Genomic DNA, 72,089 nt, shown 5'->3' on the forward strand with positions numbered 1-72,089 from the left:
ATTAACGATGGCAGTTGATTCACATCATCACAAAGCTTTTTCAAATCATATGGGTCAATACCACCAATCAATGCAATTTTTTTCAATGTACCTTGCTTTTGTTGCAGGCTCCATTCTATCTTTGTACGGCCCTTTTTGGTTCAGTGATTTAGACGCCATGAGTCACAGTTTTACGCTCTCTTAATTTTGATCGATGTTTACGCTTCGCTGGAATACCTCCAATATGGCGGCCGAACCGGTGCGCACGTAAAAATCTCCTATTATTTCAAACGGTCTATTACTCCTTAAAATAACCACAAATAAAAAGCATACACGGTGGTCATTAATAAGTTTAGTGTATTTAACAAATAAAATTACTTAGCATTTCACGTGATTTTGCATTAAAAAAATTGAACCGCGATAAATGCATATCAATATAATAGAAAACAAAAGTGAATGAATATTAGAGAAAACAAAAGTGAATGTTGATCGCTAGGAATATTTGATTTGTTAACAAAATTAAATCACGTCTGCTTGGAGGCTTCTCGTGTACAGGTGAGATACTGTTTAATTTTCTGTTATTTTATGTGTTAAGTGTATACATGGAACTGAACCTAATTTAGATAATTTTTCTAAAAAAATCTTCAATTGTTCTTACAGTCAGAACAGTCAACTGCATTTGCAACACAATTTTGACCACATATCTGTTTGAACGCGATGTATGCAACGCAATCGAATACTAATTCTTTTTTAAGAAGTAAAGTACAGTTTCATTATCTATTAACACGGTACAAGATGGCCTCATATAGTGTATACACAAAGTGGACGATACACTCAATGTACAGACCACTTTGCACACTTCATAAGCAACAATTATCCGTAAGTGTTAAGCTGGTCATGTTGTATTGCTTTTTCAAACTTACAAAAAACTTTCCACATTATTTTGTTGCTGGGTCATAGTCATGATAAAAAAGGTAAATTATCCTCATATTAATATAATTTAAAAAAAATGAATTTATTAGCATTCTGCTGAAAAATGTATGATTTTGGTTACCATTTGATTACATAAAAATATCACTCTCAGTCTCCATAGCTTTTTTTGTTCGAATGTGTTCAATAACATTCGTGCTTGTAAAATAATAATTTCGAGTATTTTAACAACCTAGTTGGTTCGACCCCATCGATATAGCATTGCAAAGTGTGTTGTGGTTCAATCGATAAGCTTTATTACACGACATATTTATCAAGGCCCTCGTGTATACCCGTTGAAATTCGTTTATAATCTTATCGACTCTTAAATTAAGATAATTACCATTCTGTTGGCGGGTAAAACGAAGTCAGGGGACTGGCACGACTCGTACGACCAGTTGCACATTCTTGGAGAGGGGACCGGCGCCGCCAAGATTGCTTTAAGCCCAATGAAAAGAAATTGCAAAACAAAAAATAAAGAATACAAAGCCGGATTGGACCACGAAAGGCCACCTATACTTAAGGCAGTACGTAGTCCTCAGGGAGGAAAATCTCCGGGATTGGATAACGTCCTAGTTGCAATAATGCAACTCTCAGCTTAATAACCCAAAGGGTTGCTGAGAGTTGCAATACGCCGTCTATTGTTAAAGGTGCAAAATTGTATCACCACTGCAAAATAAAAGAGTGAAACTCCAGCTGCTGGAGCAGTATTGAATTTTCATTACAAACAATTAGTTGGTCCTTTATTTAAGGCAAGTGACCGATTGCCCAAACAGTACAAAACAGCACAATACAGCACAATACAAACCAACATAAACACAAAATATGAATAAAGCTGGGGTCACCGCCTTGGAACGGTCAATGCAAAGCATTGGGGGTTTAAACCTGGTTATAGAGCGCTCAACCTCACACTTGGCCCAGCAATAGTCATAATACATTTAAGTGTAAATAAAATTTAACGTCATAGCATTGAAACTCAAATTAAACAATAATAAAAGGGAATTAAAACGCATTCAATTTAATTACTATTTAATTACTCAATTGCATTGAAGATACAAGAGTAACAGAGTTACAACTTTTTGACGAACGATCAAATAAAACTATTAACAATTGTCAACTACATTCCTTCTTTATAGAAAAAGATTTGAGAATATAGCGTCATGGAGTTAATATCTCAGATAATCATCGCGCAAATACAGGAAGAAGCAGCAATTATGGGTGTAAAAATTCCATATTACATAGTTTGGTTGTTTATGTGACTGCTAAAAAAAAATCAAAAAAAAAAAAAAAATCAAACAAGAAACGCCTATCAGAGAGAAAATATAAATAAAATGGAACGTTTAAAACCCAATGACCTATGCATGTAGATTACAACTGGGAAAGTCGGTCGTATGACGTCACAAAAATCCATAATGACGTAATGACGTGAACAAATTCCAGGGGCAGTATTAAATAAAAATATTAATGGGGCTGAGCTACTAATAAAACAAGTTTAGGTGATTTAATATTAAGAAGCAAATGAATAAAAATGGTAATTCCATTAAAGCGACATTATTGGAATTAAACAGTATATAGGTGTTTTGACAACTGAAGACAGAAATGATTTGATGTACGATTTGAGTCCAAATGTAGTTTTCATGCAGATTTGTTCATACGACTAAATGACACAATTTTATTCAACAGTGAAAAATGCCTATAATGTAGTTTTCATGCAGATTTGTTCATACGACACAATGACACAATTTTATTCAACAGTGAAAAATGCCTATAATATCACTAATGATTCCAAATTTTAAGGGAAGAAAGATATAGTGAATCGAAAACCATCATACACGTGTTTTTAAGTACATAAGCATCGTATCCTTTTGATAAAAACAAGTTTATTAAATTGAAAAGTTTAATATGAACATTTGGTTTAACATATTTTAATTTGCGGACACGCTTCAAAACATCTCCGTAAAATGATGGATGGGAGATTCCATTATTTAAATGCCATTTTAAAGAAACATTATATTTTGAAATTAAATCACCATACTTAGAGTAAAATCTAGCAAATTTATTTCTAAGGTTATGATACAAAAAGCCTTGTTTTAGCAATTTTTTAGTTAATATTAGGCTAAAGAACACTGCTACTGCACAAAATTATCAACGTTTACCTGTTTAAAGCACAAACTCATGCAAATGGTACCATTAAAGCAAGAAATAATTTCTTTTTATTTACTATTTTATTCTTTCGTATGCTCTATCAACCATATTGGGAACTGTTGTTCTGCTGCCGACAAAAAGTGTCGCTATCGGTTAGGTCGCAGTACACCAATCTTTTGCACATCGTGGTATTTGATTAGCCCTCAGCCGATAACGATGTCGAACAGTCGTCAAATATTTACACTGTTCATAATTTCAAAATGAAAATGTCAGAAAGAATAGTGGATTGAAATATCGTCGTGTGTTTTAGGTTGCATGCAAAGGATAACGTCCGTAGGCTGCCATTCAGGTGAATTTAATGTGTTTGTGAAGTTTATTCATCGCTTTCCTTAATTGGTAACGAACGACGTCTGTTAAGTGATGCGCACGAAATCTGTGCGCAAAACTGCGATTGTGTTCATGAACGGGTGGATATGTACTCCCAAAGCCACTATAGCAAAAATTATCAAAGGCTCTGGGAGTACGTTTATTTGGACTAGATAACATCCCTCCGAGCTGATTAAGCACCGGGGAGAGGCAACGACTGTATCACTTACGGCATTATGACAAAAGATATTGGAGGAGTAGAAGTGGCACATCTTTATGAACGGCGAGAAGCTAGAAGTAGTGACCAGCTTCAAGTACTTGGGCGCTACCCTGTCCAAGGATTGTACCAGTACCGCTAAGGTCCGAATAAGAATTGCAACGGCGACGGCAGCGTTGGTCAGACTAATCAGGTTGTTAACAAGCCATTCCATCAGCTTCCCCACTAAGTACAGGCTCTGCAAGTCCCTCGTAGTTTCCATCCTACTCTACGGTTGCGAGGCCTGAACGCTTCACGCGGACACAGAACGCAGGATACAGGCATTTGAACATTAATGTCTCCGAAAACTGCTCCGCATCTCTGAAACGGAGCCCAAGACCAACGAGTACGTCCGGAACATGACTGCAAAACTTGTTGGTCCACAAGAGCCCCTACTGGCGACCGTCAAACGACGAAAGTTGGCTTGGACACTTCACCAGGCAGACTCTCTGTTCAAGACTGTTCTCCAAGGCACGCTTGAGGGAGGTCGACGTCGTGGCCGTCAGAACAAAAGTTGGATGGATGATGTAAAAGAATGGACATAATTTCCCTGGACGAATTACGCTCAGCAGCACACAACAGACCTGACTTGAGAGGGATTTCTGTATCGTCGTCCCTCATTTCTCCCCGATGGCCAAACCGGTGAAGGGATTGATGATGATGATGAATTACTAGTTATAATTGAGACGGATTTTTGAAGAAACCTATATAGATAATATATATAAACGTATTGATCGGCCATATCTCTTCCAGTCAATAGCTTAACGGTAACAATGGAAGACGACTAACAAAATCGATGTTCGAAATTTACTTTTTTGTTCAATGTTCCTTTTTGTGAATTATAAAATCCTCGTTTACTGCTACACCATTTTTGCATCATGTACCGTGTGTACATGCCGTTACGCTTGCCTCATGTGAGGCGCCATTGAGACTACGAGTGTACGCACATGGTAATTAGTTGTTTTTCATTTATATTAAATACACAAAACACTCGAAAAAATATTAATATTATGTAGTAATATATTAAGTCTGATATCAATTGAAGATTATTTATTAAAAAATCAACAAGCTGTACACAGTCACTGTGAAAAGACAACCATTGTACAATTGTCAAATAAAACATGTAGTATTCGGTATACGAGAGCAACACTTATGCAATGTGTCATTACAGTGTGAGGTTGAATACATGCCGTTCGTTATCTTTATCGCATAGACGGAAGAAAATGTTTTCAATTCAACTTTGCACATTGGTAAAGTTTATCTATAGTATGTTATCAATATTGCTTTAACGAAAATTGTATAAGTTGTTGAACAATAAAATAATACTCTATATTCATTGTTTTATTTACCATTAATGAAAAACGCCTGTTTTTACCTAGATCGAGCCTACCATTTGGGTGTGGTGGTGTGTAAAATCAAGCTGACATACTGTTTCCCTGATGTGCCTTCATATCTGAGGTAATCAGACCTTGCCTGCGTAGGGAGCTATTAAAAATGGCGACCAACGAATTAACAGAGGATTATCTGGAAGGGCAAGTTCTGTTTTGGAGGAAAGATATCACGAGGTGCATACAGAAACCAACCCTCGTCTCCCAACTGACCGCTCTTGATGTCATAAGTCACGGTAACTCTCTGATTTGACTTAAGAACTAAACGCAATAATTAATCTACTTATTTGAATATTCCCATTTGTTTACACAGTAAAATTCGTCGTGATGAAAATAATGCAGGGTGGGGGGGGGGCCTTATTCGTCACCCTGGAGGTAGACCGTTTTGATGAGGAAGTTTTCTTACTTGATAATTTTGTATTATGTTTGAGTTGTATAAACTTACTTCTCGTAATTAAAGATTCATTTTGTATACACAATATATGACACAATTATGATTGGGATATTATTATGGCGGCACATGCATCTATAGTACCCTCCCCCCCGCCGGCTTGCCGCTCTTGAGTCATGGTACATGTAACTCTCGGAATAGTCTTATGAACTAGACGAAATAACTGGTGCTCTTGATCTTAAGCTTGGTAGAGGAAAACTATAGGGGTTTGGGTAATCGACAAAATAACATTTTATTTACGTTATTTATTAAAGTATTTATAGAACGTATCGTACATTTAAATCTTACTGATCTATATTAGAAAATTGTTTGACGTTTAAAACATAGATTATGAACAAAACCAACTCGGACAAATGTACTTTCAGGACTTGACCTTGTATTCATTGAACTTTTACATTATTTACATTCGGTTCATGCATAAAGTTGCATTTACTAGGAGGATAATACCATTCACACTCGTATTAATACATAACCTTTTGCAAGTTAGAATAATATGATTGCTTGTTGCAGATGCATCAATGAAACTTCATGACGTCTTTACAAAAAGTATTGCTTTAGTTGCTGCTGACAAATTGATTAAAGCCGTCTACAAGAGCAAAGCACCTAACAACTGGTCTTCCTTTCTTAAAGCACTGAACGAGGAAGGTATGTTTGTTGAAAGAAAAGGTTGATCCTCCTCCTCCTCATTATCATCATCATCATCAACATCATCATTATCGTCATCATCTTCATCGTCGTCATTATCGTCATCCTCACATTCGTTGTCGTTTTCGTCGTCGTCGTTGTTCTCCTCCTCCTCCTACTCCTCTTCCTCCTCCTCATCATCATCAACAACAACAACAACATGATAATCAACTCATAATCATCATCAGCGTCATTTAATAATCTTAATCATTATCATCATCATCATCATCATCAGCAGCAGCATGAACAAAACATTAACAACTCAAACAACACAACATTTGTTGAATGTTTGTTCTTTATTTAATATTCGTCGCAAATTGTTAACTTTTGGTACTGTTTCTCATATTTTTAGGATTAGTGTTTAAAAGAACTCATAGAAAAAGGCGCCCACGAAACGCCAGAAGAACGCGAACATGGTCGTAAAATGATTTAGATTTTTGTTCCTGAACTTGAGAGACGTGTTGAACCTATCGATTTGTTGCCTGACTTAATTTCACAAGATGTAATAGATGAAGACGACGCAGAAGCGGTACGTATGCTGCAAGCGAATAATGGTAGAAGTTATGCGGTTGTATGCCTGTACAGACGAATGCAGAGTCGTTTACGCCCTGCGCAATGGTACTACGAGTTTCTCTGTGTTCTTCAACAACGAGGATATGAAGACATTCTGGAAATGATGGAACCGCAATTTTTGGAATCACCCACTGTCTATATCCCAAAGCTAGGTACATTATAGAGGATTCTTAAACAATCAGTAAACTGTTTAGCTTACCAACATTACTATGTCTTGTCAATCGGATATCATAAAGACATTTTTTTAAATGGTATATTTAATGTATGCACTACAGTGTTACGTTTCCTATGGTTTTTATTAATGTTTGATCTTCTGTAGGGGATAATCGGATACCGAAGAAGCCATCCAGATGTAATGATGAGACTGAACATGTTTTAGAAGGTAACATTATATTTAGCTCGGCACAAAATGGGAACCAAACTATATTCGACACTATGTTTACTCTCAATACTACCTGATTCCCTTAATCATTGGATCTGTAGATGATGGAAATGTTAGCCAAATGTCGTAATTATTTATAAACGTACTTGCTTGTTCGTATCTTCTTGATAACTGGTGCAATGACAGACAAAATTTTCCTTAAGCAATATAATTAATACATCTTGATGTAAAATTCAATTTTATGTGAATACAAAACTTATAATATCCTGGCAATCAATTACACATTGTCGTTTCAGAAGTTTACTATCCCAGTCAGTAAACGGATCTAAAGTCCAATCCATCGTTCTGGAATGCAAATTTGAATACTCAACATAGATCTGCTGGAGGCTGGTTTTATGATCCCCGAACTGCAACGATGTCCCTTGAGCCGGAGACAATTTCTGAGTCGACTTTTCATAACAGGGATCGAATGCATTTGCTTTACCCCACAACATGGGGCAGGACTTGGCCAGAACTAATGGTTGGTCTAGGAGGCCGTCATTGTCGTCCATGTCAATATCATCAGAAAGCTCTTCACACATTTCCGATGATGCTAGCACTGACGACGGTCGTCTGCATTTGCAAGTGGATCACGCTAAACGAATTACCGGAAACCGAAATGACATGCGTATACATCGAAATCCTGAAAAATATGTCAGCTATGGTAAATATTTGACAAATCATTACGAACATCAAATGCATGTGCATATGTAAAATATCTTATGACAATACGTGTAATGTTTTAACGATAATGCATTAAATTTTGAACATATATGAGTTATACCTAATGATTATTAATATTAAAGAAAACATGTTAAACATTAATTGCTATGATTGCACTTTTGTGCGACGATAAATGCGTTCCCAAGATCTTAAAGACAATGTATCTGCAGTTATACACAACGATATATTGTGGTTTTTTTTTCACGGTTGAGCTTTATTAAAATAACGTATTCAACCTTGTTATTTCTGGGCTGCAGACGACAGTTCATCGTCTCAGTTTGATCCATCAGAAGACACTGATACATTCTGCTCTGACGAAGAATCTTCATTGTATGACGACATCGAAACTATGGATGATACAGGTAAGAATTGGGTTGAAACAAAAAGTTGAGAAGAAATGCTTACTGCTCCACTTCTGGTTAAATTATTTTTGCACACATTTAAGCACACATATATATTATTAACATAAGCTAACATTGCAATTAAATGAATATATTCTTCCGTGCGACGCACACACTCTGTTTGTCTTGAATTCAGCCCAAATGTAATACACTATTAATGAAGTTTTTGAAACATAAGAACCGAGTTTAATTATAATCGACTGTTTTTAGCAGAAGATGATATTGGAAATTTCGAAGATAGTTTGGAGGATTTCCAACTGGAGCTTGCGGAAAAGGCTCTACAAGGTCACAATACGATTATCTGGTCGCCAACAAATACAGGAAAAACTTTCGTGGCCTTGAAAATAATGAAGGATCATCTTGTTAATCACCCTGGAGGTATATCGCAAACTTTGACAAGATGTTCATGAACCATATAAGCTTAATCTATGATACATGCTTTTTTATCCATAATCGATTTTATTAAGTTTACAACGAGTTAAAAGACGCTGTAACAGTTATTAAGGAGAATATAATGTTTAAATTTATATTATAGTTCCGGAAAGTAAAATCATTTTTAAATTGATTATTCGTCTTAACTGTATTGTGACATATTCATAATTTGATCAGTGTGAGTTTAAGTTCGCGGGATGTATAAGTACATTCACATATTTAATAATATGAGATTTGACAACTTATCCATGTTATGGACGTAAGAAGATTGCTTTTACGGCCAAAACAGTCCTTCTGATCAAGCAACAAGCGGTGAGAATAATAAAGCATCTCCCAGATTTCAATGTAGGTTAAATAAACATTTGTCAACTGACTGTTAAGATTCGTTTTATAAATGATACTGTGTCGTGTTTTATATATTTCTATTTCGTCTACACTTATGCCCATTTATATAAGCATATATATACTATAAAAAATCTTGATATATGAAGTGTTTAATCCAATAAGTTTAAGACTGTCAAATTACACATACTAAGTATTGAAAGCTATACCTGGATCTTTCGTCCGTGCACTACGGACTTCATTAGCAGAATGATTTCTAATGTTGGGAAACGTTAAAACTGCTAATTGTCGGGGTGAGCGATGTTAACGTACTGTCCCAGGTGTGCGAGAGTTGGTAGCAGCCCCGTCCTTGTTCAGCGCCGGTCTTAGTGCACGAATGTAAATAGCTTCCTTGACCCCTCTCTCGAACCAAGATGGCTCACGGTCCAGAATCCTAACGTTCTCCATTGTGATTGTGTGGTCCGGTTTACAGTCATGAATATGCCTTGAGACCTCAGATGATGTTGAACTCTGTTTCCTGTGTTCCACGAATCGTGCTTTCAGATTTCTTTCAGTTTCACCAATATAGTCCATTGAGCACTGTTCCTTTGGATGGCCATCACTTTTGATATGGTAGAAAAGTCCGCAGATGTCTTTCTTGTCTGGTTTGTCTTTAGGATGAACTAGCAGTTGTCTTAGAGTTTTATGCGGCTTAAAGGATACGCTGATGTTGTGTTTAAGAAAGGCCCGCTTCAACTGTTCAGAGGTACCTTGAACATATTTAAGGACGACGTTGCCCTTAGACTTGGCTTGCCCTGGTATTCTCTTGCTCACCGTACCGGACTTGGGTTTGCTGGCCTGTTCCCTTTCCTTTTTCAGTGCCCATTCCGGATAGTGGCACTTCTTCAAGGCCTGGCTGACATGCTGCATTTCATTATTCATGCCCTGTTCTTCTGAAATTATTGATTTAGCTCTGCCAAAAAGAGAAGTTCTAAAATACCGTATTTTTTTTACAATTATTAGTTTATATTGATTAAAATATCACGACTGGTATATTACATAACTTGAACAAGTTGTTAAGTTTTCATATTTTCAGTATATTCGGTAATAAAATTTTACTGGGTATGTCTACCAGGTAACTACCAGTTAACTATAAATAACGCAAGTCGATTGATCATCATCGTCACGTGGTAAACCTAGAAATGCAAACTGTGCATGCGTAGTGAATTGTATATATTTTATATATAAAATGATCAATCTACTTGCGTTATTTATTGTGTGTATATTGTTATGTTACCTATTTTCGCGATGTACTTTCGATTTCACATCGCGAAATTTTATTTCCTAATGTACTGAAAATATGAACTTTTTTCAAGTAATGTAATATACCAGTCGTGATATTTTAATCAATATAAACTAATAGTTGTAAAAAGATACGGTATTTTAGAACTTTTCATTTTTCGTCGTTTGTGGTTGACGGTCCCTTTAAGTATGAAATTATCAATAGACAAAACATGCATTTCTTAATTGTGTCGAATTTGTCGCAATGTTGCGTAACCATTGATCTAATTTAATGCCATATACTTTTTTATTATGTTAGCGGAAAATTATTTTGTATATAACATTAGAAAAATGTAACTCATTTAAAAACTGACTTTGAACAATCTTTTTACGGCAATATATATCAGGAAACTTGTGTATGTTTTTTCGACTATGCATGTATAGGTTTTATTCTTGTACTTTCTTCAGAGACAGCTCTAACAAACCCCGAAATGGTTTCCGTAATAAACAACAACAAGACTATTCAAGATAGGGAGTCCCCGGCATATTACAAATGGGCGATGGATGTGGACCGCACGGCATTGGAGAAAGTTAAACATGATAGAACCTGCCGAGACATGCGCGCTTGCGCTAGCTACATAACGGTTCGTGATTGCTTTATTGATGCAAGGTTAAGGTTCATGTAGAGGCTTCGTTTTGAAAAATGTGGGACCCCTAGCATTTAACTCAATTTTGACTAAAGGAAGAGTGCCACATTGAAAATGTATGCTTTGAAGGATGTTTTTCCTTCAAACTGCTACCAATTTTGTACATCAACGTATCATACCATCCACAAAATCAATCAAAATACAAAGCGATTTTAACAATAAAATATACATTATTTTCAAAAATCTGAATCATATTTATTCCACGTATTTCGGCGGAAAATTATATAACTAGTGATTAATATCGACATTGACGAGGGCAAGTTACGCTTAAATAGTAACAAGAAATATCTTTAAAAAAGATATACGGCGTTGATTGTGGTTGCAGTTAATGAAAGGTTAAGACTTCAATGAATGAGATCAAAGATAGCGTATGTCTTTTTCTGTGCAGTTCTTAGCTGCAGCAAACGCAGTAAGGGATGATACGCGGAGTTTTCGCGGCTTATTTTACATTATTACATATTGCTGGTCATAAACGTATAGATACAAAACAGAAAACCAAAAGAAGAATGGAAGTGAAATTAAAACATATGAGTCAATCGGCCACACGCGAAGTATCCGTACATATTTTTAATATTTATACGCGCGTTCTTCGAACAAACCTGTTTTAGTGGTTTGTCTGGCGTTGCTATTTGATTCGATTATTAACAGTATCGAGAATCATTGCGCTCATGCTTAATTCATTAGTCAATATGATGGCATAATTCTTGTTAAATTAATTAAAAATAATATTTATCATGGTATTGTTGTAAAACACATTAAGAATCTATTATTGACATACCATATGATATCGCTGGATATCTTCATTTAACATCTGTCTGGTCTAACGAAAATTCCAGTTCACCTAGTTCACGCTATAGCGTCTTTATTATGTAACGATTATTTTCCTGGCCGCGAACTCCGATCAGCACATAGGGTAGAGACGCAGCGATGACCTGTATGTAAACTCTGACATTCACACACAGTGGCCGCAAATTGACCCGATATACCTCGCGAGTTGAAATGCAATGCATTAAAGTGAGTCTTCGCTTCCACTGCTCTCTATACTTTAACATGTTAACATGTTGACAGGAATATGGAAGTTAGTACTAAATATGAGAACATAGCCTTTAAGTGCAAAAGTTCTCGCGCTGAAAATCTTCTGAAAATAAAAGGTGGACGCACAAACTGTATTGATGTCGAGATTGAGTGTAAAACTGTTCTATCTATTAAGCCTTTTCATTAGATATAAAATTGTTTCATGCTGAACACGCAGTAAAACAGTGTTACAAAGACGCGGACATGTTTCCAATGTTCTGGTCGTATTCTCAAATCAGCCAATGCAGTCAATGAAGTGTATTCATCTGTACTTGGCCGCGGGAAGTTTTATTTGAATTCTATTGGACACTAACAAAGGTCAGGCTAAGGTGAAAAGCTGGCGTATACAGCTAACGCCGAAAAAAAGTTTACATATCCAGAAATATCAAAACTCGAACACATGTCATTTCATCACCATGGGGGCAGCCATTTTTAAATTAATAAAATAAAAAGAAACATGCTAAAAACTCACTCATCGCCTAATTGACATGCCAAACGGTTGACGATGACAAATGCATTGGATTGTAATCTTTCCGTTGATGTTTGCAAACTGCACGATCAGACCTCATAAACACTCAAAAGAATAACTATGTAAGAAGCATTTCACCAATGTTTACAATCGTTGTCGAATCACATGTATTATATTATTGCGCATAAAATAGTACGCTTACAGACTGACAGAAAGATCGATACGTAACTCCGTTTAATTCATCACGGTATACTATTCTATTGATGATATATAATAATACATCGCTTTAACAATCTTAAAGTAGAAATAATTCTCTTTAACGGAGTTTTTAATAACGAAAGTGAAAACAACGGAAGTTGGATGGATATGCTGTGAGATGCACTTCGGCTCCAGAAAAAACAATACATATAAACTAAAAAGACGTGTGGGGGATAATTTTCAGCTGGAAAATATTTGAAATAGGGTAAGTGATGATATCTCTACGTGGTCATTTCTGTTATTTAGTGCGATCTCTTGCTGATTAATGTTAATAGTTGTTTTACTAGTTGCCACCCAACTGTCAAAATAAGTTTGTGTTTTCTCAGGTATGTGTATACACATACCCGGTTTTCTCACCACTGCACGTGGTTTCGACCGATTTGTTTTGCACGTTTTTCTACGGAGCACAGCGATGTCCACGCTTTCAAAATGGGTAGAAGGAATCGAAATATAAAATCAATCGGTTTGCCAATTTCTTTATATTCCTTTACAATTTTATTTGTCGTCTGCAATCTATTTCAATTTGAGATGATTTAAAATTTGCAATTTGGTTGAGAGGTAAATAACAAAATTGTTAAACCTTTGAAATAGAATTGTGACTCTTATTATCCACCATACCTCGCTTTTAAAAAAGTAGTTACGTTTTAGCTATTTTTAGAACTTTGTTTAGGAAATTTATCCAAAAAAGGCAGTTGAATAAAAACTCATTTGTTGTTTTGTGACAATAATTTTCTGTGAAATGTTGCTAACTTGACCTTGTATATGTATATAGCTTTGTATTTATTCAACTTAAGGTAGTGCATATCCTTCCTAACTTTAGATTGAGATTTTGTAAATTAGTGTAAAAATATATTGGTTTTAAACCAAAATATGAATAAAGCACACAAATATTGAATGTCAAAAATGTGTTTATGTTATTCTATCCGTCTTAAGCTTTAAAATGATATATAGTTTGACCATATTGTACCACATTGAATGAAGAAAAACCAAAGCAAAGTTTTAATGAATTTTATCCCCCCCATGAACCTTAAGCTGTTAGTCTGTTTTATCGCATATTGGGCTCATTAAAACAAAACGGAAATTCAAATCAAATTTGAATTTATAAATAACATTATTTCTGTTAGACTATTTAGGAGAGAGGGAGGGGGAAGCTAAGACTAACGAGAAATTCAACCGATGACATAGAAACATGTCGTCATTGATTATTCCGCACTATTTGGCCGTTTTCAGTTGGATATAAAGTAAGATATATAAAACGAGTTGTTAATGCAGCAAAGAGTCGCAGTTGTGTAGTGAATTTGGTATCCGCCTAGCGATCGGGAGGTAACGGGTTCGATCCCCATTGTGGGAGCGTTCTTTGGATTTCCCCTATAGACACCAAGTACTGGTTCTTGTCCCAGGAGACGGACTCGAGAGCGTTTAAAATAGGCCTAAGGCTTTCTATGCAATGGAGCTAAAACAAAGAGGTTTCAACTAATGCAGCAAAAAAACTAGATCAATGTTTTAAAGAAGGAATTTATTGCGAATGAACATAATATAGAAATATTTAATCCTCAGAGAATCTGAATTAACTAAATGCTCATCACCATTCCGGAACAACCCGTCTTTCAGTAGTATAACACTACAAACATTGTAAGTGAAAGCTTTGAAAAGACAACCGGCAAATATCGAGATGGTAACTAAACTCCAAAGAATGGTCTTGTATTGTATTGAATTTAATGCGATTTGTTTGATATATTTTCATGCTTAACGAATATGTATATAGACGCTTCGGTAGCTAAGTGTTCGATTGTATTTCGAATTAATCATTACTTTAAAAAACGTGAACAAGTATATATTATTAGGCATGATTGCATTTACTAACTAACCCGTATTTGGTCTCGCAAATTTACAGATTTACGCTGCTGCATTGGAAATAAACACGCTACTAGAAACGGAAGACATTGCGAGGTATCTTGCAATGAGAAACAAAAGTGAAACCGAAGCCAGTGAAAAGCTTACGGAACTAGAAAGTAAACTGCTAAGGCCGTTCAAAAGTATGCAAACATGTTTCCTTTTTGTTTTTTACAAAACAAAGTTCATTGAGATTAAAGCAATTCTAATGTATTATTTGACTACAACGTCGATCCGCTATTTGATTTACAGGAGTACAAGCTAACATGTTAAATGTGAGCAAAACTACCGGAACTAATCCGAACGTGAGAACAGTCTGTGACAAATTGAAAGAAATGATGAGTAAGGACGAGGTCGGCTCTAGAGCTTTGATAATGGTGAAGGCACGTGCCACGTCTCGTGCGCTGGCAACATTTATCAACAAAGACTTTAAGTCGTATGGAATCCGCGCCAAAGAGCTTTAAGGACATGCGGATCTGGGCGGAGAAGAAGGTTTTTTTCTGAAGCTTATTAATCGCAATAACATCCTATATATATGTATACATCGTTTCCTAACAAAAAGCAATATACAAGACAATACATCTTTACATTTAAATAAATGTATCGATAAAAACGTATAACTTGTTTAATAATTTTCATTAAATACGAAGATACTTCATGGATATATATGAATAAATAATAAATAAATAAATAAATAAATAAATAAATAAATAAATAAATAAATAAATAAATAAATAAATAAATACATAAATATATACATATATATATATATATATATATATATATATATATATATATATATATATATATATATATATATATATATATATATATATATAAATATAAATATATAAATATATATAAATAAACAATAAATATATTTATAAAAAAAAAAAATATATATATCTATATATATATATATATATATATATATATATATATATATATATATATATATATATATGTGTGTGTGTGTGTGTGTGCGTGTGTGTGTGTGTGTGTGTGTGTGTGTGTGTGTGTGACATGCGGTTGCATATACTTAAAAAAAGTTGTTGTGAAACGTATTTCATATCATTGGTTACTAAGACAATATTTCAGCTGTGGTGAAATCTTTTTCCTCTTAGGAATGGACCAAACAATGCAAAAGACCATTCTTGATCAGTTCAACAAAGGTTATTACAAAGTCCTCGTATGCACAGCTGTGGGGAACGAAGGACTTCATACTCCAGGTTGCAACATTGTAATAAATTACAATGTCTTGGGCAACGAAACGACAAAGATTCAAATTCCATGTTATATAAGCGCCGTTCTGTGTTTAGTGAATACATACAATCTAAACCCAAACTTATAAATGGAAAACGTATTAAAGCAGTGGCCACAACTTAAGTCATTTGTATATTAGCGACATGTTGTTTGTATTATCCTGTAATAGGCATTTTTATTAACTTGTTTAGCATATAAGACTAGCTGATGGTAAAACGAATTTCACCCCTGACGAGATTTCTGGAGTTGTATAAATGTTATTCTAAATTTTATTAAGTAAATTGACCACTTGTTTAAATGTAAAAGCAAGCTTACATATATATTTAATTGTATGTGAAGGTAGAGTATATTGCTCATTTATATTTATTGTTACTGTTTAAGGGCGCGCACGAAAGCCAAATTCGACACTCGTACTTGTCGGTACAGAAAAAATGTTCGACCACGATCGCATGAACGCATTTAAAGTTTAACTGATGAATCAGGCAGTCATGCAATTTAAAGGCATGGAAATAAATGAGTTGTCGGTGCGAGTTTCTGCACAACAGAATAAACTGAGGAATGCCAATATTTCGAAGTTGGAACTCAGGGAAATGAAAACCAACAGGAAGTCAAAAGCAGTAGATTACATGATAAAGTGTCAGCGGTGCAAGACCCATATCTGTATGAGTTCTGAAATTCGAATCCTTGGCACAGGGCGTTTTCCGATAAATTTCGAAGTCATAAAACACGTCGAATTGAGTGAACTTAGAAAAGTCACGAGTTTTAATGGAATAAAATTGGTGAAGTCAGCTCATTGCAAAAGGTGCCTGTGATATGGGGAACAGTAGCCGAAACGAAAGGTTTGGCGTTGATTTTTTTTATCATGTGTCGCTGTTGTGTTTGGGAGCACTGGCTCGAGCCGATCTCAGTTCTTTAAGAAATGAGACGACGTTCCATATGACTTTCCAACAATGGACGCGGCGGATATCGCTTGTGACTTTGAAAAAAGCTGGATGAATGAGTTGTAATGCGCCGCTAAAACAATCAAAATATCTATTATTGTGTTGCTGCGCACATTTATCTAGATATAGTTAAAGTACAATCAAGAAATGACACAGACATGCGCCTAATCTTATGATGTTGTTTGTTAATTTTTTGCGGACACTGGATTTATTCGTATGATCTGCTACACTGACGTTAATATTACACTATTAGGACGGTTAGTGTATTCTGATTTTGTGTCCAATATATCGTGTTCTGACAGTTTGATATTTTGTGTACATCATGTTGAAACAATATTTTTGCTTACGTTGGCGTAATAAGTTATGTTCGTAAAATCTGTTTATGTTGTTTTGAATAGAACTCACGCGGGTCATTCAAGTATTAAGCGAAAAAAACGACATATATGTTAATTGGACTCAATTCTAAATAACTACACGAAAATAAGTGTATTCTTTGAAAAGATATACTTTATTATAATTGAAATTGGCATATGTGCCTTTTTAATTGAATATGGCCTTTGTATGCAAAAACTTGTGAAAATGCTTTGTAGCTATTTGCAATACAGTGTGTTGTTTGTTTCAGTTTGATGTTTTTGATGTAATTTCCTTTTTTATTTAGAAAATGTCAGATGTTAACATAAAAACATGTTTAAGGAACTTTTCAATTTTAAAATGTTATCTTTTTATCTAGTCTCTGCATTAGAGAAAGCCTTTCTACAATATCAATACACATTTTTAAAATAATAAAACTTCCGAAGCTTTGAAAGATCTCGATATATATGTTCATGATTTGATAGATTAAAAAAAGGATTTTGTGTTATTTCAGAACACTTAACGGCATGTAAGAACGAGAACAACCGTGCTAGATCTAGATTTCACAAAACAGTTGTGCAGAAACTATAAACAATAAAATACATTTAATGCTTAGTTTAATATTAGGCATCAGACACGTACGCAATAACGATATGTTTTACAACAGGAACAAACGGTAATAATATGTTTTACATCAGTAACAAAGGGACAACGATTCAAATAGTGTCATGTTGTACAACTGTAACAAAGTAATACGATGCTTATATGTTGTATAACAGTAACGAAGGAACGACGATGCAAATATGAGGTTCAACAGTAGAAAAGTAACGACAATACTGATATTTTGCACAACATTACCAATATTTGACAATAATTTATGATATTAGCAATGATACGTTGTACAAAAGTGAAAAAGTAACGACAATACGAATACAGTCATGTTCAACAGTAACAAAGTAACGACGATACTAATACCCATGGATACACAAGTTACAAAGTAACGACGAAACTAACACTGATATGGTGTACACAAGTTACACACTATCGGCGAGACAAATACTGATATGTTGTACAATTTACAAAGTAACGGCGAGACTTATACTGATATGTTGTACACAAGTTACAAATTAACGACTACATTTATACTGATATGTTGTACACAAGTAACAAAGTTACGACGAAACTAATACTGATATGTTGTACACAAGTTACAAAGTAACGGCGAGACTAATACTGATATGTTGTACACAAGTGACAAAGTAACGACGACACCAATACTGATATGCTGTTAACAAGTTACAAATTAACGACGAAACTAATTGTTGTGTATGTGGGATAACATAAACAGAGAACAACGCAGTACGTTTGGTTGCTATTTTAATACTACATCGTATGACCAGTGGTGAGCATGGGAACACTTTCGAGAAGTGTCTGACTGCTGACCTCTGTTGATCTTAATTGATCGACATGTCGTTTCCATATCACGCCGTTTCCAACATCAACTTTGTATAAAAGCGGTCCGTCGCGCGATATAATGCACCCACTGATCCATTTATCTCTTGCTGGGTCGGTGGTAGTACCGAAGGCTATAGACGCGCCTCAGCTCTATCTCCCGGTGCAGCTGTAGACTTGTATTTATTTCTTGAAGTTTTTTGTGGACTCCCGCGGCGAGTGCCCGTGCATGAGCTGAGGGAGTACCCAGGAGGCGATTGTTTTATATAATTTCTTACTAATAGCAGTAGTTACTAATTTTTTGTCTTATATATATTTTCACTTAGGTGTGTGACACATTTTTGTTTTACATAATTATAAAATAGCTTTGAAAATCTCTTTTTAAATACTAATTAAGACCCGCTTAATTTAATCCCTTAATGACTTATTATTGTATTGCTTAATTGCTTTAAATAGTAATATAAATGTTATTTATATATGCACTAATGAATATGCGTGCAGACGCTGTGAAATACTGTTTTTAAAATATAAGTTAATAAAAAGCGTACAGACGTGTTAAAAAGACTGTTATCTTTTCATTATTTTGTGTTATCATTTGTATTATGTTAATTAAGTATTTCTATCAAATAGTCACCTTGTTATGTAAATATCAAGTAAAGGTTCTTTTAGCGGGTACCTGGGGCGCTCTACACCCCAGGGTATGATTGAATAAAATTGTATGAAAAAGAAAAAAGTCTCGCGCGAGAACAGTTTGGTTTAAGTCAAAATCGCGATAGTTATGACTATCAGCCAAAGATTGTTTCATCTGCGAATCGTTAACAACCGTCTGTGTGTCTCGTTTCATCGAATCCAATTTTGTGCGCAACGTGCGCCCTAGAAATAATTTGGACGGTGTTTCGCCTGTTGTAGCGTGGGGCGTATTTCGGTATTGAAGCAAGAATGCATTAAGTTTCAAATTCAAATCATCGGATTCTGTTCGCATAGCACGCAATGATGATTAAAATGTTTGATTAAATCTGTCCACTAGACCGTTCGTAACAGGGTGGGCTACTGCCGTGCGAATGTGTACAATACAATTACTTTTCACGAATTTCGTGAAACCGTCTGAAATGAACTGACTTCCATTGTCGGTAACAAGTTGCTTAGGTAATCCGTACCTGGCAAAAATTGTTCGAAGAGCTTGTATTGTTTTCTCGGTAGTTGTGGATTTCATTACAACGATTTCGGGCCATTTTGAGTGGGCATCATAAAACAAGAAACATGTGACTTAAAAATGGACCTGCGTAATCAACGTGTACGCGCTCAAAGCTCTGTGTGGGCCATTCCCACGGGTGTAATTGTACCTTTGCTGACGATTTCTGTTGCATTTGACAGCCATTACACCGCCTATATAAATGCTCTAAATCGCTGTCGATGCCAGGCCACCAGACATAACTTTTCGCTAAAGATTTCATTCGGACGATACCTGGGTGGCTGACATGTAGTAAAGATAATACGCGCTCTCGCAGTTTGACAGGAATAATGACTCTGATGCCCCACATTAAGCATCCGCGGTGAATTGTTAATTCGTTACGTCGCGAGTAATAGGGTTTCATCTACGGGTCATCAGTCATTTCGTTCCAGCCGTTTTGTACGTAATCGAACACGCGCGTGCACGCGCTCTCGATTTGATTCCCGGCTAATTTTAGCACTCGTCACGGGAAGCTGCTCTAATTGCGACGTGTAAAATACGTCTTCAGTTTCGAGATTTGTTTGACCTTTTATTGGCGGGGGTAATCTCGACAATCCATCGACATTTGTATGATGTTTAGTGTTCTTGTACTGAATGTCGTAATCGAACCCTGGAAGAAACATGGCGTACCTTTGTACGCGCGCGGCTGAGGTCGCGGGAATAAATTTACTGGGGCTAAATATTGACGTTAGCGCTTGACAATCCGTAACCAACGTAAACTTTTTTCCATAAAGATACGGGTATACTGTGAAACCATTATTAATCGTCAGGCATTAATTTTCATAAATTTCGTCAGTCGACCGATCGGCGAATTTAAGATCCTAACGAACAATTATGTTCTATGTTTGAACAAAAACAAACACTAAGTTGAACAATATTTTAAAACTTTACCGTAGACATGAGGCATTAAATTTCAACATAATCCATGCACACATTCACTGCTGTTTCGTAATCAAGATTAATCCGGTTTTGACACAAAGGGATGTTGATTACACAAGGTACTTAACTGACACGTTTCACTTCTTTAAAACGCGTGTGCAGAACAGCTGTATCGAATGCGTTGACTTCGTTTATGTAGAATGGTAATGAATTAGCGCATTGTTTATAACTTTATTACCCATTAGGTGCATTGTGTTTTTCAGGGGTGTTGCATATTAGCCATCACGCAGCGATTGCCGATGAAAGACAATAAACCAAATAAAAAGATGACGATGTATGATCAACATGCGTATTTATCACAAATTAATAAAGAATATTTTAATTGCTGTTTGTTGTTTGATTGTTTGCGTTTAACCACACTTATTACTATTTTATATGTATCAATTTATTTATTTTTAAATTATTGATTTATATAACGGTAGTTTACTTTTTAAGAACAAACACACACATAGAGTTTATAATTTTAATGTTGATATCAGAATAAATAAGCATTTTATTTGAAAAAAAACAACACTTAACAATCTGGAACCTCTTTCGTATAACACAAACAGTTTTTAAACGGTATTGACAGCATTTTAATAAAAATCATACCAACTAGAACACATACCCAAGAAAATAAACAAAAGTGACTAGTTTGATTTGCTATTTGATAGAATAAGACTAATTGGCAATTGGCTTCGTTGTTACAAACACTCGTTAACGGTTATTCGATCCCACTTGCCCGCTAATCATAACAATGAACGTGTGAATGGCATACATTAAGAGGGTCCATTACTGTCCCTTGATAACAAAAGACTAGTTAATTGGCATGTGACAAACAAGCCCCACCTCCTGCAGTGATTCTCAAGTGTGTTCCCGCATTCGTACCACGATTTTTCGCAACTGCGATTGATCGCGAATATGTATTACACACAAATCGGATATTGAATGACGCATTTTTATTAAATTCAAAATAAAAAATCGGCGAATTTAAGTGCTGACGAAATCGTCATTTTTATAAAAATGACGAAATTTTGTGCTGTCGAAAATAAATGGTTTCACAGTAACTTTTGAACAGCCCAGTAAAACGCTAAAGCTTCCTTATCGATTTGCGCGTATTTACGTTCCGCTTTCGTTAGCGATCTTGACGAAAATGCAATTGGCCTTTCAGAACCATCCTGCATTACATGCGACATTATACCGGATAAACCATACGGAGACGCGTCGGTCGCGAGGCGTACCGGATGTTCTGGCCTGTAATGAATAAGAACTTTCAAGAATTTTCAAACGCGGTTTCACATTCGCTCGACCATATGAATTTACGATTTTTCTCAAGGAGAGCTGTCAGCGGTTTAATGGTTGTCGCGAGATTTGGCAAAAATCTGTGATAGTAATTAAGCACCCCTAAATATGCTGTCAATGATTTAATGTCTCGCGGAGTCGGTGTGTTTAACACTGCCTCAACCTTATCCTGACATTTCCAGAGTCCTTCAGCGTCAATCTCATGACCACAGTATGTAATCCGTTTTTCAAAGAAAACACATTTATCTTTGTTAACTTTGATTCCAAAGAGCTCTAACCTGCTCAAAACTTTTTCGAGATTGTCAAGGTGTGTACAGTCATTGACACCTGTGACCACCATATCGTCCAGAATGCACTGTACTCCGGGAATCCCTTGCAGAACTTGGTCGATTGTTCGTTGCCATATTGCTGGGGCAGACGCAACGCCATACAACATCCGATGGTATCGATACAGACCACGGTGCGTGTTAATTGTCAATAATTCCTTGCTCTCTTCGTCGCATTCAAGCTGCAGAAATGCTTGTCGTAGATCGAGCTTGCTGTATTTTTGCCCGGGAGACAAATTGACAAGAACGTCTTCCAAGCGTGGAAGAGGATTTTTGTCAACGTTTATTTCTTGATTGACAGTTGCCTTAAAGTCTCCACAAATCCGAACATCACCGTTAGGTTTCACAACGGGCACAATGGGTGTTGCCCATTCACTAGTGTTAACTTTCGTCAAGATTCCCTGGCGCTCAAGGTTATCCAATTCTTTTTTAATTTTTGGTTTGAGCGGGTATGGCACTGTTCTGGCTTTCATAAATCTAGGTCTAGCATTTTCCTTTAGCGTTAACCTAGCCTTGATGTCTTTAACCTTTCCGATGACATCACTGAAGACAACGGCGTATTTCTTGAGCATGGATGTAGACGCACATTCGTCGACAAATGGTTGACGGATACGATTTTGTCCCAGTCTATTCGTATTTCTATTAATCAATCTCTACCAAGGAGACTCGGACCGTCACCTTTCACAACACACAACTGCAGATGTTTGTGCTGGCCATTGTATGAGACTGACACCATTACAGTCCCTTCCTGCTCGAAAACTTCTCCGGAATACGTCTTGAGGATTTCCTGTGGTCGTCGCATCTTAACTTGACCGAACAACTTCCGGAATTTAGTGTTTGACATCAGCGTGACGGCAGATCCGGTGTCCACTTCAATTGTCATGCTTACGTTGTTTATTTCCGGTTTTATGGTGATTCTTCCTTTGTCACCACTCTTCACAGAATTTATTAGATGCACGTCTTCAACGTCGCTGCTTTCATCCTCAATGTCATCATTTTCCAATGCGTTGACATTCTTCGTTTAAGGGCATACACGCTTTATGTGTCCTTTGGCATTACATTTATGACAGGATGCATTTTTATACCTGCAATCCGCCGAATGGTGGTTCGTTCTGCCACAGTGTACACACGTCGTTCTGGAACGTGATTTGTGCGTGTATTTCTTGTTCTTCGGCGGTCTGGTTGCAGTCTTCTTAACGCGGTTGACGTTGCTTCCGGCGTTTGCAACTCAGCGGCGTCCCTTGTTGCGGTTTCCATCGCTATGGAGATGTCAATTGCTCTGTTGAGAGTCAATTCTTCTATTGACAACAGCTTCCTTTGGGTTGCTTCGTCTTTGATACCGCACACGAACCTTTCCCTAAGAGCATCATTCAATGCCGGACCGAAGTCACAATATTCGGACAGCTTCCGAAGTTCGGCGACATATTCTGTTACACTCTCGCCAATGGCTTGGTTCCGTCTATGAAAGCGAAACCGTTCTGCTGTAAGCAGTGGCTTCGGGGATAAGTGCTTCCTTAATAATTCACACAGTGTTTTATAGGTTTCTTTAGATGGCTTCTTCGGAGCGGTAAGGTTACGAAGTAATCCGTATGCTTTTTCTCCAACTAGCGTCAACAATGCTGCCACCTTCCTTTCATTAGCAATGTCATTTACTAAGAAATATTGTTCGAGTCTTTCTTGATAACTCTGCCATGACTCAACATTACTATCGTACTATCTAATACTGATATGCTGTACACAAGTTACAAAGTATTGGCGAGACTAATACTGATATGTTGTACACAAGTTACAAAGTAACGACGAAACTAATACTGATATGTTGTACACAAGTTACAAAGTATCGGCGAGACTAATACTGATATGTTGCATACAAGTTACAAAGTAACGGCAAAACTTATACTGATATGCTGTACACAAGTTACAAAGTAACGGCAAAACTGATATATTGTACACAAGTTGCAAAGAAGTAACGACGACACTAATACTGATAAGTTGCAGACAAGGTACAAAGTAACGACGAAACTAATACCTTATATGTTGTACACAAGTTACAAAGTAACGACGAAACTAATACTGATATGTTGTTCACAAGTTACAAAGTAACGACGAGACTAATACTGATATGTTGTACACAAGTTACAAAGTAACGACGAAACTAATACTGATATGTTGTACACAAGTTACAAAGTATTGGCGAGACTAATACTGATATGTTGTACACAAGTTACAAAGTAACGACGAAACAAATACTGATATGTTGTACACAAGTTACAAAGTATCGGCGAGACTAATACTGATATGTTGTACACAAGTTACAAAGTAATGGCGAAACTAATACTGATATGTTGCATACAAGTGACAAAGTAACGACGATACCAATACTGATATGCTGTACACAAGTTACAAAGTAACGACGAAACTAATATTGATATGTTTTACGAAAGTTACAAAGTAACGACGAAACTAAAACTGATATGGTGTACACAAGTTACAAAGTAACGTCGATACTAATACTGATACGTTGTTCAACAATTAAAAAGTAACGCCGATACAATTACTAGAATGTTGTACAACAGTAGCACAGAAGCGGCGATACGAATATGATGTACACTTGGAGACTTTTTCTTACGCAGCACTTTTCAAATTTGAATATCTCAAATGTTAGTTCAGATTTTGATTAACAATTTTACGTGTGATCATTTGATTACATTCTGAGCAATCTCACGGTAAAATCATTCATCCTTGTCGATCGGACGCTTAAGCACGTGGGGTATGTATGGTTTCATCTGTTTGCAAGTGGAAATGGTGACACGCAATACTATTCTTATTTGATTTTTATTTCATCATTTTAGGTGGGTTCTTACATCAAGATAACATAAAACTATTTTAAATAATGTATGGCTCACCGGAATATTTAAGAGCGCTTCCGCTCTTAGTGTATTGAAGACTTTTGTAATGCAACACTTTTCAAACTTTAATATCTCTCTTCTAAGTAAAGATTTTCATTCAAAATTGTAGATGTGATCATTTGACTACATTCGGTGCAAACCAACGATACAATCATTCTTCCGTGACGATCGGACGCTTTATCACGTGGGGTGGGTAGTATGCACTTTGCTATACTAATGTGATCAGACTCTTGATGAACGTTCACTGACCAAGAGCCAATAAGTGTGACATCCTTTTTAGCAGGGCTATTCGCCTTTTGTACTAAAGAGCGTCCGGTCTTTGTTTGTGACCAAGATGAAATGGAGGTTAAGGTTTGTCTGCAACAAGAACATAACTGTATAACTGCTTAACTTATTAAATTGAAACTCCACATACGCCATCGTAGAACAATAGTCGAGGTCGCTGTATTGAACAGCTATTGTTTTAAGTAGTAAAGGTGTCGCGAAATCTATGTCCGGATCCGGAACGCGAGATTCCGGACTTAACGAGGTAAAATACTGCATAATAAATCCGTTCCCCTTGACTTTCGTCCGGATCGCGAGATTTCCGGACTATCGAATTCCGGATAAACGCGGGTTCACTGTATAATAGTAAAAACCGTTGTATGCAAAATGTTTGCTGTTCCCGGGGCGTTAACTCTATAATATCGGGAACCTATTTATAAACTACTCATGCAATTATGCAATCAACACAAATAAATTACTTTCTCTCAGAATCGCATGCTTTAATGTTATACCAAACTGAGCAAATATAAATAAAATTATGAAATTGCACATTCAGACATACATTTCACAAACTCTCCTGAAATAAGAATCTGGATACCAACCAAACGCACAACCACAACAAAACCGCACGTATGAAATACAGGGACGTAGTTTGGGTATAATGCGACTGTAGGCCAACGCCCGGTTTGGTTATACAAGTGTCTCAGTTTCGTATTGGCGTTTATATTGGAGAAACTTATAACGATGTTTTTGTGTTAATTTAATCAAGTACATGTATATTGCAACAATGACAATAGGTTTATTTGTACTGAAAGGCCTCCGGCCCAAAATACAAACATACATGCAGTAATCATAAGTAGTGACATTGTATACAATATTAACAACAGTAATAGTGAGACGTGTTAAGTAAAAATAAAGATAAATGCTTATAGATATATAGTCAAACAAGTAGGCGTGAGTTAAATGTATTTGAACAAATATCGGAGGTGGATGTTATGAAATGATTTGGTAGAACATTTACAAATGGAACAGTATCGCACAAAATATACACAATATGCGAGCTTGACTTCAGTTCCAGTAAACTCGCCCGTAACTTATAAGCAGCGTCAAATATCTACCCAATGCAAAAATAGCTTGTTGCCTAGTGTCAGACATAATGAGCACAAATAGATGTTCTGCTATATTACATTACAACCAGTTATCCATGAAATATTGTTCTCTTATATGATCGTAAACAGGGCAGATTAACAAAAAGTGATACTCATTTTCAATACTATACGCATTCCCATGTAGACACAATGGACAGAGTTTATATTCCCTGTCGATACCGAAATGACGACCTTTTTCTATCATAAGTTGGTGACCAGAACAACAAAAATTCGATAAACAGTGTTTAAAACGATATGACAATTGTGTAGATAAGTAGCGTTCTGGTTCAATTAAGCTTTTAAACAATTTATAGTGTAAGCCTTTTAGACGGGAATTTATATCCCCTAAGAGAGTTTGCTTCGCACAGTCAACTAGTCTGGTATGAAATATGTTTAAGAAGGCAACACTGTTTCCAAGTTCATTAGTAATCCATGTGAGTCCAACCCGAACATAAATAATAAATGTTTTATATGCGTTGCCCACGTTACTAAACCAGCTTTGTCTATGCGTCGTAACATTAAGAAACACTGCTTAGGGTATCTCGAAGTAGCCATCTGTGTCAGAGTTACCCAGTATTTGACACACTTGATCATATAGTCAACGTTTAGTGGCAGGCGTACATTCTGCTAATGCAAAACTGTTTGTTACGTTTTGATTCAAACATGCTAACCTTTTGCAAAACTGAATTTGTACGCCTTATATATCGCAGATTTTATGACCCCATAATTCCGCTGAATATAGCAATATAGGTTTGACGATTGCATCAAATAATTTAAAAGCTTCGTGGTGGTGGAAGTTTAAATATTTTTGTTAACGAAATATTGAGTCGGCTGCCTTTTATTGAGTCGCTTGCATTGACAACGTATCCTTTGTTTTCGTCCAGCATAATTTAGGTGTAAAGAAGGATCCTAGGTACTTGTAAAACGCCACAACTTCAATAATCGTATTGTTGAAGAACCATCGCTCATAATGTCTAAGTGGGCCACCATTTTTAAACAAAACAATTTTCGATTTGTCCAAATTAAGCCGCATACCCGTGGACTCGCAGAATTCTTTTATTCTACTTATCTGTATCTGTATCTGTATCTAGCGGTCTCGACAGCTGCTGCAATGTCGCCCGCAAACATCAGTGCCAGAATTTCATCTACTTGGTTCAATATAAAAATTCCACTTCCGCAATGCTGCTTCAAGTGAGTGTCAAGGTCGTTTCTAAAGAGCGCAAAAAAACAATTGAACTGACGCATCCTTGTTTTGTTCCGATACTACAACCAACATATTCCTTGAGGTTTTTTGACAGTTTTACACACGAGCGAAGCTGTCTGTACGTTGATTTAAATACGCCTAACAGAAGGCTGTTTTCGTCGACCCATTTTCGTACTAAGCTGCTCCATAGATTCTGATGCTTACAACTATCAAAAGCTTTAAAAAAAGTCAATACAAATACGTATGCTATTTCTCGCCGTTTTGTTATTGATTTTTGAATAACAGCGTTTAGCTTAAACATATTGTCCGTTGTACTACAGCAAGATCTAAATCACGCTTGTGACTCGTCAATTACTTCATACAGATCAGCCCATCGTGTCAATCGAGAAATAAGAAATTTTGGTGAAAACTTTACCCAAGCAAATTGCCGCCGAGACAGCTCTATAGTTATTCGGATCCGATTTAGATCCTTTTTGTGTATTGGAGTAATCATACTCTCGCACCATTCCACTGGAATACGTCCGGTTGATAATATATAGTTGGAGAGTATCTTTATGTACGGCAGAGTAATGTGAATTGTATGTTTGTACATTTCTATACATGCCCCGTCTGGTCCTACAGCACATCCACTGCGTAATGATTTTTGGCTGGTAAAAAATACATAATCAGTTATTTCGCAGTCCAATATACCATTGTCTCTAGTGCCTTTTACAGACTTGAAGATATTTTCATATACATGGCAATAATTGGTGTCAGAAAACAATGTTTCAAAATATTCCAGCCAAACATCTGCACCAATAACGTTAGTACTCCAGTTTTCTCCGCCACTAGCATTGTTAATACTTTTCCAAAAACGCCTTGGGTTTTTACTATTCTCAATTAGCATATTTCTCCGTTGATAAACATTTTGCGCGACAGAGGTTTTTGAACACATTTTTACTTGTAAGATATACACGTATTTCTAAGTCCTGTTAAGAATTTGTGCGGCGGTATCGACGTAAATTATTATGTTTTTCATATTTCGCTTTATTACAGGCCTCGTCCCACCACTCAGGTTGTTTATTTGCAGTGTTTCGTTTGTATGGTTTAGGTCTTGGAATGGAGTTCTTCATACGTTGACCCGCGATTAAAAATAATGCCACAAAACCATTCAGACTATTGGCGATATTCATACCAGTAGAATGCATAAACTCGTCAAATAATTCTTCGATCAAAGACAGCTACAGTAGACTCCAGCCAGTTGAACATGTCAAAAGATTTTAGTTGTATATCGGTTCCTGCTAGTTGATCGTCGTCAACGTGGTCTATAGTGTCCAGTGTTTGATAGTGTTTGATTCATGATTTTTTATATGATACCATTTGATAATTGTTTATAAACATCATTACTCTACAGTGTAGAGCGTATTTCGTTAAGCAACAACAATACTTTGGAAATCTGAAGACATTGGAGGTCACCCTGTGTGTTAAATGGCCGCGTTCATTTGTGTTACACAACAGCTTATCTGGCGAAATGCAATACCTCAGAATGTCGCCCTAATACCATGCTTATTTATAATGTTTAAAAGCATTATATATAGGCTAAGTTCGATAATCAGTCGGATCTCATTAAGCACGTTAGGTCAAGGTCACTGTTTCCAAAAATACAATAATGGTTTCCACTCAATAACTTACGCTTCTGATTGCGACTGGGCCTATCAGTTTAATATCAATGCAACTGTGCGTCCAAATATAGGAAAAGTTTTCGCTGAATAAATTGAGGTTTTGATGGCGTTATTACAAAGAAATGTTGCATGAATGTTGATGTCTTGGAGACTAAGCATGTGATCTTTGGCAAGTGTGATAAGCGTGAATGTCACTGTTACTAAAACAGAAATACAGCTTAAATTATGCTTAATTATTAGAGTTTGGATGGAGATATTACCGGTATGCTGAAATTGTATGTGTAAGTATCTAACCTGCAGACATAACTTAAATTAGATTAAATTGGCTTGTACACGTTACAGACCCGGGGTTACAGCTAGACTTAGTTTCACGGCCCATAGGAATCTACGCCCACCTAAAACAATTTGATATTTAGGCCAATCTGCTTTCTTAATTGTGTCTTTTAAAGCAATACTTAATATAACGCGTGTCAAGCATAACCGGCGATTCACCGATTATCCATTAAGATTACTGACTGTTGAAATAAGCGTTCTGTGTTAACGGGATTCCGAATAATTGTATAAAAAGCAAGTTGGAACTTGCTCCTTAAAAATAACCACCAATGAAATAAATACACGATGGAAAAGTAAATATTTATATTGTATTTAAACTAATAACAATATTTCGCCGCTCACCTTATTATGCATTTACAAAACATTGGAACATCTATAAATGCATATGAATATTCGAAAAACAACAACAATGGTAAATGAATATTATAGAAAGACGTGATTTATAAATAGCTGGTTGCTTTAGTGACTTAATGGGGATTTCCATCGGAATTTCCACGCCTTAGCTCTCTTCAAAAGTTGAAATTAAAAGTTGTGAATACTTGAATCATTCCAAAAACTTAATTTAATGGAGACGTCTGCAAGGAAGCTGATCTTGTGGTGAGATACTTTTTAGTTGTAATCGGTGTTATGTGTATACAGGGAAGTGAACATTATTTGAATAAGATTCTTTTGCATTTTTGTTAAAATAGTATTTTCTTCAATTGTCGTGTACACGTGTATACGAGAAATATTTTTACAAAATTTTAAGCCCATATAAGTATAGACACTTTGCAATCACAACACTTGAATATAAATTATTTGTTTGCATAAGATAAGTACTGCAGTACAGCTCCATGTTTTATTAATACATTGCGCAACTTCTAATTATAGAAACATGAAAACAAGCGCACTATACATGCCATTTACGGACCACGTTTACCGTAAAAAATCTTACGTTGCCACACGTATCCGTTAGTTTACTAGAGCTCGATTGGTCATTGTCTGCTCGGTTACTACTAAAATGTACCCCGGGTACTCTTACGTATTCTTCAATGTACCCCGGGTACGGGAAATAGTCCAACTCGTACTCAATCTCCACGCAGAGTTGTCGTTCTTTGCTATCACATACCCCAACATTCGAGAACATTGTATTCCAAATAGATTCACACCCAAAGAGAAATTGCACAATTGAAAGTGCGGTGTTAACTCCGCCCACGAAGGGTTAGGGGTAGGGGTAGGGTTAGGGTTAGAGTAAGGGTTATGGTTAGGGGTTAATTGATGTGTAATATCAATTTGGTATCTATTATTTGTGTCGTATCTATCTGGAAAACAATGCCACCCTACAACATTTGATCCAGCCATGCTGGTTCCAGTAAAATCTCTTAGCGGAGGTTGACAAGTACCCGGCCAATTAAGACTGTACCCGTTTTTTGTTCCTGCAAAAAATCCGATGTAAAACGCGCTACGGAATACCAAAACAGAACTCTCTTCGAACAAAACCTGCCTCAACAGCTTTTTTGCAATCTCTTGCACGACGGTTTCATTCATTCACCTCTGTGATGGACTCGGACAGTAGTCCGTCCGAAGTCATATGATTTTGAAACACATATTCATAGCATTCAAAATGGCGACGCCCATTAGTTAAATGTGCTTGAATAAGTCTGAAAGCGGTCCATGTGTACCGAGACGAGCGAAAAGATGTGTAGCTGCCTCTTCAGCTAGTAACACATTGACTATTGGAATCCAGAATGTAGTTCAAATGCAGAATTACCAATGGTATTATCATATCGCCCCATTGGTGCAAAAAGGTACCATGTGCCTTTTCATTTCAATGTCACATGTTGCCTTTTTTGCACCAATCGGGCGATATGTTCATGTAATGCATACAAAGTTTTTTTTTATGCATTTTTATTTTTTATTTTTTTAAGGCGCATCATACTTTGTTTGTTTCATAAATCAATGTCTCTAATCACCAAAAGTTGTGTATGTAATATGTATTGGGCCATACAAATGTGATTCTATGTTTAGCGTCCACGTGACCTTTTGAAAGTAAGAATCAGGCAGGAATAAAAAAATGACGAATCTATAAAATGTTTAAAAAATAAATAAATACAAAATCTTTTCATGATTGTTGTAAATTTCATAGTTATTGTTGTATACATGCAATGGTAAATATTGTTTTTATCATATTACTTTGTTACTTAAATAAAGTAATTTAACTGCAATATGACTAGCAACACACTGCTTTGAGGAAAACCATCTCCTTCAATAATATAGCAATCTTAATTCATTATTATAATATCATGGATATGGGTGTTTAATGTAAGCAAACATGCAATTTTACATCACAGAATATTTAAGATTTACAATTACTGAGTACATATATTGAAAGTAAAACCTAAAAGGGCAATAAAACTATACAAAAAGGTAGTATTAAAGACAAAACAACGAATTAGCTATGTTCGAATCTATGCAGTTATTGATAATGAGAGAAAAATCACCGTTCTAAAAGATGAATATTGGAACTGTTTATATCTTAATAAAAACAAAATACTTGTTCGGCAGTCTCTTGGAACTATTTAAGTACAGACTTACTCTAAAACGGGCTAAATTTTTGTAAAACCTACTTATCTGTGATTACAAAGCTGATTAATTTAAAATCATTCCCATATCACATACCGTATAAATTCTTATTATTGTAAATTAATGAATCTATCACTGGTTGATTCAATCAGTCACCCTTATTTGTGCCTAAGTGTAAATACATTTTTCCTAAGTGGTGGAAACCATGATAACAACTATTCACAAAAAACACGAACAAAAGTTTTGTATGGAATAACGCAGGTGTTGTTGGCATATGGGTCACTGTAGATATTTTTCATACACCTAACATCACAATTTTCTGCTTGATCAAAAAAAAGTTCGAGCACCCCATAGACAATAAACATAGAACCAAATTGTATGGCTTTGTTTGATAATGAGGCAAAAATCAATGGATATGCTGTGTCACACGGTCGGTGATATTATATTAATGGCATCTAACAGTATATAGGTGTCTATCGCAACCGTTGTTTATTTTTGGTGTTTTCACTTCATATACACTTATATTTGTTAATGCAGCATCAACATACTAAAACAATATCCCTGAAAGAGAAAAATAATCTATTTGAATACCAACCGTACTTTCGTTTTGACAACTGACGACAGAATGATTCGATGTACGATGTGAGTCTAAATGCAGTTTTCACGCAGATTCGTTCATACGACACAAAGACACAAGTTTATTTTACGGATCCTTTCGGCTTCAGGACTGGGTGAGTCATTTAAAATATCGAAAATAACATATATTTTTTATAAATAACTGGTAGCAAGATGAGTTGTAGATAATTGGTCAGTTACCACATTTTAACTAATTCTTTTGACCTGTTAATTCTTTTCAGTTCAATTCCATAGTGAAAAATGCCCATAATATCACTTTAAACAAATACAATTAATATTAAAACAATACACATATTACAAAGTATCCAACATCTTTGAGATTGACTTAAAACAAACTTTAGGGATTAACTCGCTTGAAGACCCTGATGAAAATAAGAAATGTATTATATAAATTGCATATTATATAATTTCATCTGATGTATTTCTTAACAAGTCTATTTTCTTTAAATAAAGATTTTATTATTATTATTATTATTATTTTTATTATTATTATTATTATTATTATTATTATTATTATTATTATTATTATTAAGAGGTAACTGAAGAGGTATTAGACGTTAGCTACCCATAATTATAGGAGTACAGTCAAGTAACAATTAACGGATCATTACTAATAGCGGATCACTTTGATGTTTAAGAATGTGTATCACGATTAATAGTTATCATTTTTAGATGATACTTTGCAGACAGCATATTCAAGGCATTTTCTTTAAACGCGATATTTTTTTTATCAGAATCGGGCACCTGTTTGTCAACAATTTAACAGAAACTAACCGGTCCGTATGAATAATGTTCAAGAGATTTCTACTACTAGGTATTATTCATAATATTTAGATCTTTACTAAAGGTATCAGAATTGATCATATAATATAACCACTAATTTAAAGTTGTTGAATGTTAAACATTGCTCTCCCCGTATACAACGAGCAAAATTACGATAAGGTCCCCTGATTTGTTCGATAAATACAACCGAACTTACCATCTCCGCTCTTAGTTATCCCCTCTCTGTAAATAAACGTTTGCTGTTGAATCAATGCCTGAAGTCACGTAATGATTTCATATAGTTAAATTGTGCTCGATTGGTCAATGTCGGCTTATATACTACTTAAATGTAACCCGGGTACTCGTAAGTATACTTAAATGTACTCCGAGTACGGAAAATATACTAACACGTTCCCGACCAATTTAGACTGTACCCGAGATTTATGAAGTCAGATGTCGTAAAACGCGCTAAGAAATACGAAACAATATTCTGTTTGAACAAAATCTGCCTCAACATACTTTTTGAGTAGGAGTTTTGATAATTTAGAGACCATTTCACAGAATGCATAAATATAATCATTTTTAATTAATTTAGCGTTAGAATTACCATGTACGTTTCAGTATATTTTATGAACCCGGGGTACATTTAAGTATACTTAAGAGTATCCGGGATACAGTTAAGTAGTACTCGAGCCAACAATGACAAATCGAGCATCACTGACGCGTCAATGAGATTGCACGTGAATGAAAAGATGAATGAGTGGTTTCGATTTTTTTTTAAATTGATAGTACATACACAATACTGGAAAAATCAACATTTCTAATATTATATATACAACATTATTTAATGTCAGATACTTAATGAAAAACATTCAACAAGCTGCACACAGACATTGTGAAAAACAAAAATAATAAAATGGCCGAATCGAATATTCGGTATAAGAACACTACACTTATCCGCTGTACCATTACAGTGTGAGGCTGCACCCGTACCGCTCTTTATGTTTAGCACCCAGGCGGAAGAAAATGTCTTCATTCATGTGCTCGGTTTTGGGTTGTTCGCCTGCGAACAACTACGGTTAATATCACGTGTTGCAAGCCAGTTTTGTTAGGTACTATATACCTGAAAACTGCCGCATCCGCGCCGAGAAAGAGTTTGCCGTTAATGCCAGAAGTTTCAGTTTTTCCACTATATTCATTCACAAATTGACACATACAGGGCAGATCGTGTTCTATTGAATATTTTTGAACGGAGCGTATATAGAAAACATCAATAAACACTTTTTTTTTAATTATCCGTGTCGCGAAAGAGAATGATAATGAATGATGAAAATAGTCCACTATTTGCTGCGTCTTAATCACGTGGTATTTTTGCGCAGCACAGGTCATTCTAAATCTGAGGCTTTTAATAGATAATGGAAAATAAACTACTGCTGATCAACAAGTATAGGTGGATATGGAGAGTCCAATACCACAGCCATAAATCACGGGCGCCACAGTTTTTTGGCGATGCATTAAAAAAATTATCTTTGAATTTTCAAAATAGACGGTCCTAAGCGCCCCCTCGGAAGTAGCATTGGCTCATTTTTTAATGCATAGCAAAGAGGTGGTGCCCCCGCTTAACGGCCGTGATAACACGCGTCTGTTGCGTAACCTCGTTGATAGTGCTTGCGTGTGTGAATGTCAGAGTTTATTTACAGGTCTTGCTGCGTCTTCACGACAGCCTTATGTGCGGACCTGCCCCTGTGACCTGTCAGGGGAAAATATTTTAATTTTGAACCAAAGTAGGTCAAATTTACCCCAACTGCTCGGGTTTTCGCCAAAGGTTTATTATTATTAATATTACTATTTTTAATACAAATACACCAGTGCACAGTGGCCAATGAGACCTTATCGTTCACTGGTATAAAATAAAAATAAATAAATAATAATAATAAAAAAAACAGGAGGAGAATTATATTACAATTATAAAAAAACGTTAATCATAGTAGACCCGTTATAATATAAAATAGATAAATGATAAGGAATATCTTTCGTTAAGTGTGCAAATTTTGTCCTATTATAACCATAATTAGTATTGTTATCATCATCATAATTAACCCCAACTTCATAATCATCACTAACATTAAAGGGGCCTTTTCACAGATTTTGGCATTTTTTAACTTATTCATTAAATGCTTCATATCGATAAATGTAAACATTGGATCGTAAAAGCTCCAGTAAAAAATCAAGAATAAAATTAAAAAAAGGAAAAGAACATAGCCCGGACCAGGTTTCGAACCAGTGACCCCTGGAGTCCTGCCAGAGTCCTGAAGTAAAAACGCTTTAGCCTACTGAGCTATTCCGCCGAGTACATATACTTGAAGTATTTTATACGTTATATAAGCAATCTTCGTAGTTTCACAAAATTTAACGACAAAAACAGAACTCTCCAAATTATTCAATCGTTTCGCGTTGCAACGCTTTATAATTTTTAGGTTTTAAAATCGTCAAAAGATGCATATAATGGCTATATAAGACCATGGTAAATGTTCAGTATTACTGTTTCCTCACAAATATCATAACTAAAACGAAAATTTGCGAATCTGAAACAACTTTTTTCAATTTTGTCAATTTACCAAAGCGTGAAAAGATCCCTTTAACATAACCATCATTCTCATCATAACCATTATTATTATCATTATTATAATTATTATTATTTATGATTTTTTGTTTATGGTTTGTTTACGAAATTGTGTGTGATTTTATAGGGCTCTCCGCCCCAGGAGAGGTATTAGTGGCGGTCCGAGCAGGATACAGGAAACGCCCCACTTCCAGAGGCGTTCCTGTTTCTTTAAAGTGCCCGGTGTAGAGCAACGATACACTGCACCCCCGTTTAACGTCCCTCGCGGAAGACATGTGAGTCAGTTAGGTTGGAATTAACAGTATTAGTAAAACAGTTTAAACACGCACACACTAATAACCAGATATATGACCAGTGAGTGAAAATCTAGCATATTGCAGAGTAGGTATACAGCTTCTTTCCTAATTTAGACTGTTTCCTCGTCGCCCATATATATCAATTAAAGAAGTGAAACTCGAGCTGCTGGAGCAGTATTGAATTTTCATTAAAAATATCATGCACTGTAAACCAGATAATATGAAGAATATAAGAGAGCATGCGATTAACAAGAGAAAAAACGCCACCGTTGGTTTGGTTTGGTTTGCATTCATGGGTGAATTAGAATTTCCTAACTTATGCATTTAACACTCCTGTCATATAACGGGCTCTGTTTAAACTACACAACGGGAAAGCGTCATCTACACTACAGTAGGGAAAACAACAATAAAAACCGTCACCATTCTTTTTTTGGTTATGATGGGTGGGTCATTTCAACAGAGCCAGAGTGCACGGACAAGTTGGTATTTCGCCAGGCGCGCCCTACTTGCCCTGCCGACGCGCTCCACCCAACATGTTTTGTTAGTGTGGATATGGGAAAAGTTTACTTGTCATATTTATTTACAACATTATTTACAGCTATAGGGGTTGCACTGTGAGTAAAAGCGATTTGCCCACGTGCGCACTTAATATCTTCCGACATTGCGTGGAAGTATGTTATCTGTGTGCTTTCCCCTGCCTTCGTGGTCGGTGGCTGTTTACAGCTTAAGAGAAGGAAAAAGAGGGTCTCGCGGAACCCTGGGTTTTGTTACCTAGAGCGCTATTTGGTTGTAAAAGAAGGATTAGAGCTTATCCATAGTGGTCGAAAAGGGCCAAGTGACATATGTATTTGGGGGGAGGGGGGGGGGGGGGCGTACCCTTCCGTCGTTTTAGTATTATTAGTCTTTATCTATTTATTTATTGGTGTAATTTTCCTATATATCTTAAAGCGCAGACGAGGAAACCGCGAACATTCGTTATAGACAGCTCCCTCATCTTTGCCTTGTTTATAGTATTGTTTATTTATGTATTGACGTCAACAAGGTGTTATTGGACACTGCATTGTAATGTACTACCAATCCAAAGTACATTTGGACCCCAAATACAAATATAGGTTCTCGGCGTGCACATTACATGCAGTGTTTCTATATCTATTTATTTGTTGATGCAATTTTCCTCTTGTCATAAGTACATAAGATAGTCATTATTAATTGGAATCTTTAAAATTACATATATCATGGATTGTTTTACGGTACAGTTTTAGAACCAAATTAATTAATAATAGTATATAAGTTCGAGCCGGGCCCAGACGAGTGACTATATGGACAACACCGGAGTGACCATCGTCCGAGACCCGCCCGTCATAAGTACATAAAGTTGCCATTATTGATCTGAGTTTTTATTTATTTATTTATTTATTGATTTTAATTTTCCTATAGGGCCGGGATAATATGGTTAGGTTCAGTTCGGGCCCAGACGAGTGGCCATATGGTGCACACCGAAGTGACCATCGTCCGAGTCCCGCCCGTCATTAGTACATAAGATTGCTATAATTAATTTGAATAAATGAAGCAGTATATAATTGACGGTATGTGTTGTTATTTCTATCTACCGCTAATAGTCCAATGGAAAATTATATTTTATCTAAGTAGCCCGTGTCGCGCAAAAATTTAAACACGTGCAGTCGCACGACAGGAGCGATTCCGCTTGGAGGCATCAACAGTGAGTCGCGATTAATGATAAGTGGGTTTTTGTAGGCCGCTATTACCCCTGCACTTAGTTCTAGTCTCTGTTCAGCGTGTTTAGGGCATATAAAGAAAAGATGTTCAAACGTGTTATGAATGTTGCACTGGGGGCAGAGGACAGTTTTGTGATCCTGTTCATTATACCCTTTTTGGTTAATGATTGCAATTAGTTCGCGCGCGCTAGGCTTTAAATCAAAGGGTAGACCTTCATGGGAACCTATTCTGGCAAGTTGGTCAGCGTGTTCGTTACCCGGAATGCCTACGAAATTTCGATGTACGTGATTTAATTAGTATATGTATATTTTATCGAGGTACCCCGTGTCTCGCAAAAATTTGAAAACATGTTGTCTTACAATAGAGCGAAGAGATAGTGCTTGCTAGTACAGTGCGTTTTAAATATTACATGTCTGGGAAACGTTCTTTTGTTCTCAACAGGTAGCGGCGAGTTCTCCTGTATTCTCAATTGCACCGGTGATAACAACGCAATTTTATAAGGTAAAGTTTGTTTATACTCACAGTTCTAAATTTATAAAACGTTGAACATGAGTTAACCAATATTTTCAGGTAAACTATAGACAACGACAAAAATGCTTTATAATCGCTTAAACCGAATATAAAACAACTAAATATCACAAGAAATATCTTTAAAAAAGATCTTCTGTGTACATGCTGACTTTGAAATAAAGTTTGAAAAATACGTTTCTAATAAATTAAATTGAAAACGCAAGTTTAACTATTGTGTTATTTTCACAATTACGCATATTCACCGTATGAAATGTGTATTACTAGTATAAGTAGATAAAGTAAGTATTAGTAGATAAACATTATACTACGGGAGTTCACACCATATGTTTCCTCACATGGCTTATAATGAGTTTATTTCTTTAACATCGAAATTTATTGTATATAAATATTTGATAAGCACGCAGTTTTTTTTCGACACATTCAAATCCCACTTTCATAACCGCGTCATGCGAAAAAAGGTCTTATGGCGTTTTAACCAGCGTAGCTCAAGGCCGGCCTGCGATTTGCGCAGTCTGGTTAGAGGCGATGCTGTCTGCAATAAATGATTAAATCACTCTAGGTTTTATGGTCTATGTATCTTCTGACTAGACTGCAAGTTGCGCATGCTGGGTGGGCTATAGCTATGATAGCATAACACGGGTCTATAAAAATCTCATTGCGTTTTGTAAATGGCATATTTTAGCACAATGTTTGTCGATATAAAATTGAATTCAAAATAGCAAATAAAGCAAACTGGCAAATTTGGGTAGCCTATTCGTGTGTTCAGGAACGATTTCCAGACGTGCTGACCGAGTACGGCAAACATTTGTGGTTAGATAATGAAACGATTTTCCCCTTATCGTGACACTATACTATTTTGGTAATGTTTGTTTTCTCAACTTGAAAGCAAAACTGTGTTTATCGATAGTCAATGATATCTTCCCCTAACGATTTAGTGACCGAGTACAAACCCTTGAAATTCTGGGAGATGGACTTCATCGCATAATTGTAGCTGGGCCACAATTTGTGTCTATGTGTCGTTGAAACATGCAGAGAGTAGTCCGGAATTCATTACACTGAACAATGTTACATCCTTTAGGCTGTGCAACAGACACAGTGATTTGGTAAAAATTCAAGGGATTTCTCTCGAATCAGCCAATAAAATATTCGATTGTATTCATTCGTGTCTGCTGGTTTTATGTAAAGGTCATTTAAGGTGAAAAGCTGGGTAAAACTGATACGCGGAAAAAAGAGCATAAGTGTTTTATACCGATGTTAAGGTAAGAGACTGGTTGACACCGTGTAAACTCCTAGGGTACCAAGTAATGCATCAGCTACAAAGTACGGGTCAACAGCGCTGTCTTTATGACTACCTAATTCGTGAGAAACAAGTATTGCTCGCAGATTTATTTTATGGAATATTTTGAATCGGTATATGGTGTCAAAACACAAAATTTTGTAAAGGGAATTTCCATCATGAAATTATATTCTTAGTGTGATAGGTATTCGATATTCCGACATTGTTCATTAAATATGATGGTCATTGCAAATATTATTTTATATTATCTGGTTTTCTCTTTACCATTTTCATCATGTTTTCTATACTTTCAGAACGTCAAAAAAGGGATGTTGTTATTTCGTTTAAGTTATCGCATATAATGTAAATAGGATTATAAACAGTGCACACACATCTCGACCTGTGTGCTAAGACACACTCTTGATAAATTTGAATGGGTTGTGTTGATATCAAACTTGCGATTAAAAAGCTATAACATAATTTTGATAAATGAGTTGCGTCTAAGATTATGCAATAACGAACAACTTCAGTGCATTCAGCGCTTTGATTTTCTTTTCTTACGGACATGTCTAATTAGTTAGGTAGGGGAAAGTTACACCTATCGTATAGCAAAAATGCATCTTCATTTATCTTCACAAACTTTAGAAAGATGACAAATATTTACATTGTAGCATTTATTTTTTGTTTTTAAAAGCATATGGCAGTACTTGTTTTGTATACTCTGGCGGCAAAGTATTTAAAACCAGCTTACACATTTAGGCAAAACTGTTAAGGTTACGCTTGCGGGCGCGAGTTGCCTCTTTTATTTAAAATTTTACATTTTACGCGTCAACTTGTTCATTGGAAAAGCTTCTTTCTAGTATATTATCATTGTTTGCTGCAACGAAAACGGTATACGTTGTTGCAAAATAAAACAATAACATATATTCATTGTAATATGTACACTAGAATTAAACGCGGTTTTGTACCGGGATCGAGCCTGCCATTTTAGGCATAATTAAGGACCAAACGTAAAAAAACATGGAACAACTATTACACAGTAGTGCGTACAACTGGATCTCTTATTATCGTCATTTTTTCAAAGTATGGTATCGCTGGTATGTATAATCAAGCCGACAAACTTTTATCTTTCAGATGTTCCGTCCTATCTGCGCTTATGAGACCTTATTTTGCCTGTGAAGGGAGCTATGAAAATGTCGACCAACGAATTAACTGAAGATTATCTGGAAAGGCAAGTCCTGTTTTGGAGGAAAGATATCACGAGATGCATACAGAAACCGACCCTCGTCTCCCGACTTGCCGCTCTTGATGTCATCAGTCAAGGTAACCCTCAAAACTGCTTTATGAGTCAGACACAATAAATAATGTATTTTTTTTTTAGTTTGGTTGGGAACACTCTATGGTTTGGATATTCCCTACATCAACTTTTTCTATAGTCGTTTATGTCATTAACATCAGTAGCCCTGTAAACAATGAAGGGTCACCTCTACCATCATCTTGGAGGTAACACGTTTTGATAACGAAGTTTAGAATCGTATAAAAAGACTTGCCGCTCTTGATGTCGTAAGTCATGTTAACTCTCGGAATGACTTTAACGAAATGAATGGTGTGCTTGTGTTACATCTTTGTGGGAAAAAAATCAAGGTTTTTGATATTCACCTAATTAATCTGTTTGTGGACTTTATAAATTACATTAACATTTGAATAGAACGTCTGTTTAAATATTACCGATCTTTGTTTGGACATTCAAAACATAGATTATGAACTCAAACTAAAAAAATGTACTTAAAAGACTAGACGATGTTGATTGTCATTTAACTTGTATATTGTACACATTTTGTTCTATGCATTAACTTGCATATTTGGGGAAAAACATAAAAAATGAAATACTTTGTCATTGCAAACAAATATCAATTCGCTAGTCAGAACACTATCACTGCCTGTTTCAGATACATCGATGAAGCACCATGACGGTTATATAAAAAATGATGCTTTACTCGCTGCTGAAAAATTGATTAAAGCTGTCTTCAAGAGCAAAGCACCTAACAAGTGGTTTTCATTTCTGCAAGCACTGGACGAGGAAGGTGTGTTTGTAATAAACAAAATTGGCTGATCAAAACGATGATGATGATGATCATGATCATAATAATTAACAACAAAAACAACAACAACAACAACCGCAACAAAATCAATAAATAATCATGGTGTTCACCATTATTATCATGGTTACCATCACCATAATAATTATCATAGTTCTCTTAATATAATAATTATCATCATCACTATTATCATACTCCTTATCATCATAATACAAAATAAAGTAACAAATCAAGCAACAAAAGAAGTGTCGCATGTTTGTTCTTTATTTAATATGCATCGCAGACTGTTTAATGTAGTAAAGTTAAGCGCCTTTTCAGGATTAGCGCATTTAAAAAAACTAATAGAGTTAGGAACCCAGGAAACGCGAGAAGAACGCGAACATGGCCGAAAAATGATCCAGATATTTGCCCCTGAACTGGAGAGACGTGTTGACCCTCTCGATTTGTTGGGTGACCTTGTTGCACGAGGTGTAATAGATGATGACGACGCAGATGCTGTTCGTGGGATGCAAGCAAACAATGGGAGAAGATATGCGGTTGTGTGCCTGTACAGACGAATGCAGAGTCGTTTACGTCCTGCGCAATGGTACTACGAGTTTCTCTGTGTTCTTCAAATACAAGGATATACAGACATTTTAGAAATGATGGAGCCGCAATTTTTGATAACACCCACTGCATATATTCCAAAACCAGGTACATGCTATATAATTCTGAAAGAATTGAGCATAACAGTCAACAAATCGTATATCATACAGGAAACCTTTTTAAATGGTACATTAAATTCATGCAGTGTTACACTTGTTAGGTATTTCATGTTTTGAATGATCTTTTGTAGAGGATGCTCGGGTACCAAATAAGCCACCCAGAGATTATGCTGTGACTGAACATGTTTTACAAGGTAACATTACATTTAGGTCGTTAATACATGTAGAGTTCTGTAAAATACTTTAAACCAAACTATCTTATACAGTATTTTCACTCTCAATATTACCTTATTGCCTTAATCATCCTGGAACATGTAGACGATGGAAATGTCAACCTAATATCATAATAATTTATAAACGGACTTGTTTGTTCAAATTGTCTTGATAACTTTTGCAAAGACAGACAACATATTTCTTCAGTAATATAATAAAAAAAAGATGGTGGAAAATTCCATTTGTTCGTTTCAGACTTACTCTATCCCAGCCAGGAAACGAAACTGAATGCCAATCCGTCCATCTGGAATGCAGACTTTAATATTCAACATGCATCTGCTGTTGGCTGGTGTTTCGACCCCCTAATTGAAACCATGTCCTCTGATTCGACTGCTTATAATAAGGATCAAATGCCTGTTGCTCTAGCCCACGACACGGATTAGGGCTTTGTTAGAACTTATGGTTTATCTAGAAGACCTCCCGTTTCATCAATGTCAATATCATCAGAAAGCTCTTCGCACACTTCTGATAACGATAGCATTGACGACGGTCGTCCTCTTCTGGGTCATGCTAAACGAATTACCGCAGACGGAGATGACAAGCGTTTGAATCGCAATTCTGCAACATATGTCACGTATGGTAAATATTTGACAAATCATTACGTACAACAAAAGTATCTGCGCATGTATATTGTCCTATTACAATAAGTTTTATGTTAAAAATTGTCTGGTATGTTGAAAATATTTGATTTTGCTCTGCTAATTGTAAATAGTAGAGCAAACTGTTTATAATAAATTACTATGATGGTTCATTTGTCCGACAATTAATACGTTACAATGTACGAAACTATCTAAATAACAATGCTTCTTCAGCTAATAACGTACAGAAAGATATTGTTTTGTCACAGAGCAGATATATTTAAAGTACGTATAATACTTTGGTTATTTCTTTGCATGCAGTCGACAGTTCATCGTCTCAGTTTGATCAGTCAGAAGACACTGATGCATTCTGCACTGATAAAGAATCTTCATTGTGTGACGACAGCGAAAATATGGATGGTACAGGTTAGAATTAGGTTGAAACAACACATTGTGAAGAAATGCTTAATACGTCTGGTAAAATGTATCAATTTCGCTTAAACTGAAGTAAACATCCATATGTTAATATAAATAATGTTGCAAATACACGAAATTATAACTAAGCGCCTGTATATTTTATTTGTTTGGTCGCTAAGTGCCTTTAATAGTTTATGATACACGTATTTATAGGCAATGGGTTATACACAACGGTGTTCGAACAATATAAGCAATTTAAGCAAGAAAGCGCCAAATTTCACAGGAAATTGACGGCAAAAGGGCTAGAGATTGACCCAAACTTTGTTGGCAGAGCCGGGCTGTTTACTAAAATCATAGAAATTCTTCAGAAACGTCCGGGGTTAAATGGTCCAAGCTCCGAGAGACATGCAAAAGGTACCTTTATATTTATTTAATATTAATGTTTGATACTTAATGCTACATGAAAAACAAGATTCAAGACAAGTTCAACAAACTTTCTGCAAACAGTCCAACGCATATTACATATTTTCGTTCGACTAAGTTGTAAGAATTTTCTGTAATTGCGGTAATATTGGTGTTATCTTAGTTAAACAAAAGTCTATTGCATCATTAGTTTGTATTGCTTTGCTCTTAATTTTGCGAAAGTAATATACATTATATTAAAACTATTGTGATATAATTATTGCTTTTTAAGTTATAATTATGCGATTGTGTTATATATTGTTCTCGAGCAGCTATCAATTTAAAACAAACGTTATGGCGGATAATTGGAAATGAAAACTATTTAAAGCAAGAGCTAATCGAAACGGGTACGGCAGTTTTTTTTATAAATACAGGATTTTAATAAACAGGAATCTCTATTAAACATATTTTCGGTTAGTGTTTGACCCCGCATTAATAATATAATTCAAACCGACTATAGGACCGATTTACATGACAGCCCGATGGTATACCGTGGAAAGAGTCGTGTATTGCAAGGACATATCTAATTGTATATCCATGATAATTTTCGATTGTTCTTCTAGGAGTCGTCTTGTGCGGACTGCCAGGTATGGGTAAGACAAGTTTAGCAATCCAGATATGTAACAACCTTTTGTGTGGTTCGACAACAAATATCGTTAGAAAATGGAATGTCATCGTCGTCAATCAAAGGTAAGCTTGGATTGTAATCTTGTCTTATCAAAATGTGGCTTGACGTTATCTGTGCATTCACAGCACAGAAGAAAGACAAAGGTATACTGTCTTTAAAACAACGGTTTTATTTCCCCGAGTTGGATACTTTTTTACAACGTTTCGTAGATTTACTTTCAGTATTTGAATAACAAGCGCTTTAATCGTTGTTTCCAGTTTTGCAATTAACATAGTGGCAGGATTTATTCAACATTTTTGCTATTACTCCATTAATGTTTTTATTGATTCATCTTTTCTCTTCCCATTTATGTATCGATACTTTTTGTTTCGCACTTTGAAACTTTCTCGGCAAAAGGGGCAAGCTCAGTGAGTAATGGGTTTAATTGAAAATAAAGGATTCTTCATAACCTTTTAAGTTGTAGGTCATACACTAATTTGTAAGAAAATATCTCTAATACATGCCATTCGTATGTGCTTAAAGTGCAGCCAATCGGCCTGGATCTCCCTTTCCTGTTAATGAAAAATGTGATATGTTTACTTACCGCAATATATCTGAAATAATTCTCTGAACAGCAAACATTCAACTTACCGTTTCTAACATCTTGGTGTGACGTTATCATGTATTTTTTTACATTTCCGCTACTGTTAGGGACAGATCAGAGATTGGAGAGCTATTGTCCGATATCATCGAGGGCATTGGCAAAGAGATGGGGATGGATGATATCATCTGTGAGTTTAACTCCGTGACTTATCAGAGAAAAAATGTCATGTCTCTTCTAGCAGAGCTAGGCAAGAGTAAAAGAGGTTTGTTTAGTTCTTTTATTAACTGCAAACTTATAAGGGACCTTTGCACGTTCTGATAATTTGACAAAAAAAAAATGTTTGGGTATTTTCACATTTTTGTTCAAGTTATTTTTTTACTAGGAAACAGTAATACTGAACGTTAACCATGCTCTAAAATATCCATTTCCTGCATCTTTTCACGATTTAAAAATCAGAAAATAATAAAGCTTTAAAAACGAGAAACGATTGTATAATTAGGAAAGTTCTTTTATTATCGTTATATTTAGTGACATTACAAGGATTTTTTTTAATTTTTAATAAAATTTAATGCATGTTATGTCAGCACGATTAGCCAAATAGTTTCAGCGCTAGGCTTTAACTCCAACGGTCATTTGTAAGAGTATGGGTGTGGATTATTTTTTTTCTTTCTTTAATTTTATTTGTGTTGTATACTGGAGCTTTTTACATTAATCAATTCGAAGCATTAATGACAAACCTCAAAAGATGCCAATATCTGTGCAAAGGTCCCTTTAAGATACCAATTATTGTCTGAACTTATTATAGTTATGATGACTGTGAATGTATTTATTGAATATGACTGCCTATATTTTATTGTAGATGAAAGTCTACGTTTATGGGTTATTGAAGCTTTTTCGTATGCTTCTATATGTGTCGACGTTAAAAATTCATGAAGGGATTGTCTGTGTTATGTTTCATTAAAGATATTAGTTCTGTGTGAAGAATGTTCGAGCGGTTTCTTAGTTGTACTATAAATGTAATATTTTCATCAAGAGTATGTAAGTTCAATACATGAACACAATGATATTGACATAGTAGGTCGTCAAAATAGTGTTGTTCGTGAAAATCAGCTTTTTTAGGAGTAATGTAGTATTTTTCTTCACTAAAGTGGTATATATGTTTGACTCTTTCACAAATATATCTGTCGTTGTTGCATTGTTGTTAAACTAATACGCTAACATGCGTGATATTTAATATTTTTGGCTCGGCTTCACAAAAGATTTTCATAAGTTGTCATCTATTTCATAAGTTGTCATCTATTTCATAAGTTGTTTTTGTTGTATCTGAGCACTGTGACCCTCTACTTATATGAAATCAAAATTATGTTCTACTATGTTCATTCCTTATATATGCTTGAGTCTGGTTTCAGATTACCTTGTACTTCTTGATGACATGGATGGACATTTAAATCATGAACACTCACCTTGCGAAGAGTTCCTGACAGATATCTTTGATACTATTGCAAAAGTGAACAATGTATGTGGTAGATCCATATTTTATTAAATATGACCTAAGAGCCGTTCTCTGGAATGTTTTCATAAATAATAATTTGATAACAATCTGTTAGCATATGTTAAAGTCCTGATTCCAATATTGTTTACAATGGTCCATATTTGGAAATGTTAGAAACTATATATTAGCTTGTTGAAAATGTGTTTTAAAATTTGGCAAAAACTGTTTTTATATTAATGTTTTTTTTCTATTATTAAATATGTGTACCACATTATTTTTAACTGTAGCAATAATGATATTTCTTTGCCTAGAAGTATGCGGAACACAATCATATTGGCACTGTCATCGTGTCTGTGTTGCCGCTTGCTACCAAGTTTAAATAATTGCATGGGTGTTATCTGTAAACAATCACAACACAATGTTTTTCATATAGCCCTTGACATGGACCTCCTTTTTTTCTATAATTATTCATAATTATTGTAGAGGCCAAGAACTAAACCCAAACTGCCACCTAGCATTACATGGGCAAGCCTATATGAAAACTCCGATGAATAACCCTTTTCACACAGTAAATATAAACTCAACTAAATTTTTACTTTTTATTAAAGGACCTTGTAACATAAAAACATAAAAAATGGTTCTGGCATATAATGTCTCGACTCCTAGCAGCAAGGGCCACCTGCGAACATGGCAAGCCCAAACTAACTGCAAATAACTAACTGCACAAATAAATTGTATATGAGTGCTGACTCCGGGTGACGGCCATCAGCACTCCCAACAAAATCATATATATTTTCCCCAAAAAATGTGCCAGGTAAAAAGCGTCCATCCGGCACTGATTGCCAAGGAACTGTTAACTTCAAGCGACTGTCGACGAACCCGAGGTGTCCGAACTGCCCCATCGGAAGTGGAGTCGTGACCGACCTGTATCCGACGTTTGGTACTCTGCGTCTACACGGCAAACTGAAAAACGCAACTCAAACCAGCAGAATATGTAATATACTAAAACCAAATCTAATACGGAAAACAATCAGTTTCCCCTTATGTTATTAAAATTAATGTGGACAGGCAAATAAAACTTAAAATAAATCTATATTTACCCTAAGCCTGACCAAATTTTTAAATATATAACGGACGCAGTAAAGTGTGACAGAACAACACTGTGTAAAAACAAACTACATGGGTTGGGTTGGAGGGGAGAAAATTTACAACCTTTTGTTTGTGTAGATAACAATGAGAAAGAAATTTTAAATCTGTAAAATTCGCTACTTCGGTTAAAAAACACCAACAATAAGAAAACTGAAAAACCAGCCCAGCAGTGGCCCAACAATAAACAGGTCTATTATTTAGTAATAGACCATATTATTGTAGAGGCCAAGAACTAAACCCAAACTGCCACCTAGCATTACATGGGCAAGCCTATATGAAAACTCCGATGAATAACCCTTTTCACACAGTAAATATAAACTCAACTAAATTTTTACTTTTTATTAAAGGACCTTGTAACATAAAAACATAAAAAATGGTTCTGGCATATAATGTCTCGACTCCAAGCAGCAAGGGCCACCTGCGAACATGGCAAGCCCAAACTAACTGCAAATAACTAACTGCACAAATAAATTGTATATGAGTGCTGACTCCGGGTGACGGCCATCAGCACTCCCAACAAAATCATATATATTTTCCCCAAAAAATGTGCCAGGTAAAAAGCGTCCATCCGGCACTGATTGCCATATGGCCACCCAACAACGCTGACCCAGCGGCCCAAATGCCCCAACCTCGAAACCAGCTGGGCCAGAGATGACGGGTGGCCACTTTCCCCAAAAAATGTGCCAGGTAAAAAGCGTCCATCCGGCACTGATTGCCATATGGCCACCCAACAACGCTGACCCAGCGGCCCAAATGCCCCAACCTCGAAACCAGCTGGGCCAGAGATGACGGGTGGCCACTGCCAAAGAACTTTGGCTGCAGGGCGGATGGACGCATGCTTGGAGTCGGAAGTAGTAAACTGTAAACACACGGCAAAGATATGAATAAAAACTAGCAGCAAAAATGCATAAAACCCAGCAGAAAAAAAAAATGCATAAAAACTAGCAGCAAAAAATTGCATAAAAATTAGCAGCAAAAAACTTTCTTTTTTCTTTTTTCATACATATGAGTAAGAAAAATATGCATACAAACTAACTGCAAATATCTATTTTTGGACTCAATAGCAACACCAACATACATAATGTTTGGGATTTAAAATTGTAAGAACCCCCAAATTTGTGCATCTAGAACTTCAGTAATGGATTGGTGTATTATGCTTTATAAATTTTTCAAGCCCTGCAGACATATTAGAAAGAAAAATATCTGTACCCAGAGTTGACAAGTGGACTCCGTCCTTCTCAAACAAATGTTCCTCAAATTTTCCAAAGTCAGAGTTGGCCAAGTAATGCCCTCCACATGCCAAAACCCTTGATGAACCATGACTATTAAGGCGCTTTCTTGCTGTGTCCATAGCAACTTTATTATCATAATATCTCCAATTTGACCCTGGAAGCACTGCAGACCATACAATCTTAACACTTGGAAATATCGACAGTATAGTCCTGAATAGCTCGACAATCAATTTTCGAAGGTCCACCAGTGACCGACGACCAAGATCATTACCACCTAAATGTAACACAATATAGTCTGGAGAATTACCCACATTGGCAAGCGAAAGAAATTTTTTCTTTGATTCTGCAAGTGTTAACCCACTGTACCCTTGCCACCAGATGATGTTGGGTTCAAGGCAGAGGTTGGCCCCTTCAGGTCGTAATCTTGCTGCTATGAAGGCTTGCTTGATTATTGATGAACCCAGTATCCAGATGGTTTTCCCTAAATACAACTTGGTTTTTGTTAGTCACATGAATCTAACTATATGAACCATACCTTTTTAATGGGGGTTATTTATTAGGCTGGGCATGACAACAGAAACAGGACGAACATATGTTTGGTAGGCATTGGAAGCCCATCTGCCAGCCTGTTTAATGATCTCCACTGAATAGCCTAGTTGGGAAGCTGCAGTTGCTGCTCCAATTCTGAAGGAGTGGGATTTGTAAGACCCATAATTTAGACCCAAAAGAGAAACCGTTTTCTTAAGAATAGCAGAAAATTGGTAACGAGTAATTGGTTGTTTGTTAAAGTGCAAAAACAAGGGACCAGGCCCTTGAGGACGAACATGAAGATACTGGTTAAGACACACAATTGGGCAAAATTCACTGTTTGACCTAGTAATTTTGAGCGCTACCCCTTTGCCCAACTGATCAGTTTTTGAATGCCGGATTGAAATGATTACCCCATTGTGATCAAATTGTAAATCTTCTATTGCCAACACCGCTGCCTGTAAAATACTATCACCTTTTTTAGGAACAGCTATTTCGCCAACTCTTAGAAAACCGAAAAACGCTAACATAAAGGCTGCAGTGAACAGTTTTGCTTCGTAGACACTGGAACACACAATATTAAGTTTGCTTACTATCCCTTGCAGTAACGAGAGGGTAATTGGAAGCCTATTATCGTGTGTTTTATTATCTTTTTGCATTCCTTCCACCATTTTTGAAACAATGAACTTTTTGGTAGGGTCAACAACATCAAGCAGCTTGCAATGAAAAGCTATAGAGCTTAAATATGATTTTGCTGTTTTGTGTGATAGTTTCTGTAGGGATAGCCATGCTACAAATCGAACCACCTGTTCAACTGTAGGCGGCCAGGCATCTGACAAGCCGTATTGCCTTTTAAACTCAGAGAATCTCTCTAACCCAACGATGTATGCCTTTTTTGTATTAGCAGCAAGGGAATTGTCTAGCAATCTATTAGCCTCTTGTTGCAGATCATCAGTAAAAACTCCGGCGGGACTGATTCTGGACTCGCTTGTGCCTCTGGTGCTAACTGTTGTAACCTGTGAAACTGTTTACGAGAAATTGCATCAGCAATGTAATTTGGAGTTTGATGAAATATGTACTGCTTTAAACACCACCGAGTATTTCATAACTAACAACACAAATGTTCTAACCAGAAACATCAAACGTTTCGACTTGGAAGACTGTTTGTTGATCACTTCTACCAAACCTAAATTATCAATATGAAACTTAATCTTCCTGTCCCTCAAAAAGACCCCCCAGAGCCATATTGCCAACAAAACAGGGACCATCTCTAAAAATGTTATATCTGATAAAATAGGTTGGCCTTGCCATTGAACAGGCCATGGGCAATAGGCCCAATTACCTCCAAAATAACAACCACAGCCAAGAGTAGCACCACCTGCACTATCAGTGTAAAGATGAATGACAGAGTTATCCAACCATACTTTATTTGGAATATGTACAACGCCATTAAAATCTTCAATAAATTGAATCCACATCAGGATGTCTTCTCTCATTTCACCATTAACTCTAATCTTATAATAGGACTTTTTTAAGCCACACATAGCATCATAAAATCGGCGCAAGAATGCCCTACTTGCTCTTACTGCTTGACTACAAAAACTCAACTTCCCAGTCAAAGACTGCAATTCTTTTAACGTAAGTCTCTTTTTTACTAGACAATTTTGCAAAAGCTTCAAAAGTTCTTCCACTTTTTTAGCAGGTACTCTAACAGTCATTTGCACAGTATCTAATTCCAGGCCTAAAAATGTCAGTACTGTTGTTGGGCCGACCGACTTTTCCACCGCAACTGGGACTCCCATTTCGGTGCATACTTCCTCGAAAGTAGAAACTAGCATGTTACAATTATTTGACCCAGCTGCACTTCCAAAAATAAAGTCGTCCAAATAATGATCTAAAGTTTGAATCCCAGTTTTGAAACTTACTAGCCAATGTATAAAAGTGGAGAATGATTCGAATAAAGCCGGAGCAATAGATAAACCCATTGGTAAGCATTTGTCAACATAATACTGGTTGTTGAACTGAAGCCCCATCAAGTGAAAGTCCCCTGGGTAAATAGGCATTAAACGAAAAGCCGATTTAATATCTCTTTTTGCCATCATTGCTGACGTACCTAAACTAAATAACATGTCAGCCACTTTGTCAAATGATGTATATTTAACAGAAATGTCTTCCACACTAAAACCATCATTGAAACTTGACCCATTGGGATACGACAGGTGTGTAATTAACCGCCAACCCCCGTCTGGCTTCTCTAAAATACCTAATGGACTTACTTTTAAATTGGAAATTGGTGGGACTTTGAAAGGACCTGAAATTCTACCTAAGGAAATCTCTTTGTCAAGTTTCTTTTGGACTTCTGAAAAAATGCACTTTTGTTGAAACCAAATTATTCGCTGAAGAACCTAGATGTGAACCTTTATAACCCAGCTTAAAACCTTGCTTGAAGCCATTACTTGGATATAACTGAAGATATTTAGAAATCGTAACAACATTGATTGGCGACTTGCCAAGAGACCAAACTGAGGTATTAGTATCTGCTAAACGGGCCCCGGAGCCCCTGAATTGGGCCTCTAGGTCGGAACGTGTAAGCTCTAGGCCTGTACGAGGTCTGGGTGACAGACCCCTGACAGACCCTCCTCCCAAGGAACTGGTGTTGCGAGGCTTGAGATGACATACCCTGGAAGGATGGTCGGAACCACAAATCATACAAGCATGTTTGTAATTGCAAACTGACCGTAAGCATCTGGTATAATTGAAATCATAACATTTTCTTACAAGATTCCCTGTATCATGAACTGGCTGCCTTGGAGGCCCCATACACAACAGCCAAAGCTCCATATCAATCATTGCCCACGAATTCGCTTGGTTATTACCCATTCTCAACCTAAACTGTTGATCATAAGATCTCCAACCCTCAGTGTGTCTTGCTGCCCCCAGCCTTATAGTGTGCATATACTTTAAGAGATCTTGCATTTTAACCGGATGAGCACTTAAATAAATGCTTGAGAAAATGAGGAATGCGTCAGTCCATTTAGCTATATCCACAATGCTTTGTTTCATGTTGGGCTTTACAACTAATTCACCCGAATTATTCAAAACCAAATGTTTTCCTTAATCTTCAGGAACTACCGGGGCCTCCAACAAACATGCCAGATCTACATATTGGCCTGATATTATTTTGTCTTTAATATACTGAGGAACATGATCACCTAAAACAGACTGAAAACTAGGAAACATGCATGGTAAAAAAATATCCTCACTAAAACCATTACCCGATTGAACAGCCGGATCTGGCTGGCTTGCTGCAGGCTGCATCTGGTCGCCCAGTTGTTGACTGAGAGGCAGCTGGTCGGGTTGATGGCCGGACTGTTGGTTTGAAGAACATTGGCCGAGTCGATGGCTGGGGGTGAGAGGCAGCTGGACAGGCTGTTGGTTGAGAGGCAGCTGGACAGGCTGTTGGTTGGGAGGCAGCTGATCAGGCATTTGGGTGGAAGGCAGCTGACGGGGTTGTTGGCTGGTGCCAGGTAGGTTTTGGCTGGGATGCTGGTGTAGTTTGACCGACGGACGGCGCCTTTTCCGGTTTCGCGTTTCCATGTGTGCAATAAAATAAACAATAAAGATAATAAGTAAATACCGAAAAAAGCCATATTTGGCTTATAGCTAACCCACTAAAATAATTAACAAACCTTTTAGAGATTTATTGCATATGAACTAAAACGTGACTCAACAAACTGTCTTGGTAATTATAAATAAATGCGCCATAAGACCACCTCTTAACTGCAGTAAGTACCGACTATTGCCGCATTGCCACAATAAAGTTCCTTTTACTATTGCTACATAAAAACCAACATTCATTTAAAGTGTTTATGATAAACCTGAACATAGTGCCCGCCCTAATTGAATCTGAAGCAACCCACTCTCCAGAAATTGAATAATAACGCTAAATATATTTTGACATTTTTGTGCTGACCAAAAGTAATATGTTTGTTTAACTTTAACACGCCACGGGAATTCCTTTATTTCGATTGAAATTTACCCTCTTACTGCCAGTGAGATATTAGCCTATTTTCAGAAAATAAGTATAACATGGTTATTTCACTTAATACACGAATGCATATCAACTACTTTTTCTCATAAAGCTTGAAATTGTTTTTGCTCTTACTACAATTGCTTAGATCAGACGCCATGTGACCGATCCACTTTTTCTCCACCACTGTACAGAAATCCGTAAACTACAGCCCGTAAACTCAGCATCCATCATAAATATCACAAGAATTGCTAAGAAACACCTTTTAACCACCGGCTTTTAACTTTATTTTACATATTTAATAAACGTTTACTAGAATAGATTAGAAATAATTAAAGGAGAAAATTTACAACCTTTTGTTTGTGTAGATAACAATGAGAAAGAAATTTTAAATCTGTAAAATTCGCTACTTCGGTTAAAAAACACCAACAATAAGAAAACTGAAAAACCAGCCCAGCAGTGGCCCAACAATAAACAGGTCTATTATTTAGTAATAGACCATATTATTATTGCACTAAATATATTTAATATGAACAGATACAAATTCTTATGACTGTGTGCATGTCGATGTCGAAATCTGATACAACTAATGTTTGCGGTGGAAAGCCGGCCTTCAGAGGACATCTGATGGAATACAAGGTTACCGGCCTATCATATGAGGACGCGCAGAAAATAATTTCTCAAATCAGCGGACGAGAAGATGAGGTATATGTTGTCTTGAATTTTTTTTTTTATAAATTTGTACTGTTTTTATTTTCTTTTTGTTGAAGTAACTGTTATACAGTTATCGTCAGTCACATACGCCGGATTATTTTCCTATATTAAAATTGAGTATTTGATTGTCGAGCTCGATATAGCGGTAACACTGTTCAAGTGTGTGTGTGTGAGACGCGACGAGGTGTCGCGTTTAACATACTTAGAATTTGGCCACGTACCAGCTTGTCCGGACTGTAACGTCGTCATTCATCATGAAATTTTAAAATAACTTACTAAGCACGACCATCAATAGGAGACGGCGTATCGCATCGAAACCCGGTTCCCTACCTCAAAGGTCAAGATCACATTGATTTTAAACGTCACACTGTTCCATAAAACAGTATTGCCAGACTGTTACTTTGTAATTCATCGTACAATTTATAAACATGAAAACCGCGGTTAAACGTTTGTAAACCCGTTTCTCCATCTCAACCTTAGGTCACACTTACAGGTCAAATGTCAAAATCGGTCATAAAACAGCCTATCCGGGCTGTACATTTGTCATTCATCACACATTTTAAAAATAACTCGCAACAAATGTCAACCATACAAACTTATGGTCAAACATAAAGATCAAAGTTATATTCGATCATAAAACAGCTTGTCCGGAATGTTGCTTCATCATTCATCGTGCAATTTTTAATTATTTACCATAAATATTCACCCAAGTTGGGACTCTTTGGTATGTGCAACAACCGTCTCCATATCGGATAGGTCAAGGTAACACGTAAATATCGCATATTCAATTTGGCCGTAAGGTCATAAAACATCTTTTCCACACTATAGTTTCATCATTCATAATCCTTTTAGCTACGGACAATATTAATTATTAATAATTATTAATTAAAGGTCGCCGTGGTTAGCATGGGTGATTTAACAAAAGCTGTAGAATGTCATAAGGCTGCAAAGGCATCCAATTGTACTAGACCCAGTTTTATCAGTCAAAGAATAGAATTTGCAGCAAACATAGCTGCATGCTTTCATCAGATGGGAGTTAACACGAAGACTGAAGACGATCGCAAGAAACATTTCCACGATGCGCTAAAAGAATATAATAACTGCATTAGTTTCAACAACCAAATTGGAATGGAGGATTCCACGACCTGTTTGACAATGCTTCGTAACCGTGCGGACATATTTTGTTACAGTGCGTATTATTTTGTTTAAGGGGACATATACGTGTGTTAATTTTGAAATGTAAGCCTATTGTATCGATGTATTAATATAGATTAAAGTGAAAATAAGATATAAATGCAAACAGTTTGCAGAAGGCATTAGTAAATGAAACCAGTATGAGCATAATTTGTAGTATTTTGTCTTCTTGATTGTTGAACAGGACGAACTAGAAAGAGCACTTACAGATGGGAAAAATATACTGAGACTTGCAAGAAAACTTTACGTTTCTCCACACGTAGATATCACGATGGCAATAGAGCGGACAGCGTTTTACTATTTCAAACTCGGAAAAAGCTTAGTGGATGAAGACGGAAAAAAAGGTAAATTATTAAAGACACAGTGGTGTTCTGTTTGTGTAAAAGCAAGTAATTGCACTTACACTTAACTCCGATTAAATGCAATATGTTTGATTGTTTGTATAGGTGGGATTAAACGATAACGTATAGCAATAATATTGGAATGCACGGAAACGAGTTTTGATACACTTAGTAAATGGTCGGTTCATATATATACAGTTGTATGGTTAAATGTATGTATTTTGTTACAGATAAAGGAACTACTTTCATGCACAAGGGTCTAGAGTTATACGAAGACATGTTAAGGGAGATCTGCCATGGTGGTCTTCTTCCTTTTGAAAACAACGACGATCGAGATATCTTTTCTGAGCTGGAGGAGCTTATAAGGAACCGTCTGGATCCTGTTCAACCGAAAATAGATCAGTCCGTTTACGTTGAGGTACTTCGTCACATTGAAAACGGCGACAGTTCAATGTGTGACGGTCCAAATAATGTAGCTTATCAGCATTTGATTGAATGGCTACGAAATCGGAGGATGCAGCTTCCAACTAACCAGCACTACAGGAACGCGAAAGGTCTGTTAAATGGACGCCGTTATTATCTTTTTTTTATCTCTATACTCAGTAAACATGTATGACAATAGTTTTACAAAACAAATATTTATATCCGGCATGTTTTACTAACTTTCGTCATGATTTGTGTTTTCCTAACATTACTTTTATTTGATTTAGCAAATCATATCAAACTGATGGAGAAACTCGGTCTAAGTAAGAAAGCCATCGAGAAAACTCAACGCAAGTATCAGGTACCTGTTATTTTTTGCTTAAGTTAGATATAGCCGCAATCTGTAGTATGTTGATAATCGGTCGATAAATATTCTTGCGAATCGTTTGTCTCTTCGAAATACAGCAACATCTCCGATCTTTGTCAAATATGGGTAACATTATTTATGTTAACAGGGTTTCGAACTTGGAAAATTCAACAAACTTTTGAGCAAACAGTACTCGTATGTCCCCGATTCTGAGGAACAGGAACGTGGTAGACAAGCTATTGTAGCTGGTGCGGAATTCATGCTTGATCCAGATAAGAATATGGACGACTCATCTAATGACTGGACTGACACTGACGAGTCAGAATCGAGTTCTGATGATGATACTACTGCAGACACTCATTATGCTATGGTTTATCTATGGATGTGTATTCATCATATCGGTGTGCGGAATACATCGCCAACGTGTAGCTGGTTACCACTCAAAAGGCTACATTCTTCATCCGGTCTTTATGAAGCGTGGTAAAAATGTTTATATGAACAATATGTGAACAATATCAAGGCCTAGTTTGTATCTGGCATACGTGCGTCAAATCTTAAAAAACCTTATTACCACTCAAGATGCCTCATTTATGACTCGACATTTTAAATCTTTGGCAAAATATTTACCTTGACATTTTCGAGGATTACTTAAAATCTGGGTCACTACGTCACTACATCAAATATTAGAAAATCCGTATTGTTACTCTAGGGACGACATTGATGACTCAATCTTGACGAAACTCGGTCTGAATATTTTTCTTGACAATGCTGGCCGAGTTCGAATCTGCTTCGCGTTCGTTTAAAAACTATGACACCTGGTCCATGCTTACAAAAACCTTGGTACCACTCTAGGGTATGGTGTATGACTCACTCTATATCAAACTCGGTCAGAATGTCTATATTAACATTGTATACATTGGGTTTGAGTCTAATTCATGTGCGTCTAAAAACAAATCATCAAGTCAAATCTTATAAAAAAAAACCTTCGTTACCACCATAAACGACACTTTTATGACTCAGTTTTGATGAAACATGGTCAGAATATTTATTTTCACAATAAATAGGCTGATATATACGCTGAATTTCAACCGAAGCGTTGTTCATCGGCAGAATTCTTTTAATATATTTTCGGAAACGTAGTTTCTGTTTGATGTTTTTCCATCTCGTTTTTATTTTATCAACAAATTTTTTTTTTTAATGTTTTATCAATTATAGATAATTTAATTAGTTCATTTTGTTATAACTAACTTTCTAAATATTTTGTTTCAATGTATTTTATGCGTTTTGGATATCAAGCAATATTTATATTTTGATCTAAATTTTACGTCATTATCATTTTGACGTAATAACCATTCGGATTTAGAGAAACTAACATTTGTTAGGTAAATAAGTAAAACAGTGTTCGGTAAAATTCAATTACATTTAGTTTTAAACTCGGTGTATATATTTTAACAAGTTTTTTTAATTATTGCATTATATAAATAATTGTGTAGTATTGTATTTTTACCAATTTATGAATGCAACATGCATATTATGACGACAACAATCGCTTAAGCAAACGAGTAAAATTATAAATGCTTCCTTGCGTTGTTTATACGGTCAGACTTTAAAAAAGCACACGCATTTCTATTAATACAATATACGCCCTAGCGTGCAATAGTACAAATATTACTTAATGGGACTAGGATAGCACTGTAGGAAAAAAGGGCTTTTCCTGCATCATATGTAACATAAATGCATTACACGTAAGGTCAAATAGCCCATGAGCAGAAAAAATATGAAAGTGAAGCGAAAATAAATAATAATCCATATCGTCCAAATGGCATATACATTACGCCATATAACTTTTAATATTAAAAGGGTCTTACAGTTATCTTCTACAATAGAAGTAATTATCACCATTTTTTAAATTTTTAAATTTATATAACTACATATCTTATTGATACATGATGACTGTATAAATTTGATTAACAAGATATTGTCATGAATACGACATGCATCTGATAACTCATCTTCTAGAGCCATAAACTAAGTGGCTTTCTACCAGCATGTCACGTTGAAATGATTTTGTTCCATTACTATTTCAGTTTGGGATTGCTGTTGGTAAAAAAGTACCATACGTTGATATTTAAAAGAATGTATTATGTGAGTAATATAGTGGAATTTGGTCAAAGTCCACATTTTATACGGTGACATGTTTGCAAGCTTCTCTTATTGTCCCTGAATTATACAAAGTATAATATACTTGATGTTATATAATATATTAATGATATAGTATACAGTTTGCTTTACACTGATTTCAGATTTGTTATAATCATTAAAATGTGTTTAAAACGTTAGTGTTTATTCAGGTACTGACACAAAAAGGCATGCCTTTCATTGTTTTCCAAGCAACTGTTATATTATTAAAAATCATACACAATAATGATTTTTTAGCTCGGTTGATTTCGGAGAAAACCCGAGGTATTGTCATAGCCAGCTCGTCGTCCGCCGTCCGCCGTCTGTCGTCCGCCGTGATAAAACTTTAACCTTGGCTCTAAAAATCAAAGTGCTTCCACCTACAACTTTGAAACTTCATATGTAGATGCATCTTGATGAGTTCTACACACCAAACCCATTTTGGAGTCACTAGGTCAAAGGTCAAGGTCACTGTGACCTCTAAAAAAATTAAATCTGATAAGCTTTCATTTATTCAAAACTGCACCCGCAGCCGAGCGTTGGCACCCGTTATGCGGTGCTCTTGTTTTAGCTTTTACTATCTTGTTCAATCAAGTAAGAGATTTATTGTGAATGCCTTCAATGAATTTATTTGTCAAATTGCCAAATTGCCAGAGGTGAAATCTCCATGCTGAAAGTCATGCGAAGAATGTAAAAAAGTCAACTTTACATGTCATTTACTTTAATGAAGGATCGAATGTAAAAAGAAACACAAACTATACTCTGAATTATGAATAGGTACAATACAAACCCAAATAAATAGTGCATTATTATGCCTAGGCATATAAAGATTCATTCAGCATACAAACTAAAAAAGAACAACACTGAATAAACATCATATTAAATGATACAACATCACATTATGAAACATCATTTTATCCTTCGATGCTTCAAATTAATTCAGTTAATTGCAAATTAAAGGGCAAAACGGAGTCACACATGCCAACATTGTACACTAACCATTTTGTCCAAGGTAATGTTTCTATCCCGACTTGACTCGAAACAATCATGTTGAATTTTATTTTACAGTGCATTTTACTTTTGTCTTACTAAACCAATCACCTTTTCAATGTGAATTTTTGTGTAAGCAGTATTCCGAATTATTTCCAAATCTAGAGCACCCAGTTGAGATTTGTTTTCGTGTAATTTCCTCAACTTAAAAGCCTCAGTTAGACAGTGGAACTTGAACTGTTTTTGTTTTGTTCTAAACTCAAAGAAGTTTATTTGATGTGCTTGTCGATGGCTCTTCCTCCGTATTCATTGTAAATAAAGTAGATAATTCCATGTTATGAAATCCCTATCAGATACTTGGCAGTGTTTGCATTTTTGTAATTCGAATGAGTTTTGCTGTGTTAAACCAAGTTTGACGGTTTCTCACTACTGACCTCAAAGCAGTCGATAATGGCTGCCAGGTTTGGAAAAGTTCAAAAGTTTGAAATTTGTCCAGTATAATATTTGACATTTATGATATTGTCCGCGAAGAATGGAAAGTCCAATTTCTGGGTTTTCTTTTATTTCTGAGGCCAGCATATTAACAGAGAAGCCTGTGCAGTATACCCTCATTTGAACTGTGCACGTTCACATCAACATCATTCTGTTATGGCTTGCCTGCCTCGGGCTCAACATCCTCTGTAAGTGGTGTTGAGCAACGAACTTCCAGTATCGTTGCGGGAGTTGTCCTTTTTTTCAACATAACTTTTAACATCTTGTATGTGGAAATGTTGTGGAACTGGATTGAAGAATAAGTATTCGACCTATGTTCACTGAAGGTTCCAAGTCCGAATTAAGCTGATCATACAATGTTGTCGGCGTGATTGAAACTATATATACGAAATACATAAAGTATCTTTATCCTGAAAATCCTTAACTGTCAGCCCAAGTTTTAAACTATGATCGGTCTTATTATTATTTCCAGGTCAAATATCTGGTTGATCTCTATTAACCCAGCAAAAACAGAATCTGTTTTTTTTTCTCACGTTGATGTTTATAACGTTATAAACCTCAACATCCCACCGTTTAATGCACGCAAGTCAGGTCCCACAATTAACTTGGATTAACTTTCTCAGATGATTCAAAATTGGCAACCACAATCTCTTTCATGGGTGACAAGGCTTGGTCTGAAATCGGCATCCACCGTTCCTTTAAGTATGTATTATCTGGCACAAGTTTAGATATAATTCATCTTTCATTTATCCGACCCCTTTTGGAGTATTGCGATGTCGTATGGAATATGAATTAAGCAAATCAACCACCTGTTTTTAATTTCCCTAAACGTTCTTTCGGAAAGAAAAAGCCAGAGCAAACTTCATCAAATACTCGCTGGTTTGCACCTGTCATATGGTTGCAGTATGACTAATCCAAAGACTGAGGTCACTTCAAAATTCAAGCACCAGAAGCCAAATAAAGAGACCGTTGAGAGACATGTGACACCATCGGTCGCTGAAAAGTTTGTATATGGGAGAGCTGTTTCCCGTATTTGTTTAAAAGTTTTCCGGTGTTATTGCTGAAACCATCATTATGTTTTTTTTAACATTGCATTTTTGATTATAGTCAGTGTATTGACAGTACTGGATGCTTTTAACAATAAAAGTATTTTTTTTTATATAACTAAGACATTGTGGAAAAATAAATCACAGGAGAAATGTATCACGAATGTGTTTCGTCTTTATTAAAATAACTCCTCACTCACTTCTTTTTAATCGATTTCTAGTTATTGTCGAATTGCATCTAAGTAATTTAGAAAGTGTCACAGTTTGAATTGCCTATACATTGTTCACATTCATACTTGAATTTGTGATTGGCTCTATATCGCGCAATACTCGACGGATACCAGCAGTTTAAAAAAAAGCATAAAATGCATTTGAATTATATTAAGATGAAATTGCGCTGAATCGATCCTCAATATTTTAAACGCCCCATTACTATTAAGTAGAAAAACATATAAATGAATATGATATGATAGTTTGTATTATTAAGTGTATTACTACTTCATTCTAAAAGCCAATACTCCGCATATGTTACTGAACCTAACAGTTAACTTTTATAATAGTAAAAATATAATTTTTTAGACATGTTCTTGAGCATGTGAGTACCTTAACAAGACTTAGTCTGCCTCTTTATACGAGGGTATCCATCTACATTTGAGCCATTAATGAGAGTACATACGTGGTGTTTGTAAAATGTATGTGTTTTATCTTTCCTCTGGTGTTTACTTTCATTAGTAGTCAATCGGATGTATCAACAGGATGTCCTTTACACCGGTAGTAGCAACACAAGAGAGACAACTCGTTAATTAATAACTCAATGTTATTGTGCTGCGCACATCCCATATTTTTCGGTACCAATATTTAATTTAAAATATTACGTGTGATTTTTCACACTTGCATGCGCTGAACTGTAACCATGTACACATGAATTACTTGCAAAATACAGACTTCATAAAAAATTACATTGCGATATGGCGTTTGTTCAATATTACAGCTGATATACGTTGTTTTTTATTTTTTAAAAATAAAAATCATAAAAAGTTGTGATTTTTCATGGCAGATGTGTATTCCATTTAAAATAAGTCAACAGTTCGCTATCTCTTATCTAAGGCGCGTTTATACAAATGTACCTTATCTGTTCAGATACCAATTGCGAAATAATCGTTTGATCTACTTAGATTCTGCTGATTTCATAGTTAATTGATAACACTTTTAATAAAATGTTTCTACAAATAGGTTTGTTTTATATGTAAATATTGTGAAAGGCCAGTTTTATTGATAGTCTGAGGTTCGTTATGTTTGCACGCGCCCGTTTGCGAGCAAGCGCACATTACGTACACCTATTGACATATTACAAATACCACAATCTCCAATACATGGAACATTCAGATCTATTAATGTCATTAAATAATAATAGGTGGACCCATTTCTTTAAATGGCAGTTGTGCAAGTCGTGAAATTGTTCTAGTTGCAGATTCTACATTACCACTACGAGTTGAAATCGCAAATGTTAATGAAAAGTGTCCTGTGCTTTATAGCTAATAGCAACTTAACCAACATGATTCTAGTTTTGCGGAATATAACTTAAACCTTAAAAAACGCCAATATACTACTGTATAATTGCGTTTCTCCGCATCCATAACAATATTTAAAACATCACGCACATAATAAATCACGTACAGATAAAATAATCATTCAAAACTTAAATCGTTATGACAATTCATGTTTAACTATTTGAGAGTAGAAGAATAATTTGTGTCCGTTTTCACAACAATTATTTGCTTAAGTAAATCAGACAATAATTTTATAACAGTTGACACAAGTAGCGAACAATTAAAGCTTAAATTTAAATACATGCATATCATTATGTATAATTAATATAAATAAAACATACACAATATTGGGACTTGGAATTTTTGAAAACATACAAGCCAATTATACTCAAAATTATTAAAAGATGGTTAGGTTGCATGACAAATTAAATATACGTTTCCAAGAAATAAATCTGTATTCCGACTTGATCAAAAGAAATGTCCATTTCTTAAGGGTTCCTTATCTCTTCTGGTATGAAGCGATCTATAAAAACAATTCTTGTTTGGTTATTTACTATATTATTCGCGTGCCTGCAACATTGTGGTGCATTTAATTAGCAAATAAGTCGAAATAATACGTTCTGGGTAGCGTTAATGGTGGAACTGGGCTGTTGTCTAAAATTGTCTGTATTCAGTAGAGATTGTTACAGACCTTGAAAATTGTCCTTTTACAATTGGATAAAATGGAATAAGAATTGTAAACTTATAAAAACATGTCCTTCAAATAAAATTGCGCCGTTAGTTCAATAGTTTAATCATCGGCGATTTCGCGTGGTTGACATCAGTATGTTTTGGTTTTGCATGTTTAGTGACCTTGAATTAAAAACTTGACACAGATATGTAATCCATTCAATATCTAGAAATTCTTGCATGACGAAACCAATAATATTCACTATAGATTGATGAACGACTTTATGGCAGAGTTAATACGATATTTGCGGATGGTTGTGCTTCGCAAATCTCTCCATTCAAATATGACAAATTACCACATAAAACAAATGATTTGTGTCGAATCCAACACCTGAATTCCGGAGCCAGCACTGGCCGGATATGCGTGGCAATATGTTATTACAATTGATGCGTTTTATCTTTTCTCTATATCAACATAATGACAGATATTTAAGATTAATTTGTCTGTTTTGTTTCAAGCATGCCGCTTTATTCTCAGTATAATAAGCGCACGTATTTTAAAATTCAGTGTAGCGAAAACATACTGCGGACATAAAAAAGTAAATTTCAAACAAAAGCTCCAGTTATTAAAAATCAGTTTAAATGAATAAAACTATCAAACGTTTATCATGCGTAACGACTGAATAAGAAAACAGTTGCCTTTGGAACTTAACGTTTTAGTTGTTAATTCCCAGTATTGAACACATTTACGTAACATCGGTGTATTCAACATTTGTGTTCCAAATGGATATACCGTATAAGATCGACAAAATTAATGTCTTTTTCATCATTTTGTACTAATATTTTTTTCATTAACTATTAAACCCTTATTTTGGTCTTTGATGTATATCTTCTAGATTTGTTAATATCATTCACATTTTTTTCTTGATGTATACGTTAAGATATATAAATCGAATTTCAAGATTTATTTAATTTAACTGTTTGCAGTATTGTATATTAATTTTAATTTGATTTTGAAATATTCCCTTACGTTAATTTTGAGGTTTTTTTTGCCTGTAACAGCCGCATAGAAGAGACAACTTGTTAATAAATAACTTATTGACGATGCTGCGATGCAGCTCGTCTAAGTTATACCATGAAAAAATTCTTCACAATGGCGACCTATGTAAAAGACCGAGCCAGTCCGATTGAGATAGCTCGATTTTTTCTAATCGGCATACCTCGCTGATTATCATTGATACAGGTAAAGGAAGCTCAGCTATAAATAGGACAGCATATTCTGGGAAAAAGATTTAATATTAGTTTGAAAACATTAATTTTAAATCAATTAAATGTATATTCAATCCATTATATGTTTATAGATCAATGAAACAACTATACATTTTCTGTATTGTATTTGACATTTGTCGTGATTTTGTAAATAAATTGCGAATGAAAACGTGTATAATTAACGTTTAACGCGATCATGAGTGTAAAAAAACGAATTATTTCGAACCTGCCATTTGTAAACGTTATAGCGAATATGGTATATAAACAACATAATAGCCGTACGATATCTATGAAACTCGCTTTTAAGCGTGCTTTCTCATTTTGCATATTTAATAAAATTTTCAAACAGAAATCACAGAGCCATATCAGTGCACATACTATGTTTGATAATTCATTCGTTTGTTGGTTATTGTTTGCTGTTTTAAACACATATTAGCTCATATCGCGGAGATTTAGTTAACCTTACCATGTGTTCATGGGCGAACTCACGTATTCAAGTGCTCTTACGACTATGTGCTCATACCTACTTTCGGGAATCAACATAAAAGTATTGTCGTACTTAACGAACAAACATGCCTTATATTATTGAATTAGAGGAAAAAACAATAATCAAAAGAGAAAAAGTTATATGTTCATACACATGGGCATGTGAAATCACATCATTACACAATTATCATTAACTTAGGAAAGGAAACAAAAAAATATATAGTTTGGTATGATATGCTTGTGAAATTAAAGAGCATTGTGTAATTAAAGAGCATGTCAAGTTTTGAATATATCTGCTGAAACGTTATGTTATAACCCACAAATGTTTTACTGTTACAGAACGTTTTTAAAGATAAGTGGTACAGAAAATGCACGTCGAATATTTTTTAAAAGATATTTCTTGTTATATTTGATCAAGAATGTAACCCGTCTCCCAGATTCGCTGAATTGGTCAAGCTCCCCATGGGTACTTCTTCCCCGTACCCCCAAAATTTTCGTACACATTTTTTTTTAACCAAAATGTTCGTACCCACATACACAATTGTGGTGATATAGATAAACTTAAATTGATGCTTTTATATCCATCCTTTTCAAAAGCATCGTCACACCAGTACTGTCAGTACTTTGATTTTTATTGTGTTGAGTACAGCTCATTTTTTTCGGTGCCACTATTTTATTTAAAATGTCGCGTGTGATTGTTCACACTTACATGCGCTGCACTGTAACTATGCACATATGAACCATTTGCGAAAAATACCGACTACATAAATCATTGCATTTTGATATGCTTTGTGTCCATTATTACAGCTGCTGTACGTTGTGTTTAAATTTTTGAAATAAAAATCATAAAAGTGGTGACCTTCCATTGGTTTTCTATTTGAAATCAATCAACGGTTTGCTTATCTAAGGCGTGTATATGCAAATGTAGCTTATCTGTTCAGATACAAAATGTGAAAAAGCGTATGACCAACGTTGATTGTGCTGATGTCATAGTTAAAATGGATAACACTTTAAATAAAAAGTTTCAACAACTAGGTTTGTTATATATGTCAATATTGCGAATGGACAGTGTCATTGATTGTCTGAGGTTCATTATGTTTGCAAGTGCCCGTTTGCAAGCACGCGCGCATAACGATCGTACACCTTTTGACATTTTAATTTTACCACACTCTCGTATACATGGACCATTCAGATCTATTAACGTAATCAAATAATAATTAGTGTACACTGTTTCTTTACCACTACGAGTTGCACTCGCCCCTGTTTGAACATTGTCATGTGCTTCAATTTGTCAATAGTAGCTTAAATTTCATGATTTCTAGTTTTGCGGGATTAAACTTAAATCGTAAATAAACGCCAATTTACTACTGAATAATTGCGTTTGACTCAATCCCTTACAATATTAAAATAGGACGCACATAATAAATCACGTACAAATCAAATACTCATACAAAACTAAAATTGGAATGACAAATCATTTCCAACTAGAACAATAATTTGAGTCCTGTTTCACAGCAATTATTTGCTAAAGCAAATCAAACAATACTTTTATAACAAGTGACACTAGTGTAGAACATTTTAAGCTATAACTTAAATACATGCATATCATTATGTATAATTAATTAATATAAAATCTACACAGTATCAGACTTGGAATGTGTGAACACATTTTAAAGAAATACATTTAAAATTAAAAGATGGGTAAGTGTTTGGATTCGTGACAAATTGAATTTACGTTTCGTCGTTACGTTTCCAAGAAATTATTGTGTATTCCGCCCTGGTCAAAAGAAATGTTCATTTCTAAAGGGTTATTTATCTCTTCTTGTCTGATGCGATCTATAAACCACAAACGCTTTTGTGGTTATTTTCTATAGTATTCGCGTGCCTGCAACATTTTGGTGCATTTCACTATCAAATAAGTCGAAAGATTACGTTGTGAGTAGTGTTTATGGTGGAAATGGGCTTTTGTAAAAATAGCATTGTTGTTTAAAATCGTCTGCATTCAGGCAACATTGTTTTCTTAAAAGTTGCATGTAAAAAATACATTCACAGTTGATTTTTTTTTATTGGGATCAATTTGGAATTGGACGTGTACACTTATCAAGACATGTCCGTCAGATAAAATGGCAACGTTAGTTCAATAGTTTAGCACACGTTTTTGCTCGATTGCATCTAAATCATAAGGCCTATTGAAATGTTCTCGAGTCCGTTTGCTTCGTAAAACCAGTGGGGGGGGGGGGGAGGGGGGCGGGCGAACACGTAACATGACGGCGATAATGCGGTATCTGGTTATTTACAGCTGGTAGGGCATCAATACAATATGTTACTAGTTATCTTATTCCCTATTGCACACAGTTTGTAGCATATCAAATCACCGGCTATGTTTATTTATTCGACTTATGAAACTTAACATAGGCAATAAGTAAGATTCTCTCAACAAGATTAAAACTTAGAATATGTTTATGTGCTTAAACAAGATGACTATCTTTATTTAAAAACATTTTGTAAATTTTATAAGTAACATTGGACATTTCATAAAAAAGATAACATTTAACGATGAGAGAAGATTTTTGAAATGTAAACGCGACAATTAAGTCGGCTTTTACGGTGGGTCGGGGCAGATGAAATAGCGAAATTTGTTGCATGGACATATATGTACAGTATTTTGCAGTTTTCAACTTGCCTAAAGCTGCGTTTAACAATGTTTACTTACCTGAATATACAATTACCATGTATTTTGGTGTTGTTAACTTTAACGAGTTATGCCTTATCATCGTGAGCCATAGTTCTGTAGTGGCTTGAGAAAATGGACGCTAAGTCAACACATTTTGGACATTGTTGAATAAACAAAGACGTACATATTTTTCAATTGTAAATACATTTAAATTAAATTGGTATTATATCGTTGCAATATTTGAAAGTACATGCGTCATAACGGATATTGGGATCGTAAAAATAATGAGTATTTTAGTACACGGATTATATCTAGCACCAGTACTCATTGAACAAAAATGTATTTTCTGCTTAATCCGTACCCATTTTTTGACGAATGTGTCATTATTCGAACAAAGCAATGATTTTGTGGAGTTTTTTATTGTGATTTTAAGCAGTGAGATCCCTAAGAACAGAACAGAACGCAGTTTTGGTTCACTCGTTCCTTTGGTATACATGAACGATGTCGGGTATTCATTTATGTTAATTGATTTTGTATTAAAGCTTTTTCATGCCAAAGATATTGAAAACTCATTTTGCTCAACATGTGTATCTGCTCCTTAACAGTCACTTCTTTGAAGTGGTGGTTTTTGAAATGCGCCACTTAGTAAATGAGTACATCACAGGGGCGTAGATATGCTCCGAACATTGGGGAGGCGGTCCACTTTCTGTACTGGAAACATAAAGTGGTTCGTTTGAGAGGGTTGTCCTCTCCCGTGGTTTCGAAAAAAAATACAATTAGAATTAGTATGGTGCGTTTTGGGGAAACTTTCATGTTGATTTACTAGTAAATGCTCGATTTTTGTCTCACTCTTAGTTTGTCATGAAATCAGTTTGTCCAATGCCGCCGACGACGACCCAGAAATCTCGACTGTTTCCAGTTGGAGAGCAGTCACTGATGAAGCTGCCGTCCACATTTGTGTTGCCGATCAAATTAACATTTAATACTAATATACATACTTCATCGTAGTGGAACCATGTGAACGAATCAAAACAACTAGATTGGAATGAATGCTGTTTTTTTCTTCCCGAATGTACGCTTAGGAAAAGCATAATTTCGAGGCTGATTAGGAATACTCATTTTGAACATTAAACAATTATATATATAATATTGTTTCAATGATTTCCAATCAAATAATAGCTGTTATACTTAGAGAACAAAAATATTTTCAATCAAATTAATGTTTTGCACGCGTATATTTACTCAAAATTGTTTTAAGTGGCAGTTACCTTTGACATAAAGCGATCAATTAAAATTAAAAGAATAGCATGTCCTTAATCAAAACACCGACAGTGTAATCACGGAAAAGTACAATACACAAGTAACGCAATGACATTTACCCGGGCCCATGGTTTATGACACCTAACAAGGGATATTGACATAACTATTGGCAACCTTGGAGCTGACGGAGAGAGGACACATGGCTTCTGCACTGACGGCGCGTGATTACAAAAATACTGGTTTTGGGGCGGCGATTTTGGGAGATTTTACGTTTTATTTATATAACGACGACTAGCCGAAATATTTGGGAGGAAGCCGCCTCCCCTGCCTCCCCATTACCTACGCCCCTGCATCACTTACAGTTCGTATATTAATAAAAACGGAGTTATATTTTCTTTCTTGAACAATTGAACATTTTTTTTTCTTTTCTTTCTCATGCGAGCTTATTTATTGGCGATTTCGCGAGGTTGACATCAGTATGTTTTGGTTTTGCACGCTTATTGACCTTGAATTATAAACATGACACTGGCATGTGATCCCTGCAATCTCTAGAAAATGCTTGCATGACGAAACCAATAATATTCGCTACAGATTAATGAACAACATTATGCCAGAGTTAATATGATATTTGCGGATGTTTGAGTTTCGCCATTCTCCCCATTCAAACAAGACAGATTACCACGTAAAACAAATTATTTGTGTCCGATCCAACACCTGAATTCCGAAGCCAACACTGGGCGGATTGTCTTGGTAATATGTTATTAAAATTGATGCGTTTTATCGTTCCTCTATATCACCAAAATGGCAGATTTTTAAGATTCATTTGTCTGTTTTGTGTCGAGCATGCCGCTTGATTCTAAATATATAATAAGCGTACGTATACTAGTCCAAATCATAGTGCAGCGAAAAATACTGTGGACAGAAAAAAGTACATTTCAAACAAAAGTTCCACTATAAACATCAGTGTAAATGAATACAAGTTTCAAGCGTTTATATGTGAAACGACTGAATAAGTAACAGTTGATTTTGATACTCGAAGTTATCATTTTAGTTGTAAATTCCCGGTATCGACCACATTTAACATCGGTGTATTCAACATTTGCATTTCAAATGGATATGCCGTACGAGATCGACAAAATTAATGTCTTTTTCGTTTCGTACTAATATTTTTCAATTAACTATTTAACCCTTAATTCGGTCATAGATGTATATTTTCTAGTTTTTTTTTTAAATCATTTACATTTTTTTTCTTGACTTAAAGTTAAGATATTTTGATCGAATTTCAAGATTTATTTCATTTAACTGTTTGCAGTATTGTATAAATATAGGCATACTAATTTGATTTTGAAATATGCCCTTACTTAAATTGTATTGAATTGTAGAGTTCTTACTTAATTAACAAACTAAACAGCGTATGTAATCGAGTAGAACATAACCATACACACACAAGGTAAATGCTCAATGACGTCAAAGATGCATATGCACAATCTGGATCTACCAGGTACTGTAGTAGCACACATATTTAATTACAATAATAATTACAATAACACGTTTTGCGTTTTTTTATGATGCCTAAGTAAAATGATTTTAGAAAATTATGCCATCAAATCTGTTATTTGCTTTATCATACTTGACGTACATGATTTATACAGTTAAATTGCTTTTAGACGGTCTTTTGCATGACATTAGGAAACTACAATTTTTTTCGTCCGTTCGTCTGATCGACAAATGTTTAAAATAAGCG

At 35.6% G+C, this 72,089-nt stretch overlaps 3 protein-coding genes and 1 long non-coding RNA gene across 8 annotated transcripts; 2 read left to right on the plus strand and 2 right to left on the minus strand.

Annotated features, from left to right (window-relative positions):
- The first annotated feature begins 5,010 nt into the window (after nt 1-5,010).
- On the plus strand, nt 5,011-19,275 carry LOC127854115 (uncharacterized). 3 transcript variants are annotated; one of them, XR_008036922.1, is made up of 12 exons: nt 5,011-5,339; nt 6,065-6,199; nt 6,591-6,963; nt 7,131-7,193; nt 7,490-7,896; nt 8,213-8,317; nt 8,567-8,734; nt 10,859-11,034; nt 14,793-14,934; nt 15,044-15,283; nt 15,916-16,020; nt 16,436-19,275. XR_008036922.1 is itself a non-coding variant. In XM_052389117.1 (11 exons), the coding sequence occupies exons 5-10, from the start codon at nt 7,686-7,688 to the stop codon at nt 15,253-15,255; spliced, it is 1,014 nt and encodes a 337-aa protein (XP_052245077.1). In that variant the 5' UTR covers nt 5,011-5,339; nt 6,065-6,199; nt 6,591-6,963; nt 7,131-7,193; nt 7,490-7,685; the 3' UTR covers nt 15,256-15,283; nt 15,916-19,275. The 3 variants fall into 3 exon arrangements, 1 of the variants encoding a protein (XP_052245077.1); XR_008036923.1 differs by having other exon boundaries at nt 8,570-8,734; XM_052389117.1 differs by having other exon boundaries at nt 15,916-19,275.
- LOC127852569 (uncharacterized protein K02A2.6-like) lies at nt 18,899-23,147 on the minus strand. Its single transcript, XM_052386523.1, has 3 exons — nt 22,528-23,147; nt 19,879-19,955; nt 18,899-19,032 (listed from the first exon to the last, which is right to left on the minus strand). The coding sequence occupies exons 1-3, from the start codon at nt 23,145-23,147 to the stop codon at nt 18,899-18,901; spliced, it is 831 nt and encodes a 276-aa protein (XP_052242483.1).
- Nucleotides 23,148-30,578: 7,431 nt separating this feature from the next.
- On the plus strand, nt 30,579-59,942 carry LOC127853145 (uncharacterized). The gene is made up of 19 exons (XR_008036504.1): nt 30,579-30,691; nt 35,755-35,838; nt 36,805-36,952; nt 39,152-39,211; nt 41,652-41,840; nt 42,467-42,601; nt 42,935-43,309; nt 43,452-43,514; nt 43,789-44,172; nt 44,493-44,597; nt 44,802-45,002; nt 45,614-46,523; nt 47,671-47,777; nt 55,230-55,397; nt 56,298-56,595; nt 56,785-56,944; nt 57,172-57,495; nt 57,652-57,725; nt 57,880-59,942. It is a non-coding gene; the product is annotated as an uncharacterized LOC127853145 (long non-coding RNA).
- LOC127853144 (uncharacterized) lies at nt 48,339-55,194 on the minus strand. 3 transcript variants are annotated; one of them, XM_052387379.1, is made up of 2 exons: nt 53,938-55,194; nt 48,339-48,716 (listed from the first exon to the last, which is right to left on the minus strand). In XM_052387379.1, the coding sequence occupies exons 1-2, from the start codon at nt 54,257-54,259 to the stop codon at nt 48,613-48,615; spliced, it is 426 nt and encodes a 141-aa protein (XP_052243339.1). In that variant the 5' UTR covers nt 54,260-55,194; the 3' UTR covers nt 48,339-48,612. The 3 variants fall into 3 exon arrangements, with proteins under 3 accessions (XP_052243339.1, XP_052243341.1, XP_052243340.1); XM_052387381.1 differs by lacking the exon at nt 48,339-48,716 and adding an exon at nt 51,059-51,226; XM_052387380.1 differs by lacking the exon at nt 48,339-48,716 and adding an exon at nt 51,059-53,342.
- Nucleotides 59,943-72,089: the final 12,147 nt, after the last annotated feature.

Source organism: Dreissena polymorpha, chromosome 12, assembly GCF_020536995.1.
Source record: "Dreissena polymorpha isolate Duluth1 chromosome 12, UMN_Dpol_1.0, whole genome shotgun sequence".
In the NCBI taxonomy this organism is placed as follows: domain Eukaryota; kingdom Metazoa; phylum Mollusca; class Bivalvia; order Myida; family Dreissenidae; genus Dreissena; species Dreissena polymorpha.

Coding starts and splice junctions, on each gene's coding strand:
- LOC127853144 (XM_052387379.1), bottom strand. CDS start 54,259: ATGGAAACGCGAAACCGGAAAAGGCGCCGTCCGTCGGTCAAACTACAC. Junction 48,717..53,937: donor AGATCCGGCTGTTCAATCGG/GTAATGGTTTTA, acceptor TGCGTTTTTCAG/TTTGCCGTGTAGACGCAGAG.
- LOC127854115 (XM_052389117.1), top strand. CDS start 7,686: ATGGGGCAGGACTTGGCCAGAACTAATGGTTGGTCTAGGAGGCCGTCA. Junction 8,318..8,566: donor CGAAACTATGGATGATACAG/GTAAGAATTGGG, acceptor GACTGTTTTTAG/CAGAAGATGATATTGGAAAT. Junction 11,035..14,792: donor CTTGCGCTAGCTACATAACG/GTTCGTGATTGC, acceptor GCAAATTTACAG/ATTTACGCTGCTGCATTGGA.
- LOC127852569 (XM_052386523.1), bottom strand. CDS start 23,147: ATGCTCAAGAAATACGCCGTTGTCTTCAGTGATGTCATCGGAAAGGTT. Junction 19,956..22,527: donor CTCGAAAAAGTTTTGAGCAG/GTTAGAGCTCTT, acceptor AATTTTTGCCAG/GTACGGATTACCTAAGCAAC. Junction 19,033..19,878: donor TTTCACGAAATTCGTGAAAA/GTAATTGTATTG, acceptor GTACTCCCTCAG/CTCATGCACGGGCACTCGCC.